The sequence below is a fragment of the Dryas octopetala genome, chromosome 2 (genome assembly GCF_963921425.1).
Source record: "Dryas octopetala chromosome 2, drDryOcto1.1, whole genome shotgun sequence".
NCBI lineage: Eukaryota > Viridiplantae > Streptophyta > Magnoliopsida > Rosales > Rosaceae > Dryas > Dryas octopetala.
Genome location: NC_141367.1, coordinates 10,790,450 through 10,862,538, shown reverse-complemented (window position 1 = coordinate 10,862,538; position 72,089 = coordinate 10,790,450). Strand labels below are relative to the sequence as shown.

Here is a 72,089-nt window from a genome sequence, read left to right as displayed (position 1 = left end):
AAGGTTTCCAAGTTGATAAGGAATTTGACCACCAAAATTACTATCAGAGAGTTCGAGGTGCCTTAAATTGGTGAGAGAACCAATGAAGTCTGGAATTTGGGTCCCATTGAAGTCATTGAAACTGAGGTTCAAATAATTCAAATGCTGCAACTCAATGAGTTTAGGACTAATATTCTTACCATGCAAAAATTGCTGTCCCAGATGAAGTTGAACAACATGGCCAGTTTGGTTGCTACAGATGACTCCCTCCCATTTGCAACAATCATTGTTTTGTGCTTGTGTTCCGGCCCATGAAGACAATATTGATCCCTTGTAATCATCCCCGATGAAGCCTTGTTTGATTGCAAGGAGTGCTTGCCTTTCCCTCTCTATGCACCTCATCATCGTCATGTTACCATCTCGGTGGCGAACTACTCCAGAGTTGAATCCAGTGGATAAGGAAGGGTTGATATGTAGAAGTAACCAAAGCACCATAATTAATATTGCATCAACAAGTTTGAGACACCTAATTCCCTCCATCATAATAATCAATTAGATCAAGATTAATTAAGATGATGGAACGAAGAAGCACAATTAATCACAGTAATGAAGCACAATTAATCTAGTAATGAAGCGATGAAGGTATGTATTGTAAGCTAGCTTATTACATAGAGCACTGCAATTAAGTATATCTATGGTTGTGATGAGTTTTCAGAATTCAAGCATGCATTAAGTATTTATAGGCCTCTGCCTTGCCTACTAACTATTTCGTAACAATCACGTAGAAAAATGTTTCACCAAAAAGAAAAATGAGAAATGTACGTGTTTGCATAATTACTGTATGTCACATCATCATATATATTAAAGTATATATATGAACAAGCCTCTTCCATTGAGGGATTTCTTAAATAATTTTATTTAAGGAATCCATCATGGGGCCCACTTCATATAATATTTTAGTTATCCGAACCATCTATTTTTTAGATCTATATTTAAATATCATCTTTACAAAAAAATTAGACAAATTCAAAACCATTAAGCTGTCAAACTTTGATCAAATAAATAGAAGAACAAAATATTTTCGATAAACACTTGAGAAACCAAAATAAAAAAACAAAGAGCCACACATTCATATAAGAGAAAACAATTGGTCAACATTCTCACATGCTCTCGCACGTGTGATGTCACTTTAAACAAACACGTGTACAACTCATACTCATATTGTGTGACGTGCAGCATGTGTGGCCACTCGGCTTAACACACGTGGGTGAACCTACTTTGATACCATGAAGAAATCTAGACTTCCATCCCAAAGCCAATTGACAATAAGAGGAGCCCAAAACCATTATAAACCACTATAGAAGGTTATAATATTCCAATGTGGGACAACACTCCACATTCTCATATATACTACTTGACTTTTAAGTAGTAGTAATTGAATCTTCCGACAGGGATTCTTACACCTGGTCTTTAATTCTATATTAAAAAGTTTGTCCCAACAAGATCTTATATGAGAATTCTTTACGCATGAAAAAAGATTGACAAAATAGATTCATATAGATGTCATATGGAGTAGGTGTGGATGACCGGAGTATGGATGTGAATCACCCAATCTTCCAAATCTTTAGTAATTGACTTAAGTGATCCAAAATGCACACTGCTAGCTAGTTCCAGATAATGCTATCTCCAAGATGTCCACATGTTTATTTGGATATTCTACTTAACAAACGATATTCCTAATTCTCATATATACCAAATGGTCCAAATATATTGATTGTAAGGCGTACATCACCTTAGTACTTGACTTGAGCTGGTCATAAATTTGTCTTCTTACACCTCAAAGGCTCAAATACTTTATAATGCATGTATTGACTTGACTTGATGACTATTGTTCATTTCAATTATTACTAGCTAGTGTAATTAAGTATTGACTTGACTTGAGTAATTGAATCATGCAAATTGCTTGGATAAACAAGTTTTGAGGCACCTTCCCTCCATATTAATAATTAATTAAACTCAAGATTAATTAGGAAAACGCTTTGCAACTTGCAATGCATGCATCATGGTCGCAATTATTGCAACTTATTTTCCTTTTGGCATTTATATATATTAAAGTCAAATATGGGGTACTTGTGGAAAGAATGGGATGATTTGTGGAAATTTGGAATTGGAAGAATCGTTGTGTGAGTGACCACTGGACCAGAGAATCATCCAAAATGACACCATCATCAAGGATAGAGAATTGTATAAGCATGGAATTAAGGACTATCGGCATAATTTGTTGTTTATGAATACACCTAAAAAAGAAAAGGAAAAATCTTGTCCAGTAAAATAATGACACATCAAGTGAAAAAGAAATGTTGGAAAAATAAGTTGGAACTTATTTTCCTTTTGGCATTTATATATATTAAAGTCAAATATGGGGTACTTGTGGAAATAATGGGATGATTTGTGGAAATTTGGAATTGGAAGAATGGTTGTGTGAGTGACCACGTACTGGACTAGAGAATCATCCAAAATGACACAATCATCCAAAATGACACCATCATCAAGGATAGAGAATTGTATAAGCATAGAATTAAGGACTATCGGCATAATTTGTTGTTTATGAATACACCTAAAAAAGAAAAGGAAATACCTTGTCCAGTAAAATAATGACACATCAAGTGAAAAAGAAATGTTGGAAAAATAAGTTGGGATCCCTAACATTATTGATTAATTTAAAAATACACCTTGTCTAATACAGAAAATTGTACAAAAATGCGAATGGCTAAAGTAGAGGAATATTGGCATATTTGTTCTAGTAGCACCGTACGTCTTATTGGTGAGAGAGATAAGAGAGATCGAGCTATCTTAAATTGGTGAGAGAAGCAATGAACTTTGGAATTTGGGTCCAAATATTTCAAATGCTGCAACTCAAGCAGTTTAGGACTAATCGTACCTTGCAAATGTTTGCCTCCCAAATCTAGTTGAATGACATGACCAGTTTGTTGTCACAGTAGACTCCTTCCCGACCATTTGTAAAGACTTATTGAGGATGCAAATTGAGAGGGCAAATTGTCGTTCGTAATATTCTCTATACTTGTTTGGATTTTTAAGCATAAATACTTACAATTAGTGACATTTTGGTAATGTTGATCAATAATCAAATGAATTATAAATCTCAATTACTTAATGCGAAAATAATGCTATTATCGGGTACTGTTATTTGCATTCGTCCACAAGGGTATAAGAATACAATTTCATAAAAAATAAATAAATAAAAGAATACAGGTGAGTGTAAATTATCGAAGTCCACATACATTAATTATTAAAGTAAATTACTCCAAAGTCTATTTTACAACCCTTAATGATAAACAAACACTACAAGAATATTGTCAATAGATATCACCCATTTTATATCAGATTTGAATGTGACTGATATTATAAAAATTATAATATCAGATAATTTTTTAACTGATTTCTAAACTTTATTAGATATCACATGGTTTTTTTTAACTGATATATAATATTGTCATTTTTCTAAGAACTTATAAAGACATCAGTATAAATTGTTAACTGATATCTTAAAACAACACTTATAATTTTTTTATCCTAACACTGATATGTAATGTGTTTTATCTGACTTAAATTTTTTTGTCCTACTCCCAAGTCCCAACACTTAGACATATACAGAATATACTAAAAATTAAAAACCTAGGTCGATCTATCTCTCAGCTCACTTCGATCTCGATCTGTCTCTCGATCTCTCGCAAATTCCATCTCGCAAAAACTGTCTCAGCTCATCAGTGTCACGCACTCATCGTCGGAGTCGCCGTCGCCGTCGCCACTCCAGGCCCAGACTTCATTGTGAGTTCGTCTGTCTCTCTCACTCTCACTTCTCTGTCACTCTCACTTCTCTGTCTCTCTCTCACCCTCTGACTCTTAGCCTCTCCATTCACAGACGTCAAAGAACAACCTGACTAGTCGCACCCCAGCCTCTCTCTTGCCATCGCCGCCACCGCTTGAAGATCCTTTCGACAGGTGAAGTATGAATTTCTGGGTAAATTAGTTTCTGAATTTTTGGGTAAATTAGTTTGCTCACAAGGGCGTTTTCTGTGTGCTCCATTTTGTAGAACAAAACTTTAAATTAGTGAGTGAGATTTGGACTATCTGCTCATCAGCCTCACACACTCACCGTCGCCACTCCCAGACTTCATTGTAAGTTCTTCTGTTTCTCTCACTCTCACTTCTCTTTCTCTCTCTCACCCTCTGACTCTTAGCCTCTCCATTCGCAGACGTCAAAGAACAACCTGACCAATCGCACCCCAGCCACTCTTTGTCGTCGCCGCCACCGCTTGAAGATGCTCTCGACAGGTGAAGGTGAATTTCTAGGTAAATTAGTTTCTAAATTTTTGGGTAAATTAGTTTGCTCACAAGGGCGTTTTCTGTGCTCCATTTTGTAGAACAAAACTTTAAATTAGTGAGTGAGATTTGGACTATCTAGTAGTTGTAATTTTATATTATCATCCATGGTCTAGAACAAAACTTTAAATCTTTTATAATAAGTGAGAAAATGTAATGCTGAAGAAATGGAAGGTTCAACTTTTTTCATTTATTTTTTTTGAAAATAATTGAAGTGCATGTTTTCCTTGCTATAATAATGTGTTATATTTAATAAAACAAGGTTATGTTGTTGGGGGGTGATGTCTGGTGAAGTGTGAGCTAACAATAGTACTACCATGTCTGCCTTATTCATTGTTAATTGATTTGCAAACGTTTGTTTGACATAGACAGCCTTTGATTCTTATGAGCTGGAACCTGCTATTAATATATGGCTATATATTTGCACTTCACACCACATGAAAGCAATCATAAAATCAATGGCTATGTGTGAGTGTAGGCCAACCACTTGAGCTTTTGTTGTGGAGGCCCAGCAGATTGGTACCATATCATATTCACAAATAAAAACATATTGTTGTTATGATTTTTGGACTGTTTTGATGGTACCATCCTGGTAATAAGTTAGAAAAATGTGTCGGTGTGATGCTTCTTTGTTCTTACTTTCTTAATTAGATGAGATTGAATTAAGAAATGGGTGCTTCTGGTAGTTAATTACTGAATGAGGCTCCTTGTTTGACTTACTCTGTTGTGTTTTAGCAAATTATAAATTGTGCATTTCATTTTTCAGGTTTACTTTGTTTGTATTAGAAGACATAACCAGCAGCCCTTTTTACACATGAGGAATTGCTAACCTAGGTATATTTCTTAATTATTTACTTCGATCACATTCATGCTGCTGTTCAATTTTGGTCTTCTGATTTTAAGCTTGTGCTTGTAAATATGACATAAGAGCTGTCCTAGTATGCATATAAGTTTTTTATTTGAAAAAAATTGGGGGAACAATAAAGTGGCTAGTGTAGATTTCTGTATGGTACACTTGCTGAGTTTTAGGAATAATAGGTTGTCCCTCTAAATTAAGTCTCTTATGAGCTTTTTGTTTTCCATATATAACATATATGTTTTGAATCTTATATGTAAATTGCAGTACATGAATGTTTGTCTCTTAGGGTAAAATTAAAATGTATTAATGAGTATTTGTTTCATAAGAGGCTAGGTGAGAAATTTGCATTTTAATTTGATTGCACATTAATATTGAATTGGCTATTGTCTCTTTATGTGAAGTTAATATCGACAATTAAGGGCAATGGATAAAACCTGGATGCATGCTGATAGGATGACTAAGGAGTATGAGGTGGGAGTTGAGAATTTTTTGGCATTTGCATTAGGGAATGCTACCAATCATAAGTACATTCAGTGTCCTTGTGTGAAATGTGGGAACTTGAATAAGTTTACCATTAAGATAGTAAGGGAGCATCTTTACTTTAATGGTATAGACAAGCGATATAATAATTGGATATGGCATGGTGAGTGTGCTGCCTCTACATGCATTTGTGGAGTCAGAACATGATGTATTTGGGTCTGAAACAGTCAACATGTACGAAGGTGCATTTGATAATTTCAATGAGAATCCGGATGAGTTTATGAAGTTTGTTGAGGAAGGAGAGAGACCCTTATACCCACATTGTCATAATTACAGCAAGTTATCTGCCCTAGTCAAGTTGTTCAATTTGAAGGCAAAACATGGTCATTCCGACAATAGCTTTACTGATATGCTGGTCATCTTTGGAGATATGCTTCCAAAGGATCATTTGCTTCCCTTATCTACGTATGAGGCGAAGAAGACATTGGCTGCTTTAGGAATGGAATATGAGAAGATTCATGCATGTCCGAACAACTGTATTTTGTATAGAAAACAATATGAGCATGACACAAGGTGCCCCAAGTGTGATCTATCTCGGTGGAAGGTCAACAAGGAAGAAGTTGAGAAGGAAGGGGTGGCAGCAAAACTGTTGTGGTACTTTCCACCTATTCCAAGATTTAAACGGATGTTTAAATCTTGTGAGACTTCAAAGAATCTGAATTGGCATGCTGAACACAAAATGAGTGACGGCATGATGCGGCATCCAGCTGATTCTCCAGCTTGGAAGTTGGTTGACCAAAAGTGGCCAAATTTTGCAAGTGAGCCTAGAAATTTAAGGCTTGCCCTTTCTGCTGATGGGATAAATCCGCACAGTTCCCTTAGCAGCCGGTATAGTTGTTGGCCCGTACTTTTAGTGACTTATAACCTTCCTCCTTGGTTGTGCATGAAAAGGAAGTTTATGATGTTAACCTTGCTGATTTCTGGTCCTAGGCAGCCGGGAAACGATATAGACGTGTACTTAGAACCTTTGGTTGATGATTTGAAGACCTTGTGGGAGGGAATTGATGGAGTGCACGATGGATTTAGAAAAGACATCTTCTTTTTGAGGGCTGTACTTTTGTGGACAATCAATGATTTTCCTGCTTACGGTAACTTGTCTGGGTGCACGGTTAAGGGTTATAAAGCATGTCCCATTTGCGGAGAAGACACAGATTCGGTTTTTTTGAAACATGGTAAGAAAATGTGTTTCCAAGGCCACCAAAGATTCTTGGACCGCAACCACCCATATCGAAAACAAAAGGCTGCTTTTAATAACAAGCAGGATGATCGTGAGGCTCCTACACCTTTAAGTGGCGAAGATGTCTTAGAAAAAGTTTCTGGAATCAATTGTAACTTCGGGAAGACTAAGTTAACTAAGCCAAAAGGTGGTGAATCCCTTATTTCATGTTGGAAGAAAAGATCAATTTTCTTTGACCTTGAGTATTGGAAGTCACTTCATATTAGGCATTGCTTGGATGTAATGCACATTGAGAAGAATGTGTGCGATAGCATTATTGGAACTCTATTGAACATTCAAGGGAAGACCAAAGATGGTGTGGCTGCCCGTTTAGATCTGGTGGAAATGGGAGTTAGACTTGACTTGGCACCCGAGGTTGGGAATAAAAGAACTTTTTTGCCAGCAGCTCCATATACTCTTTCTAGGGTTGAGAAAAAAACACTATGTAGGTGTTTGTTGGGTACTAAGGTCCCGGAATGTTATTCTTCAAATGTGCGAAACCTCGTATCCATGGAAGAGTTGAAATTGTTTGGTTTAAAGTCTCATGATTGCCACACGTTGATGCAGCAATTACTACCCATCGCCATACGTTCGGTGCTGCCCATCCACGTGAGATATGCAATAACAAGGCTATGTTTCTTCTTTAATGCTCTTTGCACTAAAGTGGTTGATGTGTCGAAGTTGGATAAAGTGCAATACGATCTCGTTGAAACTTTATGTTTGCTAGAGAAGATTTTCCCACCTTCGTTCTTCGATATAATGGTGCATTTAACCGTTCACCTTGTTAGAGAAGTTCGATTGTGCGGACCGGTTTGCTATAGATGGATGTATCCATTTGAAAGAGCCATGAAAGTCTTAAAGGGTTATGTACGGAACCGTAATCGACCGGAGGGCTGCATTGCTGAAAGTTACATCGCTGAGGAAGCTGTGGAGTTTTGCTCCGACTATTTATCTGATGCAATAGCAATTGGAATTCCTCACTCGCGGATGGGGGCACAAAACAGCAATAGACCTCTCTCAGGGGCTAAGGCACATTTAGTAGACCGCGAATCTTGGGAGCAAGCACACCGAATTGTATTGGAGAATGCCTCAGAAGTCGAACCTTATGCCGAGTAAGTGTATTTATCCACCACTTAGACTTATAACATATTGAATTTAATTTAATTTGAAATCATCATTTTGATGTTTTTGTTTGGAATCTGTTGGTAGAGAACACAAGGCCTACTTGAAAGAATTACATGCAAGTAAAAAAAAAAGTGATAAGTGGTTGCTAGAAGCCCACAACCGTGAATTTATCAACTGGTTACGTCAAAAGGTATGCTACTTTGTTACCTTTACAAAGCTTTGACTGTTACAAAATTTTGGTGTTTTGGAAAAGTTTTACAAAGTGTAACTCAATCTTTGTTACCATAGGTTTTACATCTAATTGAACTTGGAGAGGTGGAGATAACAATGTCATTGAGGCGGCTAGCTCAAGGTCCACCAATGAGTGTGCTGAAGTATGAGGCTTATGAGATTGAGGGGTGCCATTTTCACACAAAGGCACGGGACAATATGCGTTCTGTCCAAAATAGTGGGGTTACCTTGGTGGCGAATACAATGCAACTGGCGAGCGCGAAAGATAAGAATCCGGTCTACACTGACATGGTTTTCTATGGGGTTATCCAAGAAATTTGGGAGCTAGATTATTGTGATTTTCAGGTTCCTTTGTTTAAGTGTATGTGGGCAGAGAATAATAAGGGCATAAAGATAGATGACCTAGGGTTCTTATTGGTTAACCTTAATAGAATAGGTCATAAGAAAGATGCGTTTGCATTGGCTGCCCAAGTGAAGCAAGTCTTTTATGTAGATGATCCACTTGATTCGAGCTGGTCAGTCGTGATTGCAGCCCCTAATAAAGACTATTATGACTGTTCTCAAGAGAATGATTTAGGGAACAATGTGATTGATCATGAGTCCTTTACCAATGGCCTTCCATCTGTTGAGGAATTTGATGAGCTGATGAATGAGGATGACACCACTTACAAGAGGCCTGATTGTGAGGGAATATGGATACATCATGCAAATAAAAAGAAAAACACTGTAATAGAGAGAATGTAATAGAGCTGCTATTGTGCATTATTTGCAAAAAATGTAATGGAGAGAATATATGTATGTGTAATGGTACTGCTGCTGCTGGTTGTGTTAAGTAAATCATTTATATGTGTATTTTGTATTTGTGATCTTTTATTTGTATTTTGTATTTGTGATCTTTTATTTTGTATTTGTGATCTTGTAGTTGTGTTAAGTAAATCATTTAAGTAAATTATTCATATGTAAATTATTTTTAATTGTTAAGTAAATTATTTTTAATACTGACTTTATTTGTTATTCATATGGAACAGGAGCCACAGCTGCAAAACAGAAATGGCTACACCAAGGAAAAAGAGAAGTGCCAAGTGGAAGGCCAACTCAACACAGCTGGCCAAAAAAATTGTTGAAACAGCCAAGTGGAAGGCTAAAAAGGGCTCATCACCAGCCAAGTCCAAGGCTAAAAAGGGCTCATCACCAGCCAAGTCCAAGGCTAAAAAGGCCTCATCACCAGCCAAGTCCAAGGCTAAAAAGACCTCATCACCAGCCAAACCCAAAGCCAAAAATGTGTCATCACCAGCCAAGTCCAAGGCAAAAAATGCCAAGTCCAAGGCCAAGCAGACTGGTCGTGGGGTTACAACCATGCACAGAGTTGTTGTGAAGAAAGCACAAGGAAGAAAGGTGAAAGTGGAGTTTAACTCCTTTGGCGCACCTTGCGGAGATGCACGTTCAACTTTTATGTCATACATTGGGGTTTTAGCTCGGACCACAGTGCCAATCATTTATAAAAACTGGCCAGCTGTAGATGACACCATAAAACAGAACATATGGGAGGATGTTATGGTAATTATGAAACCTTAGAATTGAACTTGCAACTGCACCTTCCTTTTAGCCTTTTTTACTTTATTTAGTGGATAACCATGTGCTTTTTTTTAATGATCCACTTGATGTAGGGTGCATTTGAGCTGGACCCGTCAAGCAGGAAACATGTTTTGTCGTCCGTTGGCATCAAATGGAGAACATTCAAGACTATGCTGACACGCAAATACATTCTCCCATTCATAAATGATGAGAAGATGTTAAAATCACCACCAAAGGAGTATAAAAGCATCGAGCAAGTCCATTGGGATCAGTTTGTTGCTGGCAGGGTTACGCAGTCCTTTATGGTATGTTATATATGTATGAAATTTAGATTTATGTGTTTTGACTTAACTGACTGGTAGGTACTTTATTTGACAATATGGTGTTGTCTTAATTGTAAGAAAAACACGAGGTTCAACGTCAAAAAACCCTCAAGAGGAAGTATCATCATAAACTTTCACGGAAGGGCTACATTGGATTGGAGGAGACTTTGGTAAGATTCTTAACAATCCATCTGTTGGCAGCACTTGCCTTATTTATAAGCCCACAAGTTCTGATATATTTTTTTTTAATAAAGGCCTCATCTTTTAGTGGTTTTAATTATAAACTTATAAATTGTGCATTATTTTTATTATAACTTAGAGGAAAGAAAGTTTTGGGGAGGATGACCTCGACCGTTCAGTCCTATGGAAGAGGGCACGAGAAGACTCTAATGGGAAATTGGATGAGGAAGTTTCTGAAGTAGTGAATATCATTGTAAGGATTTACATTGTGCTTATACATGACTGTCATTGCTTATTCATTGATAATTATTTAAATTATGCATTATAATGTCAGGATGATTTGCTGGAAAAGAAGAAAAATGGAGAGTTGAAGGTTGAGGGTGCTAATGATGTGCTGACAATGGCTTTGAACACACCTAAGCATTCTGGTAGGGTCAGAGCAGTAGGTGGGAATGTCAACCCTCATGTGTACTTCAACATACCTAAAAAACCGAGGGATATAATTACAAAGAAAGAGCTGATTGCAATGTTTCTGAAGGACCGTGAGGGGCTTTTGGAGAGGCTTGAAATATTAGAGAAGAAACAACGTGGTGATTCACCTGTTACACCAAAGATGGTACCTGCAGGCCAAGGTTTGATGTCAGATAAAGCAAGCTGTGTTTATGAGGACAAGGCTAAGGGTGTGGATGTCGAGGTGAAAAAGAAAACTGCTGATGTTGAAGTAGTGGAGGTTGAAGAGGTCGATATTGCAGAAACTGTCAAGGTAGCTGCTCTCGATCCCTCTTTCCATTATGATAATCTTGTGAACACGTACTTGTAAAAACATACCTTAAAAAATGTTTGCCTACAGTCTTAAAACAATCTTTTATTGACTGTTCTATAAGTTTGGCTTGGTTTGTGTAGTGGGTGTTACATAAAGCTGAATGATGGGTCACTAAATGGTTGATGCTCAGCATGTATAGTTCCATTTGGGTCAGTGTGGGTTTGGATTTAAAGCATCAACTAAAAACTGAATACAAAGCCTTAAACCTATATGAGCTCATTAAAGGCAGACCTTTCTAGCCATTTTTTGTTTGTATACAAGTTATCCAAATCCTTATATAGTGTAGGGAAGGATTTTTGAAGTCTTGGAAGGGTTATTAGCTTCTATGCTAGAGTTCAGCTATCCTATTAGCAGTAAATCCATGAAAGTACGTCAAAAAATTAGCAACTAACTTTTTTGGCACACTGCAATTGCAAATAGGAGCACTTCATTTTATATTGTTGTCTCTTGTAATTTGTGCTTTGTGGATTAATCTAATTTATATGTGGGCATTGTTTGGGACATACATGGCAGTGCCTACAGTCTTTTATTGACTGTTCTATAAGTTTTTGGACCTTATAATGTATCTTTATTATTCTAACGAGTGTTGCTTGTTTTTTCTTAACACCCTAGAAACAAAAAAAACAGGATCCTGTCATAAGGAAAGAGTTATTCAAGACATCAGAAGCTGGCAAGCGAGTGCCTCCGAATTGCAAGGCCTTATATCATTTTGCGTGTGACGCGATGGCCACAAGTGGAAGAGCTATTGCAGCAGATTTAGAGGAAGAATTCTTTGGGCATGTCCGACGTCTATACATCTTGAAAGAGGACATTACTTCCATCATGGAGATGCAAGAATTATCGGCCACGTGCATCGTGCTTTACAAGCGGTAATTGTACTTGCTGATTCAATGAGTATTTTCTCTAATATTTAAGTTATGATCTAGTAGCTGGTAGGATATGAACTAATTGAAATAAATAATTAGGCACCTATATGAAAAGGTTTTGAACTCACACATGGAAGAAATGGTTGCATTTTTGGACCCCTCGCGCATCTCACTTGGAGTAGGCGACTCACAACAGCGATCACAATATTTAGCAGATCGCTTTCATATGGGCAAATCAGATCGTGTTTTTTTACTTCCATACAATTCTGGGTAAGTTTCTGAAATTACTTATCTATTGATTAATTTAAAGCAAATTGTTTTCATATGGGCAAATCAGATTGTACTTGCTGATTAATGTTAACCTTTTCAAGGGCACACTGGATTTTGACCATTATCAATGAAGATAAAGATGCAGTTTTTATCATGGACCCTCTTCCGAAGCAAACCCATGACAAAGAGTGGATGGCAATTGTCAACAAGTAAGACTTTACTTTTATTTGATTCATTGTAACCACTCTTTTTTTCCCCAGATTTATATACCATCTTTGTTTCAAGACATATAATTAAAATTTTCAATTTTTGTTGATTAAGTGCTATTAGACACTTTAATGGACTCACGGGTAGGACAAATAAGAAAACGCCCCAGTGGAGGCATCTATTCGTAAGTCCTCAACCTTTAATGTCATTAACCTTAATTTTATTTGTCTGACAAGTCCACGTATGCATATGGCTTGAATATTAACTATGTGCCATTTTTTTGGATATATCATGCATAGTGTCCAAAGCAACCTGGTGGTTTTGAGTGTGGTTACTATGTGATGCAGTACATGAAGGAAATTATTGAGGATACCAACCTTGATTATGCGACCAAGGTCAGATTTCCAATTAATAAAAAAAATATCTACCCAAGCTAGATTGTATTGCGTTTGTGTTGTTCATGCATTTGGATTAAATACTTAAAAGTATGGTTTGTAATATATACAATTGAATAATCTGATCTGCCTTTTATCCTTTAAGTGGTTCAATAAACAATGTAGAAACTGCATGCATGCATACCCAAATTTTTGACTAAGTTCAACTTGGAGAAACTGCATCTTTGATGTTTGAGAGAGAGGTATTTGAAATTAATGTGAAAGTTAGAGTGGAGAACCTCTGAGAACCTCTGCTGCTTTGTGTCATATTGTTACTATATATTATTAAGGGATTAATGCCATTTTGCTCCCCAGACTATGACACTTGTATCAGTTTGCTCCCCAGACTATTAATTTAGAAAAATAAGGACCTTGACTTTGTCAATTTAGCCAATTGAGGTTTTTTTGTCACTTTATCAAGCAAAATTTAGCAAGAAATAAAAGAGGAAAAATTATGCATGAGAAAAAAATGATAAGATCTAATTGGAAGGGACCATTTTGCCCTCAAAGATTTGGATAAAAAATGTGTAAAGTGACAAAAAAACCTCAATTGGCTAAATTGACAAAGTCAAGGTCCTTATTTTTCTAAATTAATAGTCTGGGGAGCAAACTGATACAAGTGTCATAGTCGGGGGAGCAAAATGGCATTAAACCCTATTATTAATTTGAAACAGGGTTGCAACTACAGAGAGAAGGAATATTTGGTGCTTTTCTTATAGTGTGGTCTCTTTTCAAGGATAAGCAATTTTCTTAAAAGCACACATATGCATGAAGCAAGGAAATGGGAGGGTTGTTAGGCAGCAACTCATTTTCTAGTGCTGCTATTGTCCATTCAACTACTCTGACTTGCTTTTATTCTTTATGCATATGCATGTTTAGTTGAAAATTGAGATTAATAAGGCATGCATGTATTCAGTATATAGAACTTATGAGATCAATGAATTTGTGATTAAATTAAAGAATATATGTTCCTTTGATGTTTTCAGTGGTCCAATATGAAGACCAAGCGAAGCGGATACACACAAGATCAAATAGATGAGTTGCGTGTGGAATGGGGAGATTTTCTGAACAATTATCTTTAGACCGACAAGTTAATTGGTAGGTGGTGTGCATTTTGCCTTTTTTGTGGATAGAAGAAAGCTGTCGTGCATGCTCATTTTTTGTAAAGCATGGAAGAAGATTGAAGATTTGGTGCTTTTAATTAGATCATACATGCTGCCATGACTATTTTGTAAAGGATGGCAGAATTGAAGATAGAACTAGCTAGCTAGCTAGACATAGTGCTGATTTGCAGATTAATTAGGCTAGGTGCTGTCATGTTATTTTGTACATGTGGGCAGCGTTTGGTACATTGTTTTGGTTTTGTAAAGGTCTTAACAAGCAGGGTTTAGGCAATATTGCCTTAGTTATTAGGCTGGTGGCATGGTATGTTTAGACCTCTACAAAACAAAAAATATATATATGGTTATCTTGTTGGATATTTGTATTGTTATTGGTGATTATGTACATGTAGGCAGCTTTGAATATTGTTATTGGTGATTATTGAAATATATGGAATGAGAATGCATGAAAGATTTTATGGCTGCACAAATTTATGTACAGGCTCAAATTTATGTATTCATATCATTTTTTAGGTGAAAAAAAACTGATATAGCAAGTTGTATTCCAATTTTCTTTTGTGAAATCGACATACTAAACGATATCAGTTTTGGACTAATAATTGATATTTTATAACGCTTTGATATCAGGTTCTTTCTCAGATCTGATATAAAAACAATATTTAGATATCAGAACCTATTCCATACCTGATATTGATATCAAGATTATATATATCAGATTCTACTATAGACCTGATATTGATACTATAGTTTTATATCATATTCTACCTCAAACCTGATATTGATATCGAGTTATATGTCAGTATTAGTATCCAATACGATATCTATTGACCAATCCTGTTGGTACTTGGATTTTATAGATATCAGAAATAATATCAAATTGGATATCCATTTTGTATTTAGGATATCAGGTTGAAAAAGAAAAATGATATAATAAACAATGTTTACATATCAGTTTAAAACTGATATCTAAAATTTGAACATTAGATATCACGACGCGCTATATCAGACGGCTACCCAAATAGATATCAGTCCACGACTGATATCTATCGACATTTTTGTTGTAGTGAAACTCACCTAAAAATTATAATAATAAATAGGTCCAATTTGTACAAATAAAGCCCACGTTATGTTCTATTTTGTATTTTTGGCTTGACTAGATGACTCCTGACTTGACTTGAGTAATTGAATCATGCAAATTGCTTGGATAAACAAGTTTGAGGCACCTTCCCTCCATCTTAATAACTAATATTGCATTAACAAGTTTGAGGCACCTAATTGCAACTTTTTTTTTTCTTTCTCATTTGGTACTCTAATTATTAGAATCGAATGTTGGTTGGCTAGTAACCTACTCTTCTACTTACTGAAAAAAAAAAAAAAAAAAAAAAAAAAAACAGACCCACACGTTCATACTAGACAAAACAGGAAAAGGGAACAACATATTTGCTATTACTAGAAAGTCACAAGTACTAGCGAAAACTAAAATTTTCCAAATTTTCCAATTTTTTCAAATCTTCAGTAATTGAATCTTAAGTAGTAGTAAGACTTGACTTTTAAGTAGTAGGAATTGAATTTTCCAACAGGGCTTCTTGTATCACAACCAGGCCATCCACACATGATCTTAATGGGCCGGATTCTATACAGGAATTCTTAATACTAATCTTATATCAAAAAGATTGTTTGAACGAGATAATAAAGTACAACATGCTTTTTTTATTTTTATTTTTTAAAAGAAGAGATTTTTTGAAAAATAAAAACTCAAAACCACCGGCCAACCCCTTGTCGGCCACTACCCTCGTCGCCGACCCCCTCCACTCCCTTTCTTTCTCTCTGTTTCTCTTCCTCTCTCTCTCTCTCTCTCTCTCTCTCTCTCTCTCTCTCTCTCTCTTCGCACCTTCCCTATAGGACAAAAAGGAAGGTCGGGGACCATGCCAGCCTCTAGATGGAGTGGTCAACCTTCGATCTGGAGACCGGCATCCATTTCATTTTGGCAAGGAGGGTGTGAAGAGAGAAGGATAGGGAAAGAGAAAGAGAAAGAGAAAGAAAGGGAGAGTTGGAGACGCTCCGCCGCGATGAGGACGGTGGAGTCCAACGATAAGAAGGGAGGCTACAGACGGGGGTGGGTCTCTGCAATTGGGGAATTTTTTTTTTGAGTAAATTTGTCTTTACACCCCTGAGGTTTCAGATTGTCAAGTTGCTCCCTCATGTTTCAATTTTGGCAATTTAAAACCCAAGGTTTAAAATCAAAGGCAATGTGGCCCCTTAATAAGTCTGACTGCAATTGCTGTTACGTTAAATGCTTATGTGGCACATGTGAGACCCACAATGTCTGCAATCATCATAAGGGCAATTTCGGAAACGTTCATCTTGCAAGAGCAAAGAAAAGGCAAAAGATCATGGGGTTGATCTTGTTGGCTTCCTAGGTTGTGATGGTAGTGCTGCTTTGTTGTATGGTTAATCACTACAACAAAATTGTTAATAGATATCACCAATTTTATATCAGATTTGAAGTTGACTGATATTATAAAAATTATAATATCAGATAATTTTTTAGCTGATTTCTAAACTCTATTAGAAATCACATGGTTTTTATCACCTGATATATAATATTTTCCTTTTTTTAAAAAATTTATAAAGAGATCAGTCTAAACTGTTAACTGATATCTTAACAAACCATTTATAATTTTTTTGTCCCAACACTCAAACACACCTGATATGTTTTTTTTTTTCCTACTTAAAATTTTTTCTCTCTCCTGACTCTCACATTTCTCTCTTCTCGATCTAGCTCTCTCCGCGATCTCTCTCTTCCCTCTCCCACCGATCATCTTCTCCGGCGAGAACTCTCTCGTCCGGCGGCCGATGGCGACAGGACCACTCCCAAAAGCTTCCTCTCTCCCTCCTCTCTCTCATCATCACAGCATATATGAGTCAAGTCAAAGACTCTTACTCTCAGCTCTCACTTAGTCACTCGCGAGTCGCGATCTCCCATTTCCAGAAACACCCAGCCAGTACCCAGTCGCGATCTCTCTCGATCTCACTCTCGAAGTCTCGATCCCGCCTCTCTCCCAGTCTCGAGACCACCCACACCCACACCCACGAGGCTCGATCTCACTCTCGATCTCATCTCTCACTCTCATCTCTCCCAAAATCAAAAGGTATGTCTCATCTCTGAAATTTGAAATTAGGGATTTAGGGTTAGGGTTTTGATTTGGGGATTCAATGACTCACGGGTTAGGGGTTTGATTTAGGGTCTTCAATTACTGATTTTAGCTTATTCATTTATCTATATTTTTGATTGGTGGCTTAGCTTACTGTCTCTGAAATTTTGGGAGTTAGGATTTTTTTTATTTTTGGGAATTGGGGTTTTGTGACTTTTTCAATGATGGGTTATGGTTTGGGTAGGGGTTTTGTTCTTAATTAATATCTTTTTACGAAATTGGATTATTCTACCTCTCTAAATCTTTATCTTATAGCAAACAGAATATAACCCATTTTTTAATCAAATTTTGTTAATTAATGGGATTTTGTGTTACCCATTTGATCCAGTCTTTTATTCATAAAATTTTCACCATGAAAGAGAGAAGGATGTGGGTCATCTGATTTTCCTGGTGAGTCTATCAGATTTCTGCTTTTTATACAATTGCTTATGATCAATGTTTTCAATCTAAGGAAAGCTAGAGGCAGGCAATGAATGTGCTCTATCTTTGCCTCCTCATAGCTGTGAGAGGATATTCCTTGTGGTTGGAGAATGATGTAGATGATATTATATCTTGCTTTTGGTTAGACAGATAGCAGAATACCATTTAATTTGCTTTTAAAAGAATGTGATAATACTTTTCATAACCATGCATTCTGGATGTTTTTTTTTTACTAGAATCCTACCTCTATATATATTTGCAAAGGTTTTGGGTTACTGATGATGCACGAGATTTACCTTGACTTACCTATTTCCTAGTTGTTTTAACTGTGTTCTATTAGTCTTCTAATTCTCAGTCTTCTTTAGAAACAAAGTTTATTTGATTATTGCAACAACTTAAGGAGCAGACTAACAAAGAATAATACTAAGTGACATGGTTTTTACATACAACTACATTTTCTCGCATAATTATTCTGCATCAATTTCTATAAGTCAGATTCTTTGTTTATGCAGTAAAAAAGAAAGAAAAAGCAAAAGTGGTAACCATCATCTGAATTCTTTCTTTCTTTCTTTTCCTTGGAATCTTCAGATGATTACTAGACATGTACAAGTGGTAACTCACTCGCTGGTGATGAATTTCGATCAAAAGCATGTACATGAATGTGTGTGAACACAATGAGATGTTGATATATGCCCCAATTATGAATGGAAAATATTTTCTTCTCTGTCTTGTTATTGATAAATGGGTACTTAATACTTATGTGGTGTGTATACATATGGTTTCCACCAAGGTCTTATATTTGTAGTGGATAGCACTGATGGAAACAGAGCTTTGCTCCCCGAATGCTCAGTCAAGTAAGTTTTCTTGCATATTAATGCAGACCTGGCTTAGTTATTCTCTAATTAATTGCTTGCCTTAGATATTGGCAGCCACTGGCTTTAGATGTACATGTAATTTTCTTACATTTTTTAGTTAATCAATTTGACATATTTGGTTATTTGATCCACTAAATATAGTATGCTTACACTTCAATGCATTTATTTGCAGTACTTTGCTGTCAGGCAAGGCTAGTTACAAAGATGTGAAAGACAACACTAATTGGCTTTCTAAAGCATACTATGGGAATTAGATGTTTATGGTTTACTGATGTGAGATAATTGTAACATGGTTTGTCTATCTACTTATAGAAATTTTTCAATAGGTGTAGTTCCTGCTAGCTCTTAACTTGATTTGATTGTTTACTCAGTAGGTGCTTTATATAATCTATTTCTTATTGCAAAGAACGAAACTAATAATTTGATTAAGTGCTGCAGTTTTTCTCAGATGTAAAAAGGATAATTTGGTTTCTGAATTTTTCCTTCTTTTAGGTTTTCATGGATCTTGCAAATCCTATTACACCTCCTTCTGTTCTTGTTAATTGGTTTGAGTTTATTTGGATGGGCAGTCAATTAAGAAAGCGGTTAATTTGATACAGGTAATATATATTACTTTGCCTTTTGGACAAACTCAGGGCTATTCAATTTGTCTGTAAATGAAGAATTTTTCTTATGGATGTTTGCAAATAGTTGAGGTTCCCCTAAAATAAATTGATTAACATATTAACATTATCAGCATTATGATTTCTTGAAGTTCACCAATCTGCATATACATCCTCCATTTACCTCACAAAGAAGTTTTCTAATTAATTAAACAAGTGAACCAAGTATTTGTTAGGGACTTCAGATGAGAACATATGCCATAGTAGATTAATTTGATATGTACGTCTAAATGTCTTGGTAGTAACTGTTCCCTTGCACTATTAACATCCTCAATATCAAATATTGTGATGGTGAATTACTTTAATATGGTTTAACAAATGTTGAATTTAAGATAGCTTACAAATGTAAGGACTTGAATGACATCAGTAAAACTTGAAGGTATATATGGATGCCATTGTTTGTCCTTGACCCAAGGTTGCCAGACTCTTTTTTGAGTTTGAAACACTTATGTATTAGAACACTAATGATGAACTGCCAAGAATTTAATGATGGAACTTAATGACAAAAGGCCTAGTGGTATTAGTCACTAATAGTCCAGTTTCTTGTTATATTAGCTGGTCTGACCATGTTCTTGGGCTACTGGTTACCAGGTTAGGAAGAAATTGACAATGATGATCCCTAGCTTTTTTGTTCTAGAAGATTGGTCCTTCACTTTTTTTGAAGGACTCAATAGACATCTAGACTCTATTTTTAAGGACAAGACACTTGCTGAGCTTGGTTGTGGATTGATTTGCTTGGCACAACTTAGCTGCTCTGTTTTACATTTTTTAAGTGTTTCTCATGTATATATTGTCTTCGTAGGTATGTATATCAGATATATTGTCTAAGTAGGGCTGTCTACACATACATGACCAAGTATATTGCAGAGTCTGTACGCCCAAGGTATGTTAAAGTTTTACAGCCTTTTTCTTCTAGCTTTTTGTATTTCTTTAATTTTGTTGGTTATATGGTTTTTTTAGTGTCAGTTGAGTAGACTGCCCTTAATTATGACACGAGTCCTTATGGTAAATTGCAGGAATATTGTATCAGCATTTCAATATTAATTTCCCAACCATTCTTACAAGTTCAACCATGTTATGCTTATCCCTCGTATATAGACCATTTAGTTATTCATGTCCAATTGTTTTTTTTTTTTTTGGGTTCAATATACTTGTGTCTTACCTGCTTTTGGTCAATTCATATGTTGGTTTATTTCATATGCTGTTTATTTTTTTTTTTCTATCTTGATTTTTGGGTTGTTTTCTGGATTTTATTTCTAGTTGGTTAAGGATTTCCAGACAAGGTGAGGATTTTATTTTAGTTTTGAGCTGCTTGCTTATATGGTTATGATTTTATTTGAGTTTGGATGCCAGTTCATCAATTTTGGAGGTTTTGAAATTGCATTGTTGTTTTCATTATTGAGTTCTTTGGTCTGGCTATTGCATTTTGTTATTTTGTTATGAACTGGTTCTTTTTTCTGATTTGGTGGTGATGCTTTGCTCAGTTACTAACACTTGGAAGACATCTCTTATTTTGATACTTGGGAAAATTGTCTTTGCTTTTGCCTTTAATTGGGCGCAGGTTGCCTTTGCAGTTTGCCTTTAATTGCCTTATATTCATCACTACCAACTTTTTTATTTTTTATGTACAACATTGGGAATAGATTCTTTCCTTGTGTGTATTGTTGTGATTTTGTTTTTAAATCTTGGACCATTTGTTCAGTATATTAGCCAATAATATTGAAGACCGTTGCATTATGCTTTTGCAGGTCTAGTGTTCATGAGAAGAGTTTATGTATCTTTAGTCTCAATCAACACAACTTTAAGATGTGAATGATTCTACTCCACTATGGAGATGAAGTTGTCATCTTTTGTATCTTCAAATTAGTACCATCAGTCATACCTTAGTAATTCTTTATGTATTTCCTTAACTATAGAACTACTTTTTGGATATTATATTGTAATCCCTTTTTGGGTACTTTGAATGTTATTGGTGCTTAAAATATGAAATATATGGGAATGAAAGATTTTATACTTGCACAAATTTCAGGCCATTTCAAATTACAGGCACAATTGTATATTTAATTCATTGATATCCTTTTTAGGTGAAAAAAAAAACTAATATATATCATACATTCTAAATCTTTTTTAAAAACTTGAAATAATAAACAATATCAGTTTTGGTCTAAAAACTGAAATGTTATGTCATTTTGATATCAGATTCTCTCTCAGACCTAATATATAAACAATATTTAGATATCAAAGTATGTTTCATATCTGATATTGATATCGAGATTACATATCAGATTTTATCATATACCTGATATTGATATCAAGATTTTAAATCATATTCTACCTCAAATCTGATATTGATATCATGGTTTTATATCATATTCTATCTCAAATATGATATGTATTGATCAGAACTATTGATATTCGGATTTTATAGATATCAAAAATAATATCAAAAATGATATATAAACAATGTTTACATATCAGTTTAAAATTGATATCTAAAATGTGAACATTAGATATCACGACACGCTATATCAGACGGCTACCCAAATAGATATCAGTCCACGACATTTTTGTTGTAGTGAATGGAGATACTAAATCCTCTATTAAGAAGTCAACAATTGAATTTATTTGAAGCAATTAACCATATGGGTCTTATATGTGCCACATAAGCATTTAACGTTTGACTGTTAAGCCAGACTTACTGAGGGGCCACATTATCTTTGATTTCAAACCTTGGGTTTCAAATTGCCAAAATTAAAACCCGAGGGAGCAACTTGACAATTCGAGCAAACCTCGTGGGTTCAAAGTGAAATTTGCTAGTGTGGGTTTTTGGGAAAAGCTAGGGTGTGTAATGAGAAAATATAAAATTTAAAAAGAAATAGGGGTGTGTAATGAGAAATGGGTGTATAATGAGAGGAGAAAGGGTGTGAAAATAGCAGCACTCATTGTTAATTGCAACTTTGTTTTCATTTTTTGAAGGGTATAATTGCAACTTTCACTTGGCACCTATCCTGAGTTGAATGCGCGATAAATACGTATATCTACTAATTAAACAAAAGAGTCGGTCCTTAAAGTTAGTCTATATGATGAAGTGGGTGGGGTTTGCGTGTGCCATATCAACTGATAACAAATATTTTTACGGCCAGAATAACGGAGGTACTCAATTGACACGATTTCGTAGTTGAGTTACTCTAATGCAACTTTTTGAATGTGAGGTACCAAGTTGAAAAATTGTGTATAGTTGAGGTATATTTTCGTAATTAACCCTAAATTAAATTGAAAATAAGTCCATTACTTTTGGCTAGAAATGATTTTCCTTCACAGCGAACATGTAGTGATGTATGTGTTAGTTTTTAGGATTTGTTATATTGGCTATTTTCCTTGTCAAAACAATTGTATTTATTTGTATTTAATCACTCACAAGCTCTAGGCTAGATTAAGGACAAGTTGAGCTGCATTGAAGAAGTCAAGAATGAACAAAGACACAAGGTATACTGCATTTCATTCATTTCATGAAATTAACAGTTTTTTGTCTATTTGACTAGTCATTCATTGATCATAAAGAACAATGTTTTTCACGTACAGTGGTTGATACTTAAGTCACAGTCACTACAGTGGGGCCATTTCGGGTTTTACCTTTACAGCCCATTTCATTGAAAACCCATGTTCTGTTTTTTACTAAACATGCATGTGCATTGCACATGGCTTGGTTCCCCTACTGTATCAATCAGATCTGATTGCTCCTTTGCCATTCACGCCACACACCTTCACACATCAGCACTATTCATCATCTTCCCCATTTCTGATTTTTGCAAAATAAAGCAAAATTCCTTTTTACAGCTCCTCATTCCTATCCTTAGTAATACTAGGATACCCCTCTAGGACAAAGAGAATATGCCCCTCATTCGTCTCTTGTGGACAGCCATTGATTGGCTTCCACGTGGCTCGGGCAAACATGAAAGTTGCGTGGGTGTGTACGGGTATAAGGTGCATTCTGTTCAGATCTTTTTGCTGTGGTGTATGAGCATTTTGGGTGTGTATTTTTCGGGTTTTCATGCCTGGGTATTTATGAGGTTAAGTGCTCATCTTTAATTTTTCAGAATATGGTCTTTTATTTCTTGAAAAATCAAAAAGATTTTCTGAACTTGTTTTGTTTCATCTAAAATTCTAAATGGGTTTGAGTGCTTAAATCTTTTCATACATTCTTCAAACACATTCATTTTAGATTTTAGTTGAAGGATTCAATATCAACCTTTTCATGCCTATAGCTTGAGAAGGTTGATCTTTGTTTTAGAATCTCACATTGGCATATCATGTTCATGCATTGATGAATCTACTGGGCTTGGTGCGAATTGGTGCCATGTGTTGATGAGCTTGGAGATGGAGCTGCCTTCTTCATGAATGACCGATTGCCTTGGTTATGGAAGTTGCACAAAGGGGTAAGAAAGCTGCCACTTAGTCTAGGACTTAGTGATTGAGCTTGTGTGCTGTGTGCTCCCTTTGTATTGAACTTCCTATTTAGTGGATTGCCTGGTCAGCTAGATAGACCCCAAGTTTTTACCCTTTGTGGTTTTTCTGGGTGAACATCTTGTGTGCATTTGTCTTTCTTGTTTGTGTTGTTATGCTTACTGACTCACTCAACTTTTAAACACAAATCTGTACTGTAGCTATATGCTTGAAATTGATATATGCCTTATATAACTGTCTAGCTAATCACACACCACTGTAGTTGTGGATAACACTGGAATGCCTATTGTGATGGGTCCTCTGAGTGTATAGGATGTCACTTGATCCTTGGTGTGTTTGATTTGTGTTGTTTACAGAAGTGATTTTTGGTTTTTAGAAGTCAATCTGGAGTTTCATATTTTCGTTACTGAACCGTCTGAGTTGTGTTTGTTTGACTAGTTCGTGAGTGATCACATAAACCAAAAATTGGGGTCCGATCACTGAAAGTGAAATTAATCAAGTTTATTAAGTGAACAGATCACCTAAATTAAACTTTCAATTGGTATCAGAGCGCTACTCTAAAAGCAAATAGAGAGATCCTAGGGTGTTGTTTGTTTTCTAGGTGTGTCTAGATGGAAAGAAATCGCGTTGCAGGATCTTGCAACTCTCCTCCATTCTTTGATGGCAGCAACTACGCTGCTTGGAGAGAAAAATTTAAAATTTTTCTTGATGCCTATGACGAGTTGGCATATGAGTATCTCACTGTTGAGTGGATTCCTCCCACACGAACTGTTGATGGGATTGAAACTCCTAAGCCTAGGTCCGAATGGTCTTTTGCCGAAGTCACGGCCTCTAGCTCCAACAAGAAGGCTAGAAATGCTATTGTCACTGCACTGTCTTCCTCACAATTTGCACACATACAACATTGTGTCACGGCTAGGCAAGCTTGGAACAAACTTAGGGTTGTTCATGAAGGGGACAAACAAGTTAGGTCACTTAAGCTTCAAATGGTACATTCCAAATTTGAAGAAATTAGGATGAAAGAGTCCGAGTCATTTTCCGAGTTCTATGAAAGGTTGGAAGCCCTCACAAATGAAGCCATGTCCCTAGGTAAACCTTATGAGGAGTCTACCATTGTCCAAAAGGTTCTTAGATCTCTACCTAAGAGATTTCAATCTAAGAAGCATGCAATACAAGAAGTCCAAAATTTGGATGAACTCAAAATTGGTAAATTGGTAGGAAAACTTAAAACCTTTGAGATGGAACTTGAAATGGATGAAAGGGACAACAAGAAGTCAAAGGATATTGCTTTGCAAAGTGTCAAAGAGATGAGTGAAAACTTGAGTGAAAAATCATCCATGTCCGATGATGAGGTTGCCCTTTTTGTCAAAAGATTTAGACGAATTCTTAGAAATAAAGGGAGAGAAGCTAGAACTAGTGGTAACAACTTTAAGGAGTTCAAATTCAAACCTCAAGGAGAGAATTCATTTGAGAGAAAACAAGAGAGGAAGTCTAACTTTAAAGAAGGAAGAACAACCAAGAGAGATGTGAAATGTTACACTTGTGGTGGAATAGGTCACATAGCAATTGAATGTGCAAATAATAGAAAGAATTATTCTTCAAGTAAGAATAAAGCCATGAAAATCACTTGGAGTGATAGTGAGAGTGATGACTCAAATGATTGTGAGTCTTCTTCCGATGTTGAGGGTGATGAAGTTGCATTTGTTGCATCAATCAAGGAGATTGAACAAGTTGATGGTGGGTCTGACTCAGAATCTGCTCCTGATGATGAGTCTTACACTGCACTTTGTGATAAGTATGACTTACTTTTCACCGAAACTCTTAGCATAAAGGAAGAAAATCAGAAACTAAAGAATGCTAAATTGAAATTGTGTGAGAAGATTGAGTCATTAGAGAGTGAATTAGAAAGTGTGGCTATCTTGAAACAAAATTTTGAGAGTCAAGTCAAAGTGCTCAAGGAGAGCAACATCTACTTTAAATCTTTGAATGAGAAACTTCAAAAAGAAGTACATGAAGCTTGAAATGAGTCTAGTTGAAATTTCTTCAACATCTACTTTAAGTCTTTGGTCTAGTGAATTTGAAATGAGTCTAGTTGGTGAAATGAATTTCTTTTTAGGGCTGCAAGTTAAGCAAGTAGATAGTGGGATATTTATTTCCCAATCTAAGTATGCTAGAAACTTGGTCAAAAAGTTTGGGCTTGAGTCTTCCAAAGTGGCTACTACTCCAATGAGTAAAAGCTCCAAACTTCATAGGGATCCAAGTGGTAAGCAAGTGGACCAAACCTTGTATAGAAGCATGATAGGAAGTCTCCTCTACCTCACAGCTAGTAGACCGGACATATCGTTTGCGGTAGGAGTGTGTGCTAGGTTCCAAAGTGATCCCAAAGAATCTCATTTGTTTGCAACAAAGAGGATCATCAAATATGTAAGTGGGACTCTTGACTATGGGTTGTGGTATACCCATGATACCAACACTAAATTGGTTGGATTTAGTGACTCTGATTGGGCTGGGTGTAGTGATGATTTGAAGAGCACCTCGGGTGGTGCTTTCTATGTTGGGAATAACCTAGTGTCTTGGCATAGCAAGAAGCAGAATTCTGTCTCTTTGTCGACTGCTGAAGCTGAATACATAGCAGCAGGGAGTTGTTGTACACAACTCATTTGGATGAGACAAATGTTAGCCGATTATGGAATTGATGAGAAAACTTTTCTCATCTATTGTGATAACATGAGTGCTATAGATATCTCCAAGAACCCGGTGCAACATACTAGAACCAAGCATATTGACATAAGACATCATTTCATTCGAGATCTTGTGGAGAGTGGAACTCTTACTTTGACTTTTGTTCCTTCCGAACAACAACTTGCAGACATCTTTACAAAAGCTCTAGAGAATCCAAAGCACATTAGTCTTCGGAAGTCAATTGGCATTTGTACACATGCATAATTCCTTGTAGTTAAATGTGCTTCATTGTTTAAGTTTCTTTTATTTGGTTAAGTAGTTTTTCTTTTAAAGAAAATAACCACTTTGAAAGGTCTTAACATTATTTGTCACACTCTCTTTGATATTCAAAAAGCTTCTTGCATCACATGAGTCATGTCAATAAGCATAATCCCTCCTTCTTGTCAAATGTTAGCCTTGAGACCTTCTTATTTAACACTTTGTCATAATCAATCAAACTTATTAAATGCTTTTCAAAGACAATTTGTTTGAGGATGCAATTTAGCCCTTCAATATAATTCCTCATTTGTGACCCATCTTCAGCTAAACTTTTCTCATTTGAACAAATGTGCACCATACAAAATAACAAAAAAAAGGAGGAAGTGTGACCAAAGAAGTCACGGCCCTAGGGAGACATAAGGTGTTTTTATGGTGTTCTAGGGTAAAGAATCGCAAAATTGGACCAAATCATTGCACTTAACTTGGGATGTGCCTAAACAAAACAAATGAAAATAATTTTCTCATAGCCATTGTCATGAGTTGAAAAACTTTGCTTTCAAGATTTGTTCCCAAATTAGAAATTCTCTTGAGTGGTTAAATTCTAATCTCTTGTTGTGGATGAAAATTATTTAACCTCTTTGGTTGTCTTTGACATTGTTTTTCTATCTTGAACAAGTCTTGAATGCTAGCATTGACCTCCCTATATCCCAAATATGCTTATTTTCTTGCACAAAATTTGCAATCTTCATTTTCCATATCTAGTAGAGTGTTGACATTGGTGGTTAATTCTTTTCAAGTGTGTTTGTTGTTTTGTCAAATTTGTTTTGTCAAAAATAAAATCCCTGAAGCACATCTAACTCATAGATTTCTTTTGTGTGTCATTGCTTCCAATTCTCTAAGGATTCCTCTATTTTTTTTATGTTCCAGTACGCAGTTTGTTCATTTTGACTAGTCTAACAATCGTCAAATATAGTCAATTTCACAGAACCATTCTGCACTTTGGATCACTGTTCATTAAGGGCTTTTCGGACATTTATCTCATCTCTAGCAGCTCTTATAATCCACGCGCCCCTCTTTTTCCCTTCAAATCCCTAAAATTTTAGAATCTTCATCTTCTCTTCTCTTCCCTTGCCGCATCCTTCTCTCTATCTCCTTCTCGCGATTCAGCCTTCCCCCTCTCGCTCGCGACTCGGTCGGCACCTTCCCTCTCGCGACTCAGTCTGTGTCGCGACTCGGCCTCCATTTTACTTCTCGCGCCTTGATTTGCCATATCGGGCTTCTCACCATGTCGGGCTCCACCATCATCCCCTCTCGCAGCCGTCAACGACAATCCACGACGGAGGACTGCGAGGAAGAAGATTTCATAAATGGGCAGAATCGGTTTACAACTCGATGGGCAAAGAGATTCTTTCGCATTGTGCATTCCCGATCTGTGGTCACTGAGCGCCACTACAGGTTAGAGGACTTCAATCTCCATCTCTTTCATCAAGTCTTCTCCTTCCTCAGTGACTATCAAGTCTCTACCTTGAATGACCTCCCTCACACAGTCCCTTCCTACAACCTCACCATAGTTCAGGAATTTTATGCCAATTTTCCAAGTCGCATTGCCCGAACAGGTTTTAATGTCTATGTGCGCAACCCTGATGTTTATTTTCGGCCTAGTGTGATTTGTCAGGTTCTTGGGTTAAAACAATCTACCCACACTGATTACCTGCAATATTTAGAACGGTCTCGGTCATATACTGCTGCTCACTTCCAGGCCGTGGCCTATGTTAATCCTGCTACCCCTTTAAAGGACGGTGTGTTACTAGAGAAGTCCGAATTCAAACCTTTTCACAGGTTTTTGTGGGATTTTGTGCGTCACAATATTATTCCTACCTCCCACAATTCGCACCCTTCTGAGGAGCAAATTCAAGTGATGATGTCTTTTCTGAATAAGGATCATGTTCCCTTAGGCTTTCTTATTTATGAACACATTCAGACCAAGGCAATCGGTAGTCGTCGTGACCACAAGGGTGCCCTCATTTTTCCTCTCCTTATTCACCTCCTTTGTGCCCGCAGTGGTGTCTCTTCTGTGGCTGACCTGGATACATTTGCTGAGCCTATGGCTGACTACACGAAAACAGTCATGAAGGTTAGTGAAACTTTTGCTCGCAAAAAGCGAGGGGATCAGGCTCCTTCTCTTGAACAAGCGAACGCTGCCCTTCTTACCAAGGTCAAAGGTCAATCGGCTATTATTGCGGATCACACAGCTCATTTTGCTGCCTTTGCCATCGTTCCTTATTCTGATGGGCTCCATACTGAGGATGGTGATCCACATGCTGACATTCCTGATCATTCCGATGACGCTCCAGAGATGGACCCCACCGATTCTCCAGTGCCAGCGAGCTCAGTAGCTTTTCAGCCTGTAGATGACTTTGAACTTGCCATGCAAGCCCGTTACAGAGATGCTGCTGCTGCTGCTGCTGGTTCTTAGTCTTAGGGAGAGTTAGAATTTAGGGGGAGTTAGAATTTAGGGGGAGTCAGACTTTTATGGATTTTACTCTTTCAGCATGTATTTTTCTCTTCATATCTCTCCAACTTTCTGTGCTTTTGAACTGAACTTTCCTTTTCTGTATGTCCTTTTGTCTTTCCATGACAAAAAGGGGGAGAATGTATTTGTTTAATCTACATTGCTTGCTGTGTTTAAATTGCATTGGTTGCTGTACTATCATATTTTGTGTTGTGCAAGTACTTCTTCTTGCAGGTACATTATAACACAGTGTTGGGATGAGTGTTGAGAGTCTTGTGAGGTGAATGGGTTGTTGTTTTGTCAAGGAAAGCCAAAGAGGGAGATTGTTAGTTTCTAGGATTTGTTATATTGGCTATTTTCCTTGTCAAAACAATTGTATTTATTTGTATTTAATCACTCACAAGCTCTAGGCTAGATTAAGGACAAGTTGAGCTGCATTGAGAGTCAAGTCAAAGTGCTCAAGGAGAGCAACATCTACCGCAAAAATTTTAAGATGAAATTTGAAGAATTTTACATATATAGGAAAAAGATGTAGAATTCAGAACAGAAATTTTTTGGAAATATATTGGCTGGCCATATCAGTCCGAGTAAGACAGTAATTATAAGTAAAACCATTCACAAAGACTTGGTAATTGTAAAAAAAAAAAAAAATTAAAGGCTTAATTATAAAGCAATTGATAAAGACTTGTCTGAGGGGACTGGATTGTTTGAGCTTCAATTGGACCAGCCTCAGTGACATTTCTATTCAGCTTCTTCTAAGAGACTAAGACTACATTTTAAATTGATTCAGGTCAAGCACTTGAAATCTACCCTGCATATCAAAGACTAGTCTTGAGTTTTAACTGCACCAGTTTAGCTTTTTCCAGGAAAAGATGTAGAATCCAGATCAAACAGATTCATTTGGGGAATATGTACACATTGGTCCGAGAAAGACGGTAAGTAAAACCATTTACAAAGACTTGTAAAGAAAAAGACAAAAAGGAATTAAAAAAAAAAAAAAGACCGAGGGTCCACTGCTCAAAGAAGGCCCTCCCTCATATTGAACATAATTAAAATAAGGGTTAAATATAAAAATGGTTCATAAATTTTACACTGATTTTCAATTTGATAGATTAATTATAAAAAATGTCAATTTGATTCATAAATTTTCTAAGTTGTACCAAAGCAGTATAAACGTTAATTTTCATCTGAAAATTAACGGAATTAGTCAAATAAAAATGTGATGAACGGACTGAAATGCCCCTAAAAATGTGAGCACTTGCTATGTACATGACCATTTTCAGTTAAATTTTTCGATAGAAGTTAACGTTTGTACTGCTTTGATACAATTTGAAAAGTTCGTAAACCAAATTAACATTTTTTATAGTTAGTAAACGAAATTTAGTGTAAAGTTTATAGACTATTTTTGTATTTAATAAAAAAAATAAAAACAGAAGAGAGAGAAGTATGGGCTGGGCTGAGCCGAGCTGACTAGTGAGATGTGGCCCACCTTTCGAATCTCACTCACACCCTCTCTAATATAAATCTCAACTGTTATTTCAAAGGGGTGGAATTTCATGAGTACGCCATGCTACCATGCTACATGAGAATTGAGGAGTTGTTATTTATACCACAGTGTCAAGAACTTGTCAATAAGCAGGTGAAGCTTAAGGTTCAAGCTTTTGATAAAGTGCACTTCCATTTAATCTAGTCAAGATTGTGTGATTATATTAGTGATACAGAAGATAAACATGCTAGCTTATGCAAACTTAAGTTTCTTTTGCAATTTTTGAGTTGTCCCGAGGAGATTAGTAGGAATTAAACACTAGCTTGAATTGGTATGAAGACCTTGTTGCAATTTAAGCGGATCCATCTTTTAAACTCCAGAAATAATGATTTGGGATTGAGGCAACCAAATGCATTGGAGGCTAGATCTATCAAAACCTTGTACAAGATGCATTGGGAGAAAAAAAAAAAAAACCAAAACCAAAACCATTCAACATGTCGTATTTCTATTTATACAACTGTTGCTGAATGATCCAAGATGCTCGGAAGATTAAAAGATACCAAAGATAAACTACAAGATGAACAACAACAAAGTTGTGCACACACGGGCCGGACAACCAAGGCAATAGTCACATGGATATTAATTAATTAAACACCCATGTTTCTATTTTCAAGTGCCAATTTTATTTCTATTTTCAAGTACCAAAACTAAAAAATTTTGGTCGGTAATCGGTCGGCTCGTAAAAACCAAACCAAAAGATAGCTCTAAGCACAGTCTTGGCTCAAGGCCCATTTGTGATCGTGCCGTATTTGTGTCGTATCCGGGCCAGTTTGATTCTTTTGACACCAGCCACTATAGTTAAGAGATAGTTAAAAAATAAAAACCACAAATTTACATTATTCCATTGTGTTTTTGGTTTTGAGATAATAAATTTGTGTTGTTAAGAAATAAATTTCTAGTGGTATCTCTTTTTTTAGGAACTTTTTTTTTGTTTTTTTTTCAGATTTGTTAATCTAAGAGATTTTTTATTTTATCAGATATTAAGAGATTAGTTCGTTTACGGTTTTATTCTTTGTTAATTAAACTAGTTTTTAAATATTTTAATTAACTAAGGGTATTTTTGAATATTCGAAAGTTTAACAGGGATGCCCATTGTCAATGAGGATGTGTAGCTTCAGGTTCAAGTTTTTGATAAAGTTATAAGATGGCAATTCAGCGCAATCTAGTTAGAATTATGTGCTTGATTTTGTGGTTAAAGAGAAGGGAAACTACAAGAAAACAATATTATATTGTATTGAGAGAAATCCCACATTGAAGATGTGAGGGCCTTACTAGTGGCTTATAAGGATTTGAGCTACTCCTCCCATTGCCAATTGGTTTTGGGATGAATGCCTAGATTTCTTCATGATTTCAGAGCAGGTTATCTACGTGATGCGTCTAACGGCCACACGTGCTCCCACGTGTTAGGCTTAAATGACGCCACAACGTCCGGGAGCATGTTGGTTTTAGGAACTAAATAATTTACCTGTAATGGAGAAGCACAGAAAGATTGAGTGATAAAACAAATTAAAAAGTACCAAAGATATTTGGTTTTTAGAGAACCTCAATGGTACGAGAAGATAATTTATTGATAAACGAAAAACACCAAAACTACAAGTCTGGGGACATCAGCCAAAACCTCGGAAGAAACAAACAAGAAGCAAAAAAGAGGTGCATATATTAGGAATTGAAAAACGGTACATGCTCCTCCACCAAAGATTAAAATGAACATTGAACAACAACAAAGTTTTGCACTCACAAACAAGGCAATAATCGCATGCGTGCATGGATATTAAACACCCCTGTTTCTATTTTCAAGTGCCAATTTTATTTTGATGAGCTTGGACACTACATCTGTAATGTCCATTCTTTCCTCTGTGACTTCTTCTGAACATCTCAATCCTATTTCCATGATGGAAAAAATGATATCTTTTGTGGCATTCACATCTCTGTCCTGTTCTGTACTCAATAAACCAACATCCACTACTTCCAAAACACTGTTAAGGAGTGACACATTTATCCATTGCCGCAAAGTTTGTTCTCCAGAGAACATTTCATCTGTGGGTTTCTTCCTCGCAATTATTTCCAACAACATTATCCCATAGCTATAAACATCACCTTTAGTAGACACTTTTCCTGTAGAACCATACTCTGTGGACACATCAATTATAAAACAATTAATAAAAAATGAGTGTTCAGCGTACTCCACCGAGTATCAACCTTCAAATTTCAGTAGAAAAGAGACAATTAATGTGCATGCTTATGATCATATATATATGCACACAAACTGAAGCACCAAACGTATATATACATGTACAAATTAATGTTTACTTACAAACATAAATTTGGATATCCATAGCGCTCGCTACTAGTTATTCTAATTTCTATGGGCCAACATGGTTGATGGTTTATGTGCTTATCCATACTTTTGCTAGGCTAGCTACTATTTTATGCATCAAAATGACCTACGTTTATCTTTTATCAATTTTATTAACATTACATAACAATTTCATAATATTCATGAAAATAATAATCAAATCATTAAATTGTACAAATACAATGTTTAAAACATGCTACTGCATGTACAGAAAATTGACTTTTCATAGTTGATTATTATCATGTTGGTTAAAACATTGCCTTTTTAGACTCTGCAGCACTCTACGCCATGAAAAATGAGAGTTTCATTACAAAATAGTATCTAGTGATAATCTAACGAAACAAAGCAATCAAATAATCAATTTGATTCTTAAATGTAACTTATAATGCATCTAATTAAGGTCCATTCCATAAAATAAAAATTAAGGCTCATCCCTTGTAATTAAAACCAAGACAGCAGGCAAACTTATGTGCTTATTATTCACCACAAATTACCACAATTAGTTTCCCAAAAAAAAAAAAAGTCCAGATCATTGGACTTACCTGGTGCAACGTAGACAAGTGTACCAATAGTTCTGGTTTGTGTTTAACTTTAGTGACTTATATAAATAAAACACATACCTGAGTTTACCACAGCACCACAGCTGCATCCATCGCTGACGATTAAGAGTCAAGAATCTTCCTTGCACTTACAGACCTTTAGCACAAACTACTTGATGGGGAGTAAACTAAATTGTGATTGTTTGTGTGCAAGGGGATCTCGACTTTATATAGAGTGGCAACCTATGAGTCTAACCCATAACTGAACTCATAGGATAACCATATTAGCCTAAGACTCTAATTCATTGTCCTCTAAGTAATAGGAATCCCTTTAGCCTTAGTAAACCAAAAAACACATAAATCCATATAGGCTTCAAGGTATAATTCTAATTGAACTTCTGATCTTTACTTAGGCCACAAAACCCTTAGGCAACTATGAGACCACAACAGGTTGTGTCGAAGTACAACTCCAACATTCTCCCACTTGGTCGAATAGGTACCATTGTAGCTTCAGTAGTGATCCTTTAGTGCGCACAGAATTCAACTGAATCAAATTCCTAGCATGCCTCTTGTCAAATAAGACCTCTTACATAGAGCTTCATCAAAAACTTTTGGACTAATACATTATCCGGCTTTAGAAACTACATATGCAAGAACTCATATCCACATGAGACGCCAACAAGACAATGGAAATAGAATGATTAATGTATCTTCCTGATGTGTTACTTGAATGCATATGGAAATGCTTAAGATATTATCATTCCACTAGATCCTTCTTTATCAGATTTCAATAAATCTGCCTTTATGTACTTAATGAAACAGTACATTAAACTTTAATGAATTTTATTCAGCAAAAACAAAGATATTTAAAACAAACCATAGCATGCTTTCTTTAGCTGAACATCAACTTTTATTCATAAGTATCTCCTTAACTTTAAGACATATCCATGAATCACCAACATAAACGAAAACAAATAACTTAATCAAAATATTAGCAAATTAAAAGCTAAAAAGCTCCCACTAAATTAGAGCATCTTGAAAACTGGATAGTACCCCCATGTTGGTGACATACTTATGAAAAAACTGAATTAGGGACAACTTTATTCAATGGGTCGGCTATCAAGTCTAGGGACCCTTACACAAATAATAAAATTCACTTCATACATTACTTTAAGAACTCTTAAAGAATAATGGTTTTGATGATTAAACAAGCAATATGCAATAACATAAGCCTTAACGTACCTGTCCTAACAAAAATATGTACCTTTATAACATCAATGCATCTAGAAATCTCTTTAATGGATATTGTATTCCAAAATTTCTTATAGGTACAAGAAAAACAAAGTACCAAAAACCCAAATAAAAATCTTATCTCAATGAAAACATAATCTTTTTATAGCAGAAGAGTTCATGACTGAATATGAATATAAGCACACCAAAACAATATGCGAGAATAACTTCAATTATCCTTATTAGTCCCAAAAATTCATTTTGACCGGATGATGATTCAAAGAATATCATACATATTTCTTGAGTGATGATTCCTTATTTTTCTTTCATTATTCTAGATGATGGGTGGTTACTCTAGAATATAATGTATGACCAAATAACATGAATAAAATTAGTGGCTCACAATAATTACTGACCATGGATGAATAATATATCATAAATATGCAACACATATGTAATCGAATGTTATATGCCTTTTGTGCCGTAAGTAATTCCAAGCAATACCCATGTCAGTAAATGAGAAAACCAAAACACCCATCACAGTAGTGTACATTGAAAACAACCAGTAAGGCAAAAAAGCTCATGTATGAATTTCCTTCTCAATCCTTGGATAATATACCAATAATGAAATTCAAACGATACATATATAATTGAATGTACCAATCAGATAATAAATATAGATCACTTGAAAATATAGATCTATTCCATTTTGAATGAAACTGTAATCATTATTTATATGTGTGCAGACTGATTAAACAATCGATTTGCTATATGTGTTAAAAGAGAAATAATATATCTTAAATATGTAATGCATATTCGCTCGGACAATAGGATGTAAACTTAATAGGATACCTTTAAAACATCATTTAAACTTTAAGCCATGATATATAGATCAAGAACTTCAAAAGCGAATAATATAATTAAACAATGTTCTATTCAAGTAATTCACATAAGCCAAATCAAGAATCACCCAATTCATGTATATTATCACATGTCAATTATAAGCCATATATTTAATGCTAGTGCTTCTACTAGAACAATGTTTCGTCTAACGAAATTAATCATCCATAATAATATTTAATAGGAAGCAAACAAGACATGATACATCATAGATTAGTATATACTTAGATACCGGCCAAGTCTGTTTCGGGTGATAATTTATTTTCTTTATTGGTAATTTTATAGGCCAAGCCATAAGGGTTTTGTTATATTTGGACATGCAAAACCAATAAGATACATACAAGTTACCCCTTTATATTCATAATCATATATAAGTGAGCATTAACCCTTAAGTTTACAAAACTTTTAGCTCCCACGCACTGATGAAAGGTCTCACAAAGCCACTTATAAAGTAGAAATTTAATGAACATATCTTCCCCCAATTTCTACTATAAGAACAAACAGTCCATATATGATAATCACATAAATGATTGGAGAGCCTTCATCACGCTACAATAAGATTGTTAATGTGCTAACAGTAAACAAACTACCAAATTATATTAATTTCACATAAACATTTGCTATTCCTTGATGCAAAAGTAATTAGCACAAAAACAGTTATTGTGGTTTATAAGGATTGATCAAAACAGCACAACATCAATTCCCCTAAACCAAAAATGTTCAGTATTTAACGATCAATAATATGCTCATAAAAAAATAATACATATGGCAACCATGTACTTAATGTATTTCTATAGGTATCAAAACCAGTAAATTAAGACTTAAAATATGTCTCTACAAAATGACTCCATGTTATTCAAACCTTTAAAACTTACAAGGTTTAAGTCTATTTATATGTATCCATAAAACTTGAGTAATTACTTAATTTGATATTCATAAAACCTTCTAATTTGGACCGTTTGGCCACTTTGGTGACTAACAAACAATCTCTGATATGAATTCAAAATTAAATGACACTACAAGAAAAACCTTAATATATATCAGTGAAAAACTGATATCTATTTAGGTTTCCTACCGATATATTGAGTGGTGATATCTATTCCCCCATATTAGATATCGGTTATCCACTGATGTCTATACTAAATTAGATATCATATTTGTTTGATAATCTGATATCATATACAATCATCGTTATCGGATATCAACCATTTCTGATATCTTAAAAACTGCATTCCGATATGTAAGATACTTATGATATCGTTATTTTTTTTCAAACTGATATAAACAATGTATTCAATATCATTTTGGTAATGAAAATCTGATATAAAAAGTATATAACATATCGTTTTTATAATTAAAATTTGATATAAAAAGATATATAACATATCGTTTTTTTATTTAAAATCTGATATAAAAGTACGCTTTAGATATCGGTTTTTTGTTTTTTAAATGATGTTGAAACTCTATTCCTTATCGTTGCTTTTTTTCATAATCTGATATGTAATTGAAAGTAAGCTTCTGATATGGATAGAAATTGATTGGCATACATCCACGCAACAATTAATAAGCTTCTAAAGTAATCCAATTTCAATTCTTCCATTCATATAAATTAATCCAATATCCAAATTCAAGAGTAATCAAGTTAACAAAAAGAGATTACAAATCCATCTAAAAATATGGATAGCCCTCATCAATCCATGTATACCCCATAATCACTATTCTATCTCCATAAGCACCTTCACAAAATTCATCTCAATCGCTTGTACTCCGGGTTACTCCCCTGAAAACATTAAAAAACAATGCATTAATATTTACATGTTGGTAGTCAACACATGCAAGCTCAAACCTATACTCAAACCACACAAGTTGACAAGAAAAGCAGTTCCAAGGCAGGGCAGTACCAAACCCAACTAATGTGATGAATTCATAACAAGGCATTTATTAATTGATTCATAGAAAAGGCAGTGCCTTTGGTTTTTGCAATTCAAATTATGGCCTTAACTTGTGAATCTGCATATTAGAGAGCAAAACACCTCTACTTTGCCATGGATTATGAATTCTTATTAGAACTTGTGTATGATAACAGGAGATGCAACCCGCAAACATGTTTAAAGTAGCAATATTGACTAATTCAAGGTCTCTTTTTTTCTTTTGAATCAACTGCCAAGCACTAAAAAATGTAAGAACAGAAAGTTAATTAACTTCATACTAATTACAGATTTGGAGTTACCTGGAAGGCAGAAAGATATACAGAACTACATAAACCAACAGCCACACTCAACTGCATAAATCAACTACATAAAAAAAAATTAAAAATAAAAAGACAAATAGAATGAAAGGTAAAGTAAGTTTTACTCAACCAAAGGAAACATGTAACGGATTAGCTCATTGTATTCACTAAATTAGAATAAGAATCTTCTTGACCCAATGTGTCATGTGACTTATGTTTGATATAATATGGCAAAAAAATTTCAATAAAGCTCCCCAATATTAGTGACTCACAGTTCTCGGAGATTAATACTTAAATAGAAGATCAATAAACCATTATAAAATAAGCTAGGTAGCCTACAAGTAAGCATATTGATGCCAAGCACAAGGAAGAGTCATACTAGGACAAAAGATAAACAAGAGGAAAAGTATGGACATTATTTAGCAGACATCAGTAATCTAAACTTGAAAAATAAGAAAAATGGTCCTTCCACACACACCATACTTTCTAATTCATTACACCCCATAAAAAATTTCTACAAGAACAATGAGTCACTTTCATGATAACAAACATATATATAGTCAAATCACTAACTGAGATGCTACAGCTATTATTTCATAATAGATTACAGACAAAAGCATATGGATTACTCATAAACCCTCACAAATCAAGTAAACTACTCATGCAGGATGTTCATTTGTACAATTATCAGTCAACGAGTTCAAGAATGAAACAAAAATAGACTAAATCACATTCTCAAAATACTCACTGCAAAGAAATGAACTCCATAAAATCAAAAGGATTTTCCACATTGTACTTCCTCTGGTACCCTAATGCAACCTGGGAGGGAGAAAACATTTTATGATATTAATATTGGTGTCTTACACTAACAATACAGATATAAATAAAACACAACTCCCCTTAATTTCTTAGGAATTTAAAAGAAAAAAAAAAGAAACAAATTATAGAGAAATACCAAGAGTCGATCAGCCACAAATTTTATATATATACTGGCTCATCAGATTTGAGTTCATGCCAATCAATGCACATGGGAGGGCCTGGGTCTCAATCTCGACAGCTTCATGTACAATGCCAGGAACTAATTTTTCCCAATGTAGTTGCTTCCGTAACAAACTGAGCAAAGGAAGTTTATATATGTCATTTTTTTATCAAAAATATATTTCAAGTTTCTCACATGTGAAACTCAAATATCAAGAAACATTAAAAAACAGAACTTACCTGTACAGAAGGCAAGCAAAATCACAGTGGAGACCCTCATCTCTAGAAATAAGCTCATTTGAGAATGTCAAACCTGGCAACAATCCCCTCTTTTTAAGCCAAAATATGGCACAGAAGCTAAGAACCACAAATGAACAATAGACAAAAGGGGAAAGGGTAAATAAATAAACAAAAAAAGGTCATACAAGCCTCATCAAAAAAACCATTAACATATAAACTTAAGCCTATGAGTTACAGAAAAACCAACAACAAAAGAGAGAGTATGTGAGCCATTATTTGTTATAAAGACTACCTTCTTGAGAAGAAGATTCCTTCACATGCAAAAGCAACAAGTCTCTCTGCAAATGAATTGGAACTGCACATCATGCAGAATAAGAAATTGTTTTAAGCAACAACTGTCTTGCTTCCAATCAAACAGACAGCATGTACTAACTACAAAGAGAAGCTTGATTACACAATCAGAAGGGCTAAACAAAGACAACTTTTAAATTTATGGAATGTAGCAGATGGAGCTCTTAGTTTTGTTCGAAACTAAATAATACATGGTTAAAATGTGTATATTCCCAATTAGATATAAATATTTTTCCTCTCTCCATATGCGCACAAACCTCCTTTAGAAACACCAAGTGAAATGTTCAAGAAATGCAGGCAGTGTAACTAACTTTTGTCACTCCCATATGCAAACTTTGAACCTACAGAGACACTACATATAATATCACACAAGAGGAACCTCAAAGTATTGCATATGTCATATTCAGAGTTTGATATAAATGCCATGCCATGGGCCTCCTACACACCTCAAGGAAAACAACCAATTTACTACTCAGTCCAATTTTTAACATGGATTTTTAAAGTACCAGACGGCTTCTAGGTTAACACATCAAGTACATGATTTTTACAAATTAATGCTCATTTACTACTGTAAAATGCACATGATTGGATATATCATGCACAAACAAATCCAACCATACCAAAAAAAAAAATGTATTGTCTCCATTATTTAACCAATTGTGAAACACTCAAAACCCAAAGACATGCCAACTTTTCTTAAAGCATGATTTACGGAAGAAAAATGTATGAATACCTGTGTATCCAATCCAAAGCCCAGTTAGCCTTCCTAGAAACACAAGCAATGTTTTCAATTGCATTAAAGAATTTATGCTTCTCCGTTGGATCCTTGATGTATGTCTATAAAAGCAAGCTGTACATCTCTGATGGTTGCAATATTAAAAAAAAGGACAAAAAACCGGTCAGATGGCCACATATATCATAAAGAGAGGAAACCACAAAAACCATGTTTGAAGCTCTACCAGAGGGAATATTCTCCATTGCAAGTTGAAATCCATAGAATGCCCAAGCCTGTGAAGAACAAGAAGCTTGATGTTAGTTGGTTAACTAAGAGAAAACAAAATCAGATATTAGTCTAATAAGTGATAAATCATCAACAATTCAAAAATTATGGGGTGAAAGAGGGAAGACAAATAGTGGAATTTTAGGTCTTGGGAAATTCAAATAAAGAATAGAGCATAGCAAATAAATCACCTCTGGAATCTGAACATCATTTTTAGAAATCTTGCAGCCAAATTCTCTAAAACAATCCCATCAGATGCGGCAAAAAATGCCAGGACATGGCTTATAAAGTGTCTCTTGGAGTCAGACAAAGTGTCCCACTGCTGTACATCCTGGGAGAGATCAACCTCCATATGCGCACAAACCTCCTTTAGAAACACCAAGGGAAATGTTCAAGAAATGCAAGTAGTGTAATTTATGGAAGTTGGAGTGATGATAGCGCCAACTATTGAGAATATACTCATATACTCACCTTCAATTCAATCCTACTTTCTGAGAAAGTGAAGGAAACCTTAGAGATATCTAGGAAACCCAATCGATGGAATTATTCACTAATAAAACTTAAAAACCCAGAGGAGAGAGAGAGAGAGAGAGAAAAAAAAAAAAACTGAAAACCAAGAAAACCCCTAATTTCAAGAAGAAAACGAACCCAAGAAACCCCCAAATTTGAAGAAAAACAAAAACCACAAAAAACCCCTAATTTGAAAACCTATTTTCAGAAATAAGAAACCTAGGAGGAGGAGGTACATAGAAGGGGAAAGGGTGCAAGAGATAGAGGAGGGGGTTGAGCTTACAATTTCCACACTCGACGCAGTAACCCAAGGACGCCACCGACGCGAAAGAGAGGAGGGAGAATGAGAGCCACGCACCGACGCCAAGGACTTCTGGCAGTGGCGACGCCGGAAGTCTAAGGAAGAAGGATCGAGCTAGGTGAGAGAGAAGGATCGCGGGAGCTGGCTTAGGTGAGAGAGAAGGATCGCGCGAGCTGGCCTGGGTGAGAGAGAAGGATCGCGCGATCTGGCCTGGGTGAGTGACTGGGGAAAAACGAGTCTGAGAGGGAATGTGTCGTGACTGAGGGGGTGGGAACTTGGCTAAAATTTTTAAATTAGAGCCCCGTGTTTTTTATGTGAAATATAGTTATCAGATATTGACTTTACATATCAGTTTTCAAAAAAAGTTTATCAAAAGTATAAAATTAAGATATCGGAAAAAAAATTGAGTGATATGTTAATAAATTAAGACATCGTCTAAAAAATTAACCGATATCTAAAACTTTACAATATCAGTTCTATTAAAAACTGATATTAAACAAGTGATGTCTATTAAGGTTTTTCTTGTAGTGTGAATAACCTTAACGATCTTACAAATTAATTACATAGATTCGGATGTATACAAGTAAGCAACTTATTCCATTCTACAGTCCAATATACACATTAAATCGATAAATGCATCAAACTAAATTGTAATCATCCATTATCATAATTGCTTTATATCTTTGATAATATATGTTTGATACCATTCAGATCATAAAAATTGAACAACATGTATAATTCTTAATTCTAGCCACGCAATCCACGTACAACAAATCAAAGGATTAAAGATAAATCGACATCATAGATGACTAAATTAACATTTACTCTCTTAATCAAAAGTCAACCCATATATATGTCAAAGCAATCGGGTACATATATACATCAGTTTTGGCAATCGATAAAAATAAAATAAAAATAAAATAAAAAACGCAATATGACATATATATATACTCCATGGTCTCCTTGATCATTTGCAGAGATCAAGCACTTAACCTTTAACATTATGTATATATATATATATAGATGTCATATTAACCCATATCCTTATCCTTATATATATCTTAAGTTCCTTTTCCTTAATTTCATCATGCCACTACCATGCGGAAAATTAGATGTTATTATATAGATATATGTTTGCGGTTGTCAATTAAAAGCCAATTAAATTATTCTTACGTGTTAGAAAAGAATCTAACCATACAGCATAATAATCCATTAATTTCTCAATTGAGAAGTAATTCCAGTCTGCAAATTGTATATAGGCTTAAATGAATATATCTAAGCGACATGCCAGCATAAATGCTAACTCCAAATTCACATATAAATTTCATGTTTGAATAATATATATATAAATATATATCAAATAAATTTCAAATCAAAACTGCTATATATATATACATTAGTATTTTGTCCATATACATAAGTATAATTTGAAGACTTGCGCCTTCCATTCATCATATAATTAATCAAAAACCCAAAACATATTTACATAATCAAATTAAACATGTGTTCGTCTATATATATAGTCACAACAATTATCATAAAAGCATAATAAAATGAGAAGCCTAATTTCTTTTAGTGCAGACAGTGCCTAGTCCAAACCAAAATTGACATTCATATTCATATATGAACCACATATATTCAATGCATACAAACCTATACAAACATTATTCATGATCAGTCTTAATAATATACATGCATAGGACAAAAATCATTCATGTATCATGCATTAGAATTCAATTGGAGAAACACCAAAACAAAACCTGATAGACATATAAATCTAACCTTGCATGGAAATCCAAACAATTAATAGATGATCAAAACACATATTAATTTGGTCAAAACCGATCACATATATAAGCTATCTAATGAGACTTTTCTTTATAGATTAATATTTCAAGTTAATCAATATATATATATATATATATATATCTGTTTGATGCCTAAGTGTTTTTGCTTTGTCAATTTTCATACGGAAAAACATATGCAAAATCCATTCCTCTTCTTAAAATAGCTACCGGGTTCAATGGATGACTTCAATGGAATTGATAGCAGAGAAATTCACAACTGAAAATTTAATTTAATCATTAAACTTAATCCCCAAGAAAGGCCTTATAAACACAATTAACTCACACCTATAGGCTGAGAGTAAACAATGTTGTAGCACTAGATCATAAAACTACATAAACTAGCTTTATAAAGAACCTCCTACATCTATGGACAGAAGGAGACCCTTTAATAGCCTATATAGTGTTATTTTCTATGCTAGCCATAATCATACTGACCATGATGAAGTAATAATCATCTATGGACAGAAAATTACTTTCACCTGTCATGTATTGATAATGCAATTTGATCAATACACCTTTGTTTAGGGCCTTTTTAAACCAAATAAGCCGCGAGAGGCTTGCTTAATTGGTCCAAAACCCCTAAAACATTGATCACAACCTTTAGATATTTATATATATATATATATATATATGTTTGATAATAAGACTTGAGATCAAATATATCTAATACATACAAACAGATAGTTGAAAAATAAATTCAAATAGTTTAATTGATCAAACTTTATAGCCTTTTGGTTTTAGGGTTTGTTACTTATGACATGAGAAACCATAGTGTCTAAACCCCAAAACAGCAACGAGAAGTTTTAATTAAATTTTACATGATATAACAAACACTTGAATATAAAATCATAGAAAACTTGCAGCAGATGAAATTACTGTTAGTGCAAGAAAACTTAATTCTCACATCAACATCAATCATGGATTACACACGATCAATCATATATATAAACAAGTGATCTTATGCATATAATTAATCCTTTATATATATATATATATTCTCCAGATTAATCCTAATCGTTTAAAACAGTGTGCAAACAATTAGGCAAGACATGTTTCTTTTAGGTTTTAATCATACAAGTCATGCTCTGATACCACATGTTAACTTTAGTGACTTATATAAATAAAACACATACCTGAGTTTACCACAGCACCACAGCTGCATCCATCGCTGACGATTAAGAGTCAATAATCTTCCTTGCACTTACAGACCTTTGACACAAACTACTTAATGGGGAGTAAACTAAATTGTGATTGTTTGTGTGCAAGGGGATCTCAACTTTATATAGAGTGGCAGCCTATGAGTCTAACCCATAACTGAACTCATAGGATAACCATATTAGCCTAAGACTCTAATTCATTGTCCTCTAAGTAATAGGAATCCCTTTAGCCTTAGTAAACCAAAAAACACATAAATCCATATAGGCTTCAAGGTATAATTCTAATTGAACTTCTGATCTTTACTTAGGCCACAAAACCCTTAGGAAACTATGAGACCACAACAGGTTGTGTCAAAGTACAACTCCAACATTGCATCCTTATCTTTTGCCAAAACTTTCGAAAGACCAAAGTCTCCCACATGTGCAACCATGTCTTCATTGAGAAGGATATTGCTAGGCTTCAAATCACAGTGCACTACCATTTCTGATTGGCCATGAAGATATTCCAGAGCAGATGCAATATCAACCATTATGCTCACTCTTTGAAGAAGATTTAGACAATAGTTGTGAGAGTATAACCACTTCTCAAGGCTGCCATTAGACATGTATTGCAGCACCAATGCTCTTACCTCCGGGCTCGAGCATGCAGTTATGACCTTGATAAGATTTCTATGGCGGATTGCCCGCCACACATTACATTCTGCATCAAAACTTTTAAAGGCACCCTCCCTTTGCAAATTAAGAACTTTGACAGCAACAATTGTTCCATCAGATAGTATCCCCTTGTACACAGAGCCAAAACATCCTACTCCAAGTGAGTTGCTTTCGCAGAAGTCATTTGTAGCACGACGAAGTTCTTGATATGATATCATTTTATGCTCAATTGTTGCTACCCATTCAACTGAACTTGGAATGCCTGCATTTCTTTTTTGATACTTTGTCAAGTACATATAAATAAGAGCTATTAGGATTAATGCTGATGCAATGGCAGGAAGAATATATTTGAGCAAAAGATTTTTCGTCTTTGAATTTTGACTGCTAGGAGTTGTGCAAGGTAAGACTCCAAAATTTGTTCTCCCACAAAGTGCTCTGTTCTCCAAAAATGATTGGGCAGTGAAGTTGACAAAAGGTCCCCCAGAAGGAATCTCTCCTAAGAGTTGATTGAAAGAGAAATTCAAATTCTTGAGATATTTGAGTGATTCAAGAGACTTTGGTATTGTGCCAGATAGATCATTGTATGATAGGTCCAAGAATTCCAATCCTTTCAAATCACCAAAACTTTGTGGAACAGGTCCTATAAACAAGTTGTTTGACAAATTCAGAGAGTTTAGGCTTTGGAAAGCTCCGATGATGCTTGGAATGTTTCCACTAATTTGGTTCCAAGATAAATCTATCATTTGAACAACATTGGACTTTCTCATTCTTGAAGTTAAGTCTCCACTGAAAGAATTGCAAGACAAATTCAAGAACAAAAGATTTTCAAGGTTCAATAAATTCACTTGTAGCATTGATGTCAATCGGTTGGAATTTAGGAGAACTTTTTGATGGTGGGTGAGGTTTCCGATGCAATTTGGGATCAATCCAGAGATTTTGTTATTTGCTACTGACAGTTCTCCAAGGTTCCTCAAAAGACAAAGCTCATAAGGAATGATTCCTTCAATGTTGTTGTTTTCAAGATACAGTCTTTGCAACCTCTCTAACCCTCCAACTGATGGCGGTATTTTTCCACTCATATGGTTGTTGGCCAAAGATAAATAAGTCAAACTTTTCAAGGAACCAATAGTCTGGGGTATATGACCCTTGATTTGGGAATCTCCTGCATGAAACATATGTAGGGAAGAAGAAATATTTCCTAATGAATTAGGTATTATGCCATTTAGAGGATTCCAACCTAAAGACAAAGTTTCCAGTGAACTGCAATTGAATAAAGTAGAAAAGAATCCAAGTTCAGGAATTCCAGGTTCTCCTGTTAATTGATTTGCTTCCAAAATAAGAACTTGAAGGTGGTTTAGGCTACCAAGATTTGTGGGTATTGGTCCATAGAGCAAGTTTCCACCGACATCAAGCGCAAAAAGTTTAGTGAAATTTGAAAAATAGGATGGGATTTGAAGAATTTGGTCTAGTGAATTTGAAATGAGTCTAATTGGTGAAATGAATTTCTTTTTGAAGCTTCATTTTTAGCAAGTAGATAGTGGGATATTTATTTTCCAATCTAAGTATGCTAGAAACTTGGTCAAAAAGTTTGGGCTTGAGTCTTCCAAAGTGGCTACTACTCCAATGAGTAAAAGCTCCAAACTTCATAGGGATCCAAGTGGTAAGCAAGTGGACCAAACCTTGTATAGAAGCATGATAGGAAGTCTCCTCTACCTCACAGCTAGTAGACCGGACATATCGTTTGCGGTAGGAGTGTGTGCTAGGTTCCAAAGTGATCCCAAAGAATCTCATTTGTTTGCAACAAAGAGGATCATCAAATATGTAAGTGGGACTCTTGACTATGGGTTGTGGTATACCCATGATACCAACACTAAATTGGTTGGATTTAGTGACTCTGATTGGGCTGGGTGTAGTGATGATTTGAAGAGCACCTCGGGTGGTGCTTTCTATGTTGGGAATAACCTAGTGTCTTGGCATAGCAAGAAGCAGAATTCTGTCTCTTTGTCGACTGCTGAAGCTGAATACATAGCAGCAGGGAGTTGTTGTACACAACTCATTTGGATGAGACAAATGTTAGCCGATTATGGAATTGATGAGAAAACTTTTCTCATCTATTGTGATAACATGAGTGCTATAGATATCTCCAAGAACCCGGTGCAACATACTAGAACCAAGCATATTGACATAAGACATCATTTCATTCGAGATCTTGTGGAGAGTGGAACTCTTACTTTGACTTTTGTTCCTTCCGAACAACAACTTGCAGACATCTTTACAAAAGCTCTAGAGAATCCAAAGCACATTAGTCTTCGGAAGTCAATTGGCATTTGTACACATGCATAATTCCTTGTAGTTAAATGTGCTTCATTGTTTAAGTTTCTTTTATTTGGTTAAGTAGTTTTTCTTTTAAAGAAAATAACCACTTTGAAAGGTCTTAACATTATTTGTCACACTCTCTTTGATATTCAAAAAGCTTCTTGCATCACATGAGTCATGTCAATAAGCATAATCCCTCCTTCTTGTCAAATGTTAGCCTTGAGACCTTCTTATTTAACACTTTGTCATAATCAATCAAACTTATTAAATGCTTTTCAAAGACAATTTGTTTGAGGATGCAATTTAGCCCTTCAATATAATTCCTCATTTGTGACCCATCTTCAGCTAAACTTTTCTCATTTGAACAAATGTGCACCATACAAAATAACAAAAAAAAGGAGGAAGTGTGACCAAAGAAGTCACGGCCCTAGGGAGACATAAGGTGTTTTTATGGTGTTCTAGGGTAAAGAATCGCAAAATTGGACCAAATCATTGCACTTAACTTGGGATGTGCCTAAACAAAACAAATGAAAATAATTTTCTCATAGCCATTGTTATGAGTTGAAAAACTTTGCTTTCAAGATTTGTTCCCAAATTAGAAATTCTCTTGAGTGGTTAAATTCTAATCTCTTGTTGTGGATGAAAATTATTTAACCTCTTTGGTTGTCTTTGACATTGTTTTTCTATCTTGAACAAGTCTTGAATGCTAGCATTGACCTCCCTATATCCCAAATATGCTTATTTTCTTGCACAAAATTTGCAATCTTCATTTTCCATATCTAGTAGAGTGTTGACATTGGTGGTTAATTCTTTTCAAGTGTGTTTGTTGTTTTGTCAAATTTGTTTTGTCAAAAATAAAATCCCTGAAGCACATCTAACTCATAGATTTCTTTTGTGTGTCATTGCTTCCAATTCTCTAAGGATTCCTCTATTTTTTTTATGTTCCAGTACGCAGTTTGTTCATTTTGACTAGTCTAACAATCGTCAAATATAGTCAATTTCACAGAACCATTCTGCACTTTGGATCACTGTTCATTAAGGGCTTTTCGGACATTTATCTCATCTCTAGCAGCTCTTATAATCCACGCGCCCCTCTTTTTCCCTTCAAATCCCTAAAATTTCAGAATCTTCATCTTCTCTTCTCTTCCCTTGCCGCATCCTTCTCTCTCTCTCCTTCTCGCGATTCAGCCTTCCCCCTCTCGCTCGCGACTCGGTCGGCACCTTCCCTCTCGCGACTCAGTCTGTGTCGCGACTCGGCCTCCATTTTACTTCTCGCGCCTTGATTTGCCATATCGGGCTTCTCACCATGTCGGGCTCCACCATCATCCCCTCTCGCAGCCGTCAACGACAATCCACGACGGAGGACTGCGAGGAAGAAGATTTCATAAATGGGCAGAATCGGTTTACAACTCGATGGGCAAAGAGATTCTTTCGCATTGTGCATTCCCGATCTGTGGTCACTGAGCGCCACTACAGGTTAGAGGACTTCAATCTCCATCTCTTTCATCAAGTCTTCTCCTTCCTCAGTGACTATCAAGTCTCTACCTTGAATGACCTCCCTCACACAGTCCCTTCCTACAACCTCACCATAGTTCAGGAATTTTATGCCAATTTTCCAAGTCGCATTGCCCGAACAGGTTTTAATGTCTATGTGCGCAACCCTGATGTTTATTTTCGGCCTAGTGTGATTTGTCAGGTTCTTGGGTTAAAACAATCTACCCACACTGATTACCTGCAATATTTAGAACGGTCTCGGTCATATACTGCTGCTCACTTCCAGGCCGTGGCCTATGTTAATCCTGCTACCCCTTTAAAGGACGGTGTGTTACTAGAGAAGTCCGAATTCAAACCTTTTCACAGGTTTTTGTGGGATTTTGTGCGTCACAATATTATTCCTACCTCCCACAATTCGCACCCTTCTGAGGAGCAAATTCAAGTGATGATGTCTTTTCTGAATAAGGATCATGTTCCCTTAGGCTTTCTTATTTATGAACACATTCAGACCAAGGCAATCGGTAGTCGTCGTGACCACAAGGGTGCCCTCATTTTTCCTCTCCTTATTCAGCTCCTTTGTGCCCGCAGTGGTGTCTCTTCTGTGGCTGACCTGGATACATTTGCTGAGCCTATGGCTGACTACACGAAAACAGTCATGAAGGTTAGTGAAACTTTTGCTCGCAAAAAGCGAGGGGATCAGGCTCCTTCTCTTGAACAAGCGAACGCTGCCCTTCTTACCAAGGTCAAAGGTCAATCGGCTATTATTGCGGATCACACAGCTCATTTTGCTGCCTTTGCCATCGTTCCTTATTCTGATGGGCTCCATACTGAGGATGGTGATCCACATGCTGACATTCCTGATCATTCCGATGACGCTCCAGAGATGGACCCCACCGATTCTCCAGTGCCAGCGAGCTCAGTAGCTTTTCAGCCTGTAGATGACTTTGAACTTGCCATGCAAGCCCGTTACAGAGATGCTGCTGCTGCTGCTGCTGGTTCTTAGTCTTAGGGAGAGTTAGAATTTAGGGGGAGTTAGAATTTAGGGGGAGTCAGACTTTTATGGATTTTACTCTTTCAGCATGTATTTTTCTCTTCATATCTCTCCAACTTTCTGTGCTTTTGAACTGAACTTTCCTTTTCTGTATGTCCTTTTGTCTTTCCATGACAAAAAGGGGGAGAATGTATTTGTTTAATCTACATTGCTTGCTGTGTTTAAATTGCATTGGTTGCTGTACTATCATATTTTGTGTTGTGCAAGTACTTCTTCTTGCAGGTACATTATAACACAGTGTTGGGATGAGTGTTGAGAGTCTTGTGAGGTGAATGGGTTGTTGTTTTGTCAAGGAAAGCCAAAGAGGGAGATTGTTAGTTTCTAGGATTTGTTATATTGGCTATTTTCCTTGTCAAAACAATTGTATTTATTTGTATTTAATCACTCACAAGCTCTAGGCTAGATTAAGGACAAGTTGAGCTGCATTGAAGAAGTCAAGAATGAACAAAGACACAAGGTATACTGCATTTCATTCATTTCATGAAATTAACAGTTTTTTGTCTATTTGACTAGTCATTCACTGATCATAAAGAACAATGTTTTTCACGTACAGTGGTTGATACTTAAGTCACAGTCACTACAGTGGGGCCATTTCGGGTTTTACCTTTACAGCCCATTTCATTGAAAACCCATGTTCTGTTTTTTACTAAACATGCATGTGCATTGCACATGGCTTGGTTCCCCTACTGTATCAATCAGATCTGATTGCTCCTTTGCCATTCACGCCACACACCTTCACACATCAGCACTATTCATCATCTTCCCAATTTCTGATTTTTGCAAAATAAAGTAAAATTCCTTTTTACAGCTCCTCATTCCTATCCTTAGTAATACTAGGATACCCCTCTAGGACAAAGAGAATATGCCCCTCATTCGTCTCTTGTGGACAGCCATTGATTGGCTTCCACGTGGCTCGGGCAAACATGAAAGTTGCGTGGGTGTGTACGGGTATAAGGTGCATTCTGTTCAGATCTTTTTGCTGTGGTGTATGAGCATTTTGGGTGTGTATTTTTCGGGTTTTCATGCCTGGGTATTTATGAGGTTAAGTGCTCATCTTTAATTTTTCAGAATATGGTCTTTTATTTCTTGAAAAATCAAAAAGATTTTCTGAACTTTTTTTGTTTCATCTAAAATTCTAAATGGGTTTGAGTGCTTAAATCTTTTCATACATTCTTCAAACACATTCATTTTAGATTTTAGTTGAAGGATTCAATATCAACCTTTTCATGCCTATAGCTTGAGAAGGTTGATCTTTGTTTTAGAATCCCACATTGGCATATCATGTTCATGCATTGATGAATCTACTGGGCTTGGTGCGAATTGGTGCCATGGGTTGATGAGCTTGGAGATGGAGCTGCCTTCTTCATGAATGACTGATTGCCTTGCTTATGGAAGTTGCACAAAGGGGTAAGAAAGCTGCCACTTAGTCTAGGACTTAGTGATTGAGCTTGTGTGCTGTGTGCTCCCTTTGTATTGAACTTCCTATTTAGTGGATTGCCTGGTCAGCTGGATAGACCCCCAGTTTTTACCCTTTGTGGTTTTTCTAGGTGAACATCTTGTGTGCATTTGTCTTTCTTGTTTGTGTTGTTATGCTTACTGACTCACTCAACTTTTAAACACAAATCTGTACTGTAGCTATATGCTTGAAATTGATATATGCCTTATATAACTGTCTAGCTAATCACACACCACTGTAGTTGTGAATAACACTGGGATGCCTACTGTGATGGGTCCTTTGAGTGTATAGGATGTCCCTTGATCCTTGGTGTGTTTGATTTGTGTTGTTTACAGAAGTGATTTTTGGTTTTTAGAAGTCAATCTGGAGTTTCATATTTTCGTTACTGAACCGTCTGAGTTGTGTTTGTTTGACTAGTTCGTGAGTGATCACATAAACCAAAAATTGGGGTCCGATCACTGAAAGTGAAATTAATCAAGTTTATTAAGTGAACAGATCACCTAAATTAAACTTTCAGTATGACTAATTGACAATAGCTTAAATTATAATGGCAGAAAGACGTTTTTGGTCCATATACTATGGCCTTGTCGTGTTTTGGTCTGCGTACTTTCAATTTACATTTTTTAAGGACCGTGTTTCAAATAATGTCGCAATTGGATCCATTCCGTCAAGACCGTCTACTTGAGTGACGAAAAATGCTGATGTGGCATCATGTGCCCAGCTCATGACTGCCAAATGGGCTTGGCCTCCCACCTGGCCCAATCACATTTCGACATATGTCACTTTTAATTGTTTAAAGTTTTTTTTTTCAAATTTAAAAGATATATAAAAAATCATATTAATTACAAAAAATTAATAATAAAACAAAAGAATTTTAATTACAAAAAACCCACCTCCCCTTCGAGCCCACCCGACCCCACCCCACCACCCTCGACCTTCCCTTTCTTCCTCTTCGCCGACAGCTCCTTCCACCTCCTTTGCAAAAACTCACCATCCCCTTCGAGCCCAACCCAGCCCAGCTGATCACCACCCTCAACCCTCCCTCTCTCACTCTTTCTCTACCTCCTCCTCCGCCCAATCCCCACTGTCCGCTCAAATCAATTTCATCAAACACCAGATCAACAAATTTCATCACTTTGTTTATAATTACCAAATCAATTTCAGCAAACACCAAATCAACAAATTAACAGTGAACCAAAAAAGGAAAAAAAAATATATAATAATAATTCTTAGAGGAAGGGAGGGAGGGTCGAGGGTGGTGGGCTGGGCTGGGTTTGAAGGGGACGGTGGGAGCTACCGGCGAGAGGAAGGGAGGGTGGTGGGCTGGGCTGCTGGAGACGACGATTTGTAAGTGGGTTTGGGAGTCTTCTTCCGAGTGATCTGCAAGTGTGTTGATTTGTCGACCTGCCGAGAGTGTTAGGTCTGGGTATTTAGAAATTGGCTTATCCTTGCCAAAAACATTGTAATCTTTTAACCATTGTCACATTCCACAAGCTCTAGGAATTTGATTTTCTTAAGGTTTGATTTTTGGGTTGAAGATATCAGGATTGAAGTTCATAGACCTCATGCTCTAAGGTAAAATGCATTTCATGCATCACATTTTTATATGTTTTGATGAGTCTTTAAAAGACTTTCAGTCTTTATTTTCAATGGAATGTGCTGAATGTGAGTGTAACTGTAGCTGGGCCCGTTGCATGTTTAATGTGTCAAGCCCATTACACGTTGACCATTCTGATTTCACATGGATCTATTTGTGTATAAGCCCATTCATGATTTAATAGACATGCATGTGCAGTGCACATGCTTTCAGACACATGATTTAATACATTTCCATGTGTACTATTCATCATCACCTATATGCTCACTTACGCACACTGCAGCAAACATTCCCTTGCTAAAATTCTTCATGCCCAACCTCTTTCTTCAGCCACATCATCATTCTCATCTTTATCCCTTCATGGCATGATACTTGGATATTCTTTTTGCTAGCTTTGTCCTCTAGCTAAACCAAGTAAAAATCCTTCATGTGTCCAAAATTAGGTGAGAATGTTTGTTTGATCAAAATGTGAGTACGGCACACACTTCTCCTTACCTCTTTCATTTCTGATTTTACGCCTTGGGTTTTTTTTAGAGAGAGTGTGCTTGTTATACCAGTGAGGAAAATTATTTTTCTTATATATGAACAATTGATTTAAAAAATCTGGGTTTTGTTTTCTAAAATCTGAGTGTGCTTTGTGTGTTCTTCATCATCATCAAACACTCATATATATTTTAGATTTTAGATTCTCCATCGACTTCTTTAAGTTTTGTAACTTGAGAGAGCTGATTTTTAAAGAATCCATACTTGCATTTCATAGCGTTATCATTGGATCCACATCACTTGGTTGCTGTCGGTGCCGTGCATTGAAGAGCTCAAAGGAGGAGCTGTCAATGACATGAATGACTGATTGCTAGCTTCATGGTGTTTGCACAAGGATGCACAAGGGTAATGAGCTGCCACTTAGAGTTAGGATTAAGTGATTGAGCTTGTTTGTGTGTCTCTTTGTATTGAAACTCTTGATAGTGGATTGCTTGGTCAGCCGAAAAAGACCCCCAGTTTTTTAACCCTTTAGTGGTTTTTTTGGGTGAACAATATTGTGTCTTCCTCCTTGAATTATTTCAATTCTGTTGCTTAGCGTTAAAATGGAATAATAAACACAACAACACACAGTTCACTCATGTGCATGATAACTTGAAACCAAATGATAAGTTGAATATGCTAACCATACACACATCAGTCTAGTTGTTGATAGCATTAGGATGCCTATACTGATGGATCCTTTGAGTGCCTAGGTTGTCACATAATCCTTGTGTGTGTTTGATTTGTGTTGAATGGAAAATCTGTGAATTGGTTTCGGGTGTCAATCTGAGGATCAGATTTATGCTTATTTGATTAGTCTATGAGTCATCATTAAACAAAAATTGGGGTCCTGTTTCTAAGTGAGTTTTTAACTCAGTAAATTAGGCTGTTGTGGCACCTAATACCAAATTACAGAGAGGACCCGTTTCTGCCGTGCTTGAATCACCATAAATTCTGGGTTTTCTGGCCAAAGGAGGATGCCAAGAGGAAAGAAGATGAGCTGGGTTATCTGGGCAACCCGAAAACAGAGAGAGGAAGATGGAAGAGAGAAGAAGAGGGAAGGTGGTCTCGGGTTGATGGCTTAGTGCTGCGTAGGGAGGAACCGAGAGAGAATGGATGAGGGGAGGCGCCGATTTTCTGAGTTTTGGGGTTATTTGCAGGGAAAGAGGAAGGGGAGGCGCTGGTGGGTGGCGCCGTACGTTATGAAGGGGAGTGTGGGGTTGCTAGGGTTTTGGGGTGGGTGCTGTTGGTGTTGCAGAAGAAGAAGAAGACGAAGAAGAAAGGAAGAAGAAGATAAGAGGTACTGGGGTCCATTAGGGAAGGTGTTTTTGGGCTTTTTTTTTTAAATAAAAAAACTTTAAAACAATTTTTTTTTAAAAAAAAAATTGACACGTGTCGAAATGTGATTGGTCCAAGTGAGAGGCCAAGCCCATTTGGCAGTCATGAGTTGGGCACGTGATGCCACATCAGCATTTTTCGTCACTTAAGTAGACGGTCTTGACGGAATGGGTCCAATTGCAACATTATCTGAAACACGGTCCTTAAAAAATGTAAATTGAAAGTACAAGGACCAAAACGCAACAAGGTCATAGTACAGGCGAAAAACATCTTTCTACCAATTATAATTTTAAGGGAGACTTCCATCCAGGTCCTTTAATTTTACAATTTACTGACTAAAGCCTTATGACTTTTAAAATTCTAACTAAAGTCCAATAATATTGTAATTATTCCATGTTACATAATATTGTAACCATTCCATGTTACTTAATATTGGTCCATTAGTTTTTATTTTTTTCACACATACCTAGCACCGAGCGCTCAGCGGCCTATTTCAATTGTTCGGCAATGCATTTTTACTTTTTTCTCAAGTCCTCGTTTCTCGGCTTTATATTAGGTTTTAACTCTGAAATTTTGGACAAGCTAACATGCAGCCTCCACAAACCTCATTCTATACCCTAAGAAGGTATGAGGTGAACCTGTACCCTATACTCTCAAAAAAAAAAAAATGATATATTTCTTTGCCAAGGCAATGGGCAAAGGAAAAAATAAAGCCATAAGATTTTTGTCTAAATAAAAATGTTAGAAGGATTAAACTCTAATTTTCTATAATTTTCAATTGTTCATAATCTGTGAGGATAATTAGGAAAACGCTTTGCAACGAGCAATGCATGCATCATGGTCGCAATTATTGCAACTTATTTTCGTTTTAGCATTTATATATATTAAAGTCAAATATGGGAGAATGGGAATTGGAAGAATGGCTGTTTTTGTGTGTGAGTGATCACTGGACCAAAGAATCATCCAAAATGACACCACCATCAAGGATATAAAATTGTATAAGCATAGAAATTAAGGACCTAGTATATCGGCATATTTGTTCTTTGTGAATACTCCTATTAATATAAGAATACACCTATTAATATAAGAATACACCTTGTCTAATACAGAAAATTGTACAAAAATGTGAATGGCTAGCTACAGTAGAGGAATATTGGCATATTTGTTGTAGTAGCACCAAGGAATAAAATTTCGGGTTTCGAGGAAATTTCGATGGAAATTTCGATGGAAATTTCGACGGAAATTTCGAAGATTTTTAAATTTCGACAGAAATTAGATGGAAATGACGAAAATTGCTATCAAAATACGGAAATTTTGAATGAAACTTTACCATATGTTTATTTAACATATTATCTACTAAATTGATAAAAAAACATTAAAGAAATCAAATTATATAGTATGTTTCATGTGATATAAGGTGAATATAATGCGCGCTGGAGCAATACTGTTAAATAAAATTAGTATAATGATTCATGAATAAATGAAATTAGTATATTTTTTATATTTTATAATCTATACACTAAATCCTAATATTAAACCTTATATACTCTATATATCCTAATACTCTTTATACTCTATAATCTATACATTAAACCCTATATATTCTATAATCTATACTCTATATTCTTTAGGATATAGTATAAGATATTAGAGTTTAGGCTCTTTAGAGTATTTTGAATTATTTTTTATATAAAAATATATTAGGATTTAGGGTTTAAAAACAACTAAACGAAAACCCCAAAAGAGCCAAACCAAACTTCAAACAAAACTCCAAACCTTTTTTTTTTTTTTAATTGCCCAAAGGCCCCAAATCTTCTTTTTTTGTTTTTGTTCTTTTCTTTTCTTTCCTTTCTTTTCCTCCCATGACTATCTCTTATTCGGCTATATATGGATATATATATTTGTATTTTGTGATGGCAGCCTTCATATTTTAAACTAATTGGCAGAACTACACCTACATTGTCCAAAAAACCCCTAAAAGATTGGGAGTCATTGTAAACCCATTAATTAAGAAACAAAATTTCTATGAATGAAGTTGAGGGTATGTTGGTCAATTAACATATGACGTCATTGGGTTCATGGCCTCAAAAATGAAATTGCATACGGCATAGTCATATTCATCTTTATGTGCTACTATTGTGAATATGCCAAAAAGAATGATGGGATCTTCCAATAATGCCCATTGCCCAAGCATTAGAGATTGGACTTACATGTAATTTACCACAATAATGTCTGAGTTCTTCCTCTCATTTCAGTCTGTCAGTCGCTCTCTTCTCTCTCTTAATCTCCTCCCAGTCCAGCTCTCTTTTCTCTCTTAATGTCCTCCCAGTCCACCAGCTCTCTTTTCTCTCCTCCCTCTCCCTCCCCCCGATCTCTTCCTCCTTCTCTTCCTCAGTTCCTCCTTCTCCTCTCCCTCTCTGATCTCTTCTCCCTCTCTTGGGCCGCCCAGATCTGGCCGGAATCGGTGGTCCAGTCACACACCAGCAAGGACTTCTGTGAGCGAAATTTCGAAACTTTCGCGAAATTTCGATAATTTCGGCGAAATATGGACGAAAAAGTGATCAACTCATGTTAAGATTTCCATACCCTCCAAAAACAAAATTTTCGGCGAAATTTCGCCGAAAATTTCGAAATTTAACTCATTGAGTAGCACCGTACGTCTAATTGGTGAGAGAACCAATGAACTCTATTAAAATCATTGAAATTGAGGTCCAAATATTCTAAATGTTGCAACTCATACAGTTTAGGGCGTACTAATTGTACTAGGGCTGGGCGAATCGACCAAAACTGACAGTACCTATATGACAAAAAAGCCATCTGACCATTATTCGAAGGTGTCGGTTTCGATTCGCCTACCGAATCGACGGTGGCGGTGGCGGTTTGGAAATCCCAATAATGGATTCAATCCCTTTCTATCATAATGGATGTGCTATTTTGTAGTTTTCTATTAGTTCGTGTATCAATTTGAAATAATTTTTTAGTCATGGACCAATCTGAAATACCAGCTATTGTTGGTGGGAGCATTTTGTAATTGAGCCTAGTTTTTATATAGAAATGTATTATATAAATTAAAAAAACATATAAGTTAATAAGTTATAGGGTTTAGGGTTTATAAATTTATATATGTTTTATATAAATTATAGAAAATTAAAAATGTATTATATAAAATTATATGGAAAGGTATTTATTATTTTACAATTTAATATTTTTTATTAGGGTATACTGGAATAGTATAGAAATGTATAAAAATGAATTATTTTAATTATAATTTTTCAATATACAATCGATATCGGTATACCGTCAGTAATGGGTATTGTAGCCCGATACCGGTACCGAACTCATCGGTTCGGCATGAAAATCCGAGCGTCGAGATCGGTTACCGACTAGTTCGGTATTTTTCGAAAATGGAACCGGTCGGTACCCGGTTTGGTTTGGTTTTTCGGTAATTAAACCCCAACCCTAGCTGCATGCATATATATGTTGTGCTAGCTTCGTCTTTAATTATTACAACATTACTTGGTTTAATTGTGCTTCTTCCATCATCTTAGTAAATCTTGATTTTTAATTAATTATTACATTACTTCCTGTGGCATATATTGTGCTTCTTCCCTCGATGGTCTTGATATTGTGTTTAATTAATCATTATAATGGATGGAAGTTAAGGTACCTCAGACTTGTTTATGCAATATTAATTATGGCGCTTTTGTTGCATATAAGCCATTCCTTATCCACTAGATTCAACTCGATTGAAGCTTAAGAAATCTGCGAATGTCTTTGAAGCGGGCGTTAAGCTAGATATGAACAAAGCCTACGATGGGGTGGAGTGGGATTTTCTTGAGGCCTAAATGCTTAAGATGGGTTTTGACCCCAAATGGGTGGGCCTTGTAATGAGCTGTGTGACTTGACTTCTGTGGCGTTAGCAGTCAATGTAAATGGAAAGGAAGGTGAATCCTTCAAACCATCCAGAGGCATTAGGTAGGGCGATCCCCTCTCGCCCTACTTATTCCTCTTTTTTATGGAAGTTCTCTCCTCCATGCTCTCTCGGGAGGTAGATCAAAAAAGACTAGATGGCATGATTCTCGGGCAAGATGGGCCGGCCCTCTGGCACCTGTTTTTTGCGGATGATTCGCTCTTATTTCTTCAAGCTACACCCTACAATTGTACTAGGCTTAGGCAAAATATTGATGTTTTCTGCCAGGCCTCTGGTCAATTAGTAAATTCTCAGAAATCTAATCTTTAATTTCTTTTCTCCTAATACTCCTCTGTATGTTAAGCATGAGGTATGCTCTATTCTGTCTGTGGTTGATCTACGCACCCAGTTCCGGATTGGCTCATGTCATGCAATGTATCAGATGACTATCCTGCAAGTCTGTAACCCTTTTAAGTGATTAATGAAATTTCAAGTCCCATTCTAAAAAAAAAAAAAAAAGAACATATTCATGAATACATTAATGTTTCTTTGTGTGTGTGTCTGCATGAGAGAGAGGTTTTTTTTTTTTTTTTGGCCATTGAGAGATAGAGAGGTTAATTACCAATTATCTATGAAGAATCATTTAGTATTTGCCTGATCAAAGCCAGGGGCGACCGCCCAAGGCCCCGTTTCTAGTGGGTCCCAAAAAAGGCTCAATTACAAAGTGCACCCACCAACTATAGGGAGTATTTCAAATTAGTCCATTAACTATAAAATATTTCAAATACATACAAAAACTATCAAAAACCTACAAATTAGCACTTTTGTTAAAATTTTGGCCAAAGTGCACTTTTGGTTCCTGTACTTTAACAAAAATTCCACTTTGGTCTCGTTTTTTCAATTTTGGAAACTCTAGTCCAATACTTTCATTAAATTTGCAATTGGGTCCAAATCATTAATTAGATTTAAATTATTGGCAAAAATATGATGTAACAGAGATACTTTGGATATTTTAAATAACCTATGAGTGGAACTCATTTAACCAGGTGACGTTGCCGAATCACAATTGGACACATGTCTTTTTTTCTTAATTATTTAATTTTTTGTCTTTTCTTTCTTTCTTAATTATCTTTTTCTTAATTATATTTTATATTAATTGTTTTATTAGACCATATTAATCATGAAATATCTAAAATATTCATTCATATGAGCTTTTACGTCATATTTACGCCTAAAAAAAACAGAGTTAACAGTTTGGACCTAATTGCAAACGTAATGAAAGTACGAGACTAAAATTGTCAAAATTGAAAGAACGGGGACCAAAGTGGAAATTTTGTTAAAGTACAGGGACTAAAAATGTACTTTGGCCTAAAATTTTACATCCAAAAGGCTGCTAAGTGCCACGTTGACAATGCTAACATGGCTTTGTTGTTGACATGTGTATACTGTTAGGGGTATTTTGGGTATACACAAAATGACGTGCCGTGTTTTTTTTCTTCTTTGTCTTCACTCACACAACCCACAACCCACAACCACCTTCTTCTTCCTACTCCCACTTCTTCCTCCATCAACCCACAGCCACCTTCTTCCTTTTCCTTCTTCTTCTTCCTCCATCAAAAATTCAATTTGGAGTGGACCAAAACAATCCGGACCAAGGGAAATGCCCACCTGCTCCCCCTTTTTTTTTTCCATCATAGTGTCATTATCACATATACTCTGAACGCACTAAAGCAACTAAACTCAGCTTAGGTCAATATATAAGTCAAGAAAAGGTATGTACCATGAAGTATAGATTTTTCATAGTGCTCTTTTCATCATTTTTTTTTTTTTCAATGATCTGTCCCATTATGTCAACCACATATCAGAGTAATCAATTGGACCCAATTAATCCAACCAATTGGAAGAATAGAGTGAGGAGATGAAGATTGATACCTCACTTGCAGCCAAAGGCCGTCGGAAAAATCAGAAATTGGTCGGAATATGAAATCAACGGCGGGTCTGGCTTCGGGTCTCCGAGCTGTGTCTCAGGTTTGGCTGGTTCCTCGGCATCCGAACCCAAGGGAAGATAGAGGAAGAGAACCATGGGCTTCTCATTGCCGTTGGCCGCCGGACACCACGTCATGCCTCGGTGACAGTCGATCACGGCGTGACATAGAGAGGAGAGAGAACATAGCTTAGTGAATCTCAATAATTCCTCCATAAAAAATTTCCCTTCCTCTTCCTTCTTATTCCTCCATAACCTAACTTAACTAAATCTCAATATAACTCCTCAATTCCAAATATAATTCCTCAAATAAATGTTCCCTTGGTCTGGATTTTACGTTTTGGTCAAAATATAATTCCATTAAAAGACAAAGGCCAGCATAATAAGAAAATTGGGGATTTTCCTTGGTCCGGATTTGTATGAATTTTTTATAGAGGAAAAAAAATGAAGAGGAAGAAGGTGGTTGTGGGTTGATGGAGGAAGAAGAAGGTGGCTGTGGGTTGTGTGTAGGCCTGCCCATCGGTCGGTTCGGATCGGTATTGGGGCTTACCAAATCAAAATTAACCAAAAAATTTGATATTTTTCGATTTCAGTATTTTTCGGTTTTGGTATTTTTCGGTTTAGTAAATTTTGGTAAAGTTCAGTTTTCGGTTCGATTTCGATAATTCTTGTATCGGATACTTTCAGTTCATTACTTCGGTTCATTTTCGGTTTACTTCAGTATATCTTCAGTTCATTTTCGGTTTAATTATAATAATACTAATTATTATATACCAATATAAATTAAAATGTAATCAAATATGATGCATAAAATATAATGTTTGATGAATATATATTTGCACGAGTAGTATTGGTAGTTTAGTATAGTACTAGTATTAATTGCAATAATATTAATATTAGTAATAATATATACTAGTATAATTAGTTTAATAATATGTATTAGTACATATCCTATTAATTCAGTATGTATATATACCGATAAATATGAGTAGATATATATATGCATTACTTACCTAAAGATGATATTCTTATTTTCCTAAAAATAATAACATTTACTTTATTAGAGAATGATTCTATATCTTAACTCACACTTTTGATAATATTAATATGATAACATTATACAATTATATTTTGTTATAGTTGTTTAAGATATTAGTAGTTTAATATTTATTGTACCACTAACATAATAGTATTATATAAGTATATATAACTAAATTTCGGTAATTGTTTTAGTTTTTTTCGGTATATATTTCAATTTTTTTGATAATAATTGATTCGGTTTCTTTCAGTAATAATTTTCGATAATTAGTCGGTTTACCAACTTCTTTTGGATTTTAACAAAACCAAACCAACTTTTTTCAGATTTTTTCTGTTTCGGATTTTCGAATTGTGAAAATCAGTATACCAAACCAAAAAAAGTCGGTCGATAGTTGGTCGGTTCGGTCAAAACCAAACGAAAGGGCAGCCCTAGTTGTGCGAATGAAGACGAAGAAGAAAAAAAAAGGCACCTCATTTTATGTATACCTAAAATACCCCTAACAGCATACTACATGTCAACAACAAAGCCACGTCAACATTGTCTACGTGGCACTTAACAGCCTTTTGGATAGAAATTTTAACAAAAGTGCTAATTTGTAGGTTTTTGATAGTTTGTATATATATTTGAAATATTTTATAGTTAATTGACCAATTTGAAATACCCTCTATAGTTGGTGGGTGCACTTTGTAATTAAGCCAAAATTTTATATATTAATATATATATTATACATGAAAAACAAAATGCTGCCACAGAGAAAATAGAAAGTGCACTAATAAAAATCCAACATTAATAAAAAGCCCAACTCCATAAAAGGCCCGTTTTGAGTAAATATAAAATATATTTGTTTTTAAATTTTTAGTGAGAAAATACAAAAGTCACGTTTTGGTTAAACAAAACTTATCAATTCTAGAAACTAGAAAACAAAACTTATCAATTCTAGAAACTAGAAAAGATAAATCGTATCTCTCTCTCTCTCTCTCTCTCTCTCTCTCTCTCTCTCTCTCTCTCCCCTTCAGTCCCTATAGTCGCATGCTCCATCTCTGATCTTCAACTTCAAGCTTTAATTCTTCCTCAAATCTCAAATCAATTTGGTCATTCTCTTTCTCACATCCTCTCCCTTAATCTAGAAATCCCAATTAACAAATTAAGTTTTCAAAGAAATTAGAGTATGAAGTTTAAAGAAAAAAATCCAAAAGGTATTTTTTTTTCCCTTTTTGTGTACTGCTATTTGTATTTGTGATATGTTTGTATTTATGATTATGAATCATTGAAGTTTTTTTTGTTCAAAACTTATATGTCCAAAGAAGCAAAGGCCCTACAACTTTAATTGTTTTTTATTCAAGATTGTATTGTTTTATATATAATGATAATCGATCTACAAGAATGTTTATATTTTCACCCCGTTGTCATATTTTATCACCCACCTTACTTTTACACCCACCATTAACTTTGAAAAAATATTATAAAAAAAACTCTTCCTACCTCCTATTATTTCTATAATAGCTTTTGATATACCAACTCAAACACCCACCTAAACACTAGCTCTTCTCACCCCCCCCCCCCTTAACTATCATCCCACCCACCCATCTATTATGTCACCAAAACTTAAAATCGATAATACTATTTGGTTGATATTCATACATCTATTAAAATGTATAATTATTCTATACCCTAAACATTATTTATTTATTTATAATTTTAGATCAAGAATTCATTCTATTATAATATTTCTTTTGATTTAGATATTGAAAATTAATCTTAGGGATTTAATTTGACATTTAGGAATGAATTATAGGATGACATTTAGGAAAAAGATGAGTGGGTGAAATGATAGTTAAGGGAGTGACAAGATCGTCCCCATATTCCAACTTGGAACCCAGAGTGACCTTGTGGAGTCCAACACCCACCGGGTGTTAGACTCGCTAATCTCCACTGCAATCCAAAATTTATATCTGAATTTAGATAGAGCATAACTAAATATAATTTTTACAACATCAAATACATAAAAACAAATAAGACAAGAATATTATGCCAACAATGTTGACGGACGAATGATAGGAAAAACTGATGCCTCGACGTGGTGTGGTCCTGACAAGACCGCCCCCAAATTCCACCCTAAAACCCGGAGAGGTCTTGTGGTGTCCAAAATCAAGGAAAATCCAACTGAAAATTCGGCAGAACCTCCCTTGAAAATTGACTAACCTAAAATTACAAAACCTGTAAAAGCACTTCTAAAAACATCCGCAGCCTCTACCATAACCAAAAAGGGTCCCATACCCTACAAATACAAAATAATCTTATAATTTAAGTATGGTTATCAGAGCCACTACTCCTATTACAAAAAATTTTACAGTTAAAGAAAAGGAACTTCCAAAATGGAAACGATGCCTACAAGATCCGAGTAGAGAAAATGGACACTATGCCTCGACGTGATTGGCGCGACATTCACCACTTCTATTGCCTGAGGGGACAATTTAAGACAAAACAAGAAAAACTGTGAGATAAACTCAGTGAGGGGACAGTTTAATGGAACTGAAATCAAAGGTTTAATATCTTTTCAGAAAACCCTTTATAACCACGTTTAACTCTAAGACCTCACGTCGCTCTTTGAAATCCCCCAGTTTTAAAACCATTTCCAAGCTTTAAGAGTGTTATAAAACTAATGGAACTCAAGGAAAAGATAAATCAAAACACATTTCTCAATAGCCAACCATCTAAATTAACAAAGTCATAAAAATAATAAAATTGAAATATTTATAAAACTCGAAAAGTATTTCTCACTTAAAATCCATATTTAAACTCTTGAAGATAACAATTTCATTTCCACCAATGCTTGTACCATGAAAAACCTGGCCATACACCTGTACAGAATTCCTACATCTCACAGGCAGGCGATATCCTAGCCATACACACGCGCGGAGTAAAATCCATACACGTGCAGGCAATCCTGGTCGTACGTGCACGCAGAGCAGCCCCCAAAGGGCGAAGCATCCCGACACACGGCCCAAAGCCTATATGTGTGCTGTGATGAGTCCCAAAGACCTATCCAATCCGATAACCTGGAGGGTACTGCAATGGTGGTTTGAAAACCATTTTTCCATAACCCAAATATATCCTTTTTTCCCACCAAGAGTAGAGTTATTGTACTTTTCCAAGAAACTTTAAATCCATAAACTTATTGCATAATTCCAATTAAAAATATTTATCCTCTGCAACTAAAATTCCCAAATTAACTAAGTCAATACTCAATATGGAAATCTCATTTACAAATTTTCAAAGCTAGATAAAATCTCATATTTGGTTTTCAAATGATTAAATAGGCAAATAACCATTTAAAACCCATAATTCAATTAAAATCAAGGTCAAACTCACAAATCATCATATTTGGATAAAATCATTATAATAATCATGACTTAAATCTCAAAGTTCATGAAAATCATTTCAAAGAAAACAAAAATCCAACTCAATACTCAGTAATCAATTACTCAATATATTAAATATGAACAAATCCATGAATATATAAAAATGTTCAAGAAACCAAGTCCACTCACAGAGATAGCCCTAGCTTTGATCCTCCGCCCGATCGTCACGAGCCACGATCGTCTCGCCTATAAAATAAACAACAAAACCATAAATTAGTCTCGGTTCTACAACATTTAAAGGGTGTGTGTGTGGAGCCTAACGTCTCGCCCAGCTCTCGCTCAATACAATGGTTAGAAACTCTTTCTCTTAAACCTATAATATCATACTTAAGTCCTTCTCTTAATGTTAATTATACAAGTGATCCAACCATAATTCCAAAATTAATTATGTAGAGCCTAACCTCAAAACACCACCAAATCCAAAAATTTCAATCAAACCCGAAATGGGTTCCAAACCCATGAACTCAACTCCCCCAAGAACTCAAAAATCCTCCAAATTACTTTAAATTTTCGATTCTAACATCAATTAACCTCTGTAAGAGGTGGAAAAATATCTAAAACACAACAAGATTAATCCACAATCTCTACATTCAAAGGGAACCCGAAATGGCTATAATCCCAATATTCAACTTCACCCAAAATCTCAAAATTTCACCACCATAACATGAGAGGTTGAAAGCCCATTAAGAGGGAAGGAAAACTCACCCTAACCCTTGAAGATAGGAGGTGGGACTGGCCGAAGATTTGAAGGAGAATGGCCGGCGATTCTGTGGGAATTTTCTGAGCAGGGGTCGTGCAGGGGGGGCTGAGCTGGCTGGAGGAGTGGCCGGGGGAGGTGGTCGGCGTCGGGGGAGGCTCGTCGGAGGTTTCGGGTGGCCAGAAAGGCAGGGGTGGTGGTCAACGCGGTGGGGTCACGCCGGTGAGGCTGGGTTGGCAAGTGGTGGTCGATGGCGAAGGTGGTGGTGGCTGTGGCAGCTGGTGTGCAGGGGTGGTTGCGGGGGAGAGAAAACACAGAGAGACAGTGCGGGGAGAGAAGGAAGAAATGAAGGAAGAGAGAGAAACTGTGAGGGTTTTTAAAAAATCTGATTCTGGGCCTTTCTAGAAACACCCTAAAAGAAAAAGTCTAAAATACCCTCTACTTTAAACGTCCTTAACCCTTTATTTGAAACTCCGATGAATACACAGTTCGCGTCTACGAGTTCGTGGGTTCAACACTTATCCGACGAAACCAAATTCACAACCAAAAACCCAATAGATTAAATTTTTATTTTTATTTTTTTTTTAAATAAGACTTGGGGTCGGGTCATTACAGGTTCAACCTCAGCAATCTCTAAAACTTGGGGGAAACGTAAAAAGATAAAACGTGAGAATAATCTCTGTGAGTGGACAAAAATAAACTTTAAAACAAACCCCTTGAAAACCATTTGTAAAACTGCTCATTTACTTTAAACTCATTTTGTTTAAAAATCCCCCAATTTTAAAACCATTTCTCAAATCCATGTTTAAATCACCTCGAAACTGTAAATCAAACTCTGAAGAACAAATAATACTCTCAAGTTGTAAAACTATTAAAATATATGAAATGAAAACACAAAGCCTTACTGAAAACACTACCATGGTATGACCCATTAGTTATTTATTTAACATTTTCCCTTTATGTGCTTAACTAAGATTTAATAATTATCTTTTGTCGTTAAAGTAGAAAAATGGTTTCTTTCACCCATTATGCCATGTATATTGAATAGTTAGAGCCTAGTCCTACAATATACTTGGTTTTGTAGTTTTTATAAGCAACCCCTTTGATTCCTTGTAGCTGCCTTAGATTTGGTTTCACATTGAATGCTGATGTAACTTTTGTGCTTAAAATATAAAAATATTTGGAGAGAGCATCAAGTTGATTTTTTGGTGCTCTCCTTTGGAAAATTGTTAGATAAATGCTCTAGGTTGTCACATAGTGTTGTGGAATCCAAGACCTTGGTTTCTACCATTGTCTAAATTCCTACACCTTTCTCTCTTGCATGTATTTATTTTTGCACTTTAGTTTCTTGCATTTATTTTCCTTTTCATTTTAGTCTTTGATCATCAAATAATCACCAACCAATTCTAAGCAAGGTTAGAGATAAATTAACTAAAAATTATAAATTAGTGTGTCTCTTTTGCAACACTCCTAGGGGTTCAACTTCGTTAATTATATGACCCTTACTACAAGGCTCGTATACTTGCCGGTAAAAAATAAACAAATAAAATTAATTTACAACAAGTACCTCTATACCAACTATTGGCCATACCCAAGGCCGCTGTCTAGTAGCGAGAATGTCCATACCAGACCTTAATGGTTTCCTCCTAGCATACTCATATAAAGTAACCTTGCAATCATAAAAATCTGATCAAACCATGAGGAGCCGTATCTCACTAGCTAGGATACCCACCGATGGTTTAGGAGATCGAACTCAAGGTCAATAAAAACATGACCCTTTGTCTCAGGTTAGTGGTTTAAACACTCAAAGATCATTAGTGTACTCAATGAATCAAATATCAATGATTATGCTTGAAAAGAAAACAACGTACATGATATATCAACGTGCTTCAAAAATAGCATTTCAGCATTTGCATAAACGACAGTCTCATTCAAAGTGATCTAAAACTAAACAAACTTAGTTTGCTATTAAGTGCTTCGTATTTTAGTTAGACCTTTCCTTAATCTGGTTATTAAATGTCTTAGTAATTAACTCAAACGAGTTGTTATATATTACTCTCTACTTGTTGCGCCCCAAAAACAAGGTATGTATGAGATCAAGGCATTTAATTTGTCTTGAAAATACCAAAGACCTCAACGTCCGTCGCGAGTGTGTTAAAATCTCAAATACTCACAAAACAAGTATGTTATGCATCGTAATTTCGGAGTACGAAAGGTTTTTATGTGTTCAATTCAAATATCACAACACATCAATCAAATAAGAATTTATGGGGAGATTTCTAAGGTATGTGCTAACTCATTTTAATTATTTAACCGGCACACACATTCAATCTTTAGTCTAGGTGAAGACTCTAATTCCTTATTAAATTATGAAATTCTTAGCCTTAGTGTCACGGGCTCACTTTTTACGCAGCGGATTTTGCCCGTGCGGCACCAAGATTCCTCTGAATCAAGGCCAACCATCCTTTCTCTATGCTCTTTTCAAGATTTAGACTCATTCGTTACCTTCTCGAGGTTTGCCAACAAGAACTACTCATCTCAAGTTTCACTCGTAGCGACTATACGATTGCTTCTGTAATAACCTGATTATGTTAAAAAAAAGAAAAAATTAATTATTATGTTTAATTAGTTTTTATTAAACATACTTATATTTTTATTTACATTTATGTATATATATATATATACAAGAATGCTCTAAAACTAACTAGTTAGTACGTTAATACAAACCTAACCACCCTGTTGGGCCCAGTGCACAATGTAATTTCAAAATCCGGACCGTTTATTTTTTAGGCCCTACTTCAAAGATCATTCTTGTAAAAAATCTTCAAATCGGAAGTTATTTAGCCATTTGATTATAATAACAACTATTTCTATGCTTATATCGAAAATACTGATCGTCTATTTATTTGATCTCTATTAGATGACTACATGATTTTCGATTTAGTTGATTTTTTGCAATGATGATCTTTGAAGTATGGCCTAAATAATTCATGGTTCGAATTATGAGATTAGTGATGTGGTGGGCCCAAAAGCATGATTAGCTTCGTATTAACTTGCTAACTGGTTAGCTTTAGAGCATTCCTCTATATATATATATATTTCAATATTATCTATTTTATAATTATGTTAAAAAAAAAAAAAATTGAAAACGTGTAGAAGACAGTAGCTTCTACACTCTACTGATTGTTTTAAAATTTTGTTTCATTAGTTTAACAAAAGGTGGCTGGGCGGTTGTGCAGTGTGTGGTGAAGGTGTGAGCTTGTGAGTTAGGCTGTGTGTGTGGTGTGGCGGTGGAGAGTGTGTGTGTGTGTGTGTTTTTTGGTGTTATAAGGTTGAGTAAATTAAAGAAGGCAGCTGGTTTTATTTAGACAAAACTGAAAAACAGAGCAAGAAAGAAAGACAAAGAGAAGAGAAAGAAAAGAGAAAGGAAAAACAGAGGAAGAGGAAGAGAGAGAGAGAGAGAGAGAATTGGACGTGGAGAAGAAAGAGCCCCTGAGTTGAAGAGGTAAGATTGAATTCGTTTTGGGTGTATAGAGTAAATTTTGGAGTTTATGTTCATTAATGGAGTTTTGATTTCTAGCTTGGTTTGAAGTGGGGTGTTTGATTTGGAGGCTTTTAAACATGTTTTAGAAGCCTGATAAACTGATTTGGGGTGTTAGAATTGAAGGGGATTGAAGTTGGTTTGAAATTAGAAAATCTGAAATTTTCTGGAAATTTTGAAAGTGCTCGGATAGCCCACTTTGAGACCTTATATCTTGAGTTATAGAGATCTTTTTTGAGTGTTCTTTGGATGGTTGTAAAGAGGAGTTACAGAGCTTTAAAATGCATATAAGTTTACTCAATTTGGAGTTGATTTGATAAGGTAAAAAGCGAGCCAAATTTGGAAACAAATAAGCAAAAACTGGCAGCAAGTTTGAAGATGATGAACAGTGCCGCCGGACCACCGGCGCGTGGCGGCGGCTCCGGTGACCGGGGAAAGTCCCTCCCCACTGCATTTTCGATTCCGAGTTCGATGGTGGCCTCCGTTTTGCAATCCAAAACCGCTAACTTAGTGTTTTCACTACACACACTAGAATTAGAGAGTGAGCGATTTTTATTCCGTAATTAATTGTGATTTTCTTGTACGGGATTAGGTTTGAAGAACGACCCGGAGACACAAGGCTATTTTTAGCGGCGGATTAAGCTCGTTTTCGAGGTAGGGGGATCTGGGGAACCTTAAACTGCAAAATTTGATTTTATTGAATGTTTGTTGAAAAAAATGCAATATGTGTGCTAAAATGTGATTTATATGAATTATTTGAATTACTTTAACATGTTATAAATTAGTTAATTATTATATAATTATGTGCATTTATTTGAATGTGACATTTATTTGAATGTGAAGCATGATTCATTGAGAAATGAAGATTTTGGTGGTGAGAAGGGGTTTGGGAGTTAAATTTAAATTCATAGAGTGTGCAGGGAGTGAAGCCCTCAGCTGAGTTTGATAAAACGATCTAACCTCTCCAAAGCGCATTGGGACCTTCAGTAGAGACCGAAGTTAAGATGAATTGTAATTTATTTTTTTTAAAAGGTTTATTAAGAAAGTGCAGCATAACATTCATGCATCTATAATATTATTAAATATTTATTATTTGCACCATGTTGTATGATTCATTGAGATTCAATATAATTAATTTTGCATGTTAAGGTGAAATGTCCATACTGAGCCATTGGTTAGAGCTTACCCCCTTATAGACTTTGCAGGTTCAAATACTAAAGATCAGAACCCTTAGAAGAAGTAAGAAGAAGAAGTTTGTGTAAATAAGTGTGAACAGACTTTGAAATATAATTTCGTAAAAGTTTGGAAGTTCTGTTAAACTAAAGTTATTGAGACAGGTTGTGTGTTGTAAACTAAGCTTGAATTAAGTATGGTATGTTAATAGTATACAGTTTCTTCTTTTATTTTATTATTTTTCTGTCATATTTTAGTTATAGAAGTTAATTCTATAATTAGAGTGTGATTCACACCTTAATCTGTAATTAGTTCTTAATTACGGATTGGGGCATGACAGCTTCCTTGTGTCATGGTTCTTAGCCAGGACACTCGCCCGATCTATAGGTTCTTATGACTTGTTTTGACCTCTTAGATTTACCTGTATTTTCAGATTTCCCAAATTCCAAGCGAAAGACCCCAAAACAGCCAAATTACGAAATTCCCCTTCTATGCGTGCAACCCGGCCACTCTTCACCAAACGAATGCCATTCTCTTGCCATTTGACCCTCCATACTTCATATTAATGTCGTAGAAGCACAACTCTAAGTGCGGACCGTGCCACTTAGCCTAGTGGTCTAAGTTGACACATAGACAACCGTATCTATGTGAGATCTCTAAAAGAAATTCGATTAATTTAGAACCAATAACTTAAAAGTTGTTATTAGCTTAGTTTAATTTTATTTACTAATTAATAGAAATCATCTAAACAAATTGATTCTATTACTAAGTGTGAATTACTAATAGTTAAGTTTATTATGAAAGTGCTAGCCTAAATGGTATATAAAGGGACATATAGAAAAACAAGTGGAGTTTCTAGTTCTTAATCCAAATTAATTTTCATCATCAACGTTAAAATAATTTTAATATCTATTATTCTCAAATGGTGAAGTTCAATTAATAAAAATGATCATTTCAATTTCATGACTTGTTTAATAAGTCAATTTCCGACCAGAACGGTCAACCATGCATCTACTACTCAGCTCAGTAAACAGGTCATGTCAGTCAATTAAACATGCAGTTATATCCATTTTCGATACTAAATCGTACACACAAACCAATCCACAAACATGATTCATTTTAGAAATTTAGAAGACTCAATTAACATAATTAAATGATATGCTAAACAATAATTTCGATTAAGCAAACAACATTTAACCAAGCCACACAATTTAGGTATTCAAAAGTTTGCATTTCCTTTGTAAATATGCGTCCTTACGAAATTAAGCGAATTAAAAGGGACAGTGGTTCACCCACCTGGATTCCAAACGAAATCCTAATTCGTTTTGTCAACACCACGACCACATGAGATCGACCAGCTCAAACGTACGCGTCAAAACCTTTAAAACAATAATAAATTGACCAAATTGCCCTTACAAACAAAAAAGGGACAAAAGAGTATTTAATTTATTGAAGGTCAAAACCTTAAA

At 35.6% G+C, this 72,089-nt stretch overlaps 3 protein-coding genes, 1 long non-coding RNA gene and 4 pseudogenes across 5 annotated transcripts in view; 4 read left to right on the top strand and 4 right to left on the bottom strand.

Moving 5' to 3' along the window:
* Window positions 1–519, bottom strand: part of LOC147293038 (receptor-like protein EIX2) — a 3,540-nt gene extending 3,021 nt beyond the window's left edge. The window contains exon 1 of the mRNA XM_086230993.1: window positions 1–519. This exon is cut by the window's left edge and continues 2,363 nt beyond it. Coding sequence (XP_086087119.1) covers window positions 1–519 — 519 coding nt within the window.
* Window positions 520–5,665: 5,146 nt separating this feature from the next.
* LOC147293037 (uncharacterized) lies at window positions 5,666–6,757 on the top strand. Its single transcript, XM_086230992.1, has 3 exons — window positions 5,666–5,885; window positions 5,950–6,626; window positions 6,713–6,757. Exons 1-3 carry the CDS (start codon window positions 5,666–5,668, stop codon window positions 6,755–6,757), a joined length of 942 nt encoding a protein of 313 aa, XP_086087118.1.
* Window positions 6,758–11,978: 5,221 nt separating this feature from the next.
* LOC147293036 (uncharacterized) lies at window positions 11,979–14,448 on the top strand. The gene is made up of 6 exons (XM_086230991.1): window positions 11,979–12,124; window positions 12,221–12,391; window positions 12,493–12,600; window positions 12,713–12,782; window positions 12,898–12,993; window positions 14,019–14,448. The coding sequence occupies exons 1-6, from the start codon at window positions 11,979–11,981 to the stop codon at window positions 14,112–14,114; spliced, it is 687 nt and encodes a 228-aa protein (XP_086087117.1). The 3' UTR covers window positions 14,115–14,448.
* An 11,567-nt stretch (window positions 14,449–26,015) lies between these two features.
* Window positions 26,016–27,991, top strand: LOC147293035 (secreted RxLR effector protein 161 pseudogene; annotated as a pseudogene).
* Window positions 27,992–32,558: 4,567 nt separating this feature from the next.
* LOC147293033 (putative LRR receptor-like serine/threonine-protein kinase At3g47570) lies at window positions 32,559–46,255 on the bottom strand (annotated as a pseudogene).
* On the bottom strand, window positions 37,786–41,142 carry LOC147293034 (ribonucleoside-diphosphate reductase small chain A-like; annotated as a pseudogene). The gene is made up of 9 exons (XR_015120307.1): window positions 41,083–41,142; window positions 40,803–40,978; window positions 40,571–40,619; window positions 40,345–40,471; window positions 39,553–39,615; window positions 39,261–39,377; window positions 38,998–39,155; window positions 38,791–38,861; window positions 37,786–38,106 (listed from the first exon to the last, which is right to left on the bottom strand). The product of XR_015120307.1 is annotated as a ribonucleoside-diphosphate reductase small chain A-like (transcript).
* A 448-nt stretch (window positions 46,256–46,703) lies between the features above and the next one.
* LOC147293032 (secreted RxLR effector protein 161 pseudogene) lies at window positions 46,704–48,679 on the top strand (annotated as a pseudogene).
* A 15,166-nt stretch (window positions 48,680–63,845) lies between these two features.
* Window positions 63,846–66,247, bottom strand: LOC147293031 (uncharacterized). The gene is made up of 3 exons (XR_015120308.1): window positions 65,915–66,247; window positions 65,339–65,395; window positions 63,846–64,248 (listed from the first exon to the last, which is right to left on the bottom strand). It is a non-coding gene; the product is annotated as an uncharacterized LOC147293031 (long non-coding RNA).
* Window positions 66,248–72,089: the final 5,842 nt, after the last annotated feature.

What these genes read in the sequence shown, in the direction of transcription:
- LOC147293036 (XM_086230991.1), top strand. Translation starts at nt 11,979, where the DNA reads ATGGCCACAAGTGGAAGAGCTATTGCAGCAGATTTAGAGGAAGAATTC. An exon ending in TGCATCGTGCTTTACAAGCG is followed by an intron (nt 12,125 to 12,220) that starts GTAATTGTACTT and finishes ATAAATAATTAG; the next exon opens with GCACCTATATGAAAAGGTTT. An exon ending in CCCAGTGGAGGCATCTATTC is followed by an intron (nt 12,783 to 12,897) that starts GTAAGTCCTCAA and finishes TATCATGCATAG; the next exon opens with TGTCCAAAGCAACCTGGTGG.
- LOC147293037 (XM_086230992.1), top strand. Translation starts at nt 5,666, where the DNA reads ATGGATAAAACCTGGATGCATGCTGATAGGATGACTAAGGAGTATGAG. An exon ending in TAATAATTGGATATGGCATG is followed by an intron (nt 5,886 to 5,949) that starts GTGAGTGTGCTG and finishes GGTCTGAAACAG; the next exon opens with TCAACATGTACGAAGGTGCA. An exon ending in GCCGGTATAGTTGTTGGCCC is followed by an intron (nt 6,627 to 6,712) that starts GTACTTTTAGTG and finishes TTCTGGTCCTAG; the next exon opens with GCAGCCGGGAAACGATATAG.